Source organism: Choloepus didactylus, chromosome 27, assembly GCF_015220235.1.
Source record: "Choloepus didactylus isolate mChoDid1 chromosome 27, mChoDid1.pri, whole genome shotgun sequence".
NCBI lineage: Eukaryota > Metazoa > Chordata > Mammalia > Pilosa > Megalonychidae > Choloepus > Choloepus didactylus.
Window position 1 is genome coordinate 6,564,829 of NC_051333.1, and position 69,594 is coordinate 6,634,422.

General features: G+C 48.3%; 4 protein-coding genes and 1 long non-coding RNA gene across 7 annotated transcripts in view; 4 read left to right on the forward strand and 1 right to left on the reverse strand.

Moving 5' to 3' along the window:
* The window catches only part of LOC119521263 (kallikrein-9), a 4,635-nt gene extending 4,264 nt beyond the window's left edge, over positions 1–371 (forward strand). Inside the window, exon 5 of the mRNA XM_037819350.1 lies at positions 219–371. Within this exon, the coding sequence (XP_037675278.1) occupies positions 219–371 (153 nt within the window). The remainder of the gene's footprint in view (positions 1–218) is intronic.
* A 13,829-nt stretch (positions 372–14,200) lies between these two features.
* Positions 14,201–18,889, forward strand: LOC119521260 (kallikrein-7-like). The gene is made up of 6 exons (XM_037819345.1): positions 14,201–14,314; positions 15,143–15,270; positions 15,781–15,940; positions 16,136–16,383; positions 16,534–16,670; positions 18,168–18,889. The coding sequence occupies exons 2-6, from the start codon at positions 15,201–15,203 to the stop codon at positions 18,321–18,323; spliced, it is 771 nt and encodes a 256-aa protein (XP_037675273.1). The 5' UTR covers positions 14,201–14,314; positions 15,143–15,200; the 3' UTR covers positions 18,324–18,889.
* Positions 18,890–23,991: 5,102 nt separating this feature from the next.
* On the forward strand, positions 23,992–32,633 carry LOC119521261 (kallikrein-6-like). 3 transcript variants are annotated; one of them, XM_037819346.1, is made up of 7 exons: positions 23,992–24,144; positions 24,991–25,096; positions 25,512–25,559; positions 25,804–25,960; positions 30,046–30,293; positions 30,808–30,944; positions 32,173–32,633. In XM_037819346.1, exons 3-7 carry the CDS (start codon positions 25,520–25,522, stop codon positions 32,323–32,325), a joined length of 735 nt encoding a protein of 244 aa, XP_037675274.1. In that variant the 5' UTR covers positions 23,992–24,144; positions 24,991–25,096; positions 25,512–25,519; the 3' UTR covers positions 32,326–32,633. The 3 variants fall into 3 exon arrangements, with proteins under 3 accessions (XP_037675274.1, XP_037675276.1, XP_037675275.1); XM_037819347.1 differs by having other exon boundaries at positions 24,087–24,144; positions 25,063–25,096; XM_037819348.1 differs by lacking the exon at positions 24,991–25,096 and having other exon boundaries at positions 24,037–24,144.
* Positions 32,634–37,869: 5,236 nt separating this feature from the next.
* LOC119521269 (kallikrein-5-like) lies at positions 37,870–44,900 on the forward strand. Its single transcript, XM_037819358.1, has 5 exons — positions 37,870–37,936; positions 40,450–40,714; positions 41,386–41,642; positions 41,767–41,900; positions 44,473–44,900. The coding sequence occupies exons 1-5, from the start codon at positions 37,870–37,872 to the stop codon at positions 44,623–44,625; spliced, it is 876 nt and encodes a 291-aa protein (XP_037675286.1). The 3' UTR covers positions 44,626–44,900.
* Positions 44,901–65,310: 20,410 nt separating this feature from the next.
* On the reverse strand, positions 65,311–67,893 carry LOC119521272. Its single transcript, XR_005214330.1, has 3 exons — positions 67,870–67,893; positions 66,605–66,670; positions 65,311–65,371 (listed from the first exon to the last, which is right to left on the reverse strand). It is a non-coding gene; the product is annotated as an uncharacterized LOC119521272 (long non-coding RNA).
* Positions 67,894–69,594: the final 1,701 nt, after the last annotated feature.

Sequence of the window (69,594 nt, forward strand, 5' to 3'; positions counted from 1 at the left end):
CCAACTCCTGAGTCTTGGGGGAAGAAGGGGATAGGAGCCCAGAATTCTGGGTCCTAGGGGCAGTTGGGGGTTGGGGGCTTCAACTCCTGGGTCTGAGGAAAGAGGAATTTGCCGGGGGAGGAGAAAACTGGGGGCTTTGATGGGAGGGAGGAAGTGGCCCGTGTGATGGCCGTGAATTGACTGGTCTAACAGTTTCTCTGCTGCTCCCCCGCCTACAGGGTGACTCTGGAGGCCCCCTGGTTTGCAATGGGACCCTGGCGGGCGTGGTGTCTGGGGGTGCAGAGCCTTGCTCCAGACCCAGGCGTCCTGCCGTATACACCAGCGTATGCCGCTACGTGGACTGGATCCGAAAGACCATGGAAGAAAACTGAGTCCTTGCGCCCTGGACGATCAAGAGAGGCAGGTGGGCGCGGGAAGCCGGGAATGCGGTGCTCCCCACGAAGGGTCTTCGCCCGCCACCTCCAGCAGTCTTGGAGACTGGCTCCCACATCCAGCCTCCGCCGCTTCAGGCTCCGCCCCCGCACGCGGGAAACCAAAGTGTAGCCACGCCCCCTGGAGCTGGAGCTGGGAGATACCTGCGTTCCTAGTGGCTACGTCTCTGTGACGTCACCGGCAGCTAGCCACACCCCCATGAGACAGCGCGGCCTTACGGCTCCGCCCCAATAAACGAAGCCCAGGAAATAGCTCCGCCCCTTGGAACTTTACTCAACGTGACTTCCCCAGTGGACTCCACCCCTTGTGGCTCCGCCTCCTAGCTCAGAGAGCCCGCCCCCGTGTTGTCAGCGGCGCAGTGGCTCCGCCCACTGGGAACTGGCTGGTGTCGGGCGGCGCCTCCTGGTGGCCGCGTGCTGGGTTCGAATCCTAGCGGGGACCGGACTGGGAGAAGTCGGGGAAGGATCGCTGTACCCAAATAGTTGATTTTGCAATAAACGCGTGAAGGCGCGACTTTCTTCTGCCCACGTTATGGGATGAGGGGAAGGCGACTGTGGGCGGTGGAGGGCAGATGCGGCCGCGTCGCAGTCCCCTCGAACCCCCAGCGAGTCCGACCTCAAGTCCGCCTTCACCAGCATTTTGCTGCAAAGCTCCCGGGTTCCTCTTGGGCTGGTCCCGCCGCTCCCGAGGGAAGGGGAAACCAGGTCACGGCGCCTCCCAAACCTGCCTTCCCAGATCCCGGACCTCTCAGAGCCAGCAGGCGGGGCCCGAACCGCCCTCGGCTGTCAGGACCGACAAGACCCGCCTTTCTTCCGTTCCGAGTTACCCACAGCAGCCCCCTCCTCTCACGAGAATCCAGGGCCCAGACCCCTCCTCCGAAAAGGACTTAAGGATACAGCTCCCAGCCGCCTCCTCCCTCAGAACAGATGTCCAGGCCCCCAACTCCCTCCTCCCTCAGATCCAGTTTCCCAGCCCCCTCCTCCCTCAAAGTCTGGTGTCCGGGCCTCCAGCCCCCTCCTCCCTCAGACCTAGGGGTCCCAGACGGAGCCCCCGCTCTCTCATGCCTCATGAGTCCAGGTTCCAGCCCCTTCTCCCTCAGGATTTAGTGTTCAGACCCTCAGCAACTCCTAGTTAGACCCGGGGTTCCCATTCCCGACGCTCCACTGACTCAGGCGCGGGAAGAGGCGGTGCAGGAGGCGGGGATTCCCAGTTAAAAGGTTCCAGAACCGTGTACCAGGCAGGCAGAACCGAAATGCTGGGGCCACGTCCACCGGGTCCGAATCACTACGTGACTCGGATTCTGTAAGGTGAGGTGCAGAGGTACTCAGACACTGGCTTCAGCAACCCCCAGGGACCCAGGACCCCTGCCTCGGGCCCCCAACTCCTCTCGAACCCAGGAGTCTGGGCCCCCAACTCCCTCCTCCCCCAGGACCCGGGAGTTCGAGGCCACAACTCTCCCCTCCCTTGGAATTGGGGATCCAGTCCCCCAGCCACACACCCTCCCAGCCCCACCCTGTCCTCCTGCAGGACCCAGGAGAGAAGCTGGGATGCTCTCTGCCCCTTCCCCAATCCCAACAGCTGTTGCTGGGATTTCAGGCTCCTCCTTCCTCATCTCTCAGCCCCGCCCCTCCCTCTCCCCCACTCCCCTTCCCACTTCCTCTCCCTCTCTCTCTCCCTCTCCCATTCCCTCTCCCAGTCCCGGCCATGGGATGCCTTCCACCCGGAGCAGCCTTGACCCGGATGTTCCTGCTTTTGCTGCTGGAAGGCTGGGCAGGTGAGGAGGTGGCAGGAGGGCTTTGGGGGGCCAGAAGGCATCAGCGGCATATGGTGGCCTGTGGCGGTTCTGTGGGTGCATGTGGTGGCATGTGAGGGATGGAAGGTGAGTGCATGTGAGCTCTCCTGACCATTGGTGGAGTTACGGAACACGTGGGAGCAGGTAGGAGTGTGTTCCAATATGCTGAAAAAAAGTAGCCATGGTGGGCTGATGGCTGAGAGGTGCAATGCACATGAGAGCACACGGGAGCAGGTGCACATATGTGGGAGCACATGGGAGGACTGGATGCATGTGGGAGCATGTAGACCCATGTGGGGGCATGTAGGCGCATGTGGAAGTGTATCTGGGTGTGTGGTTTCATGCATGATGACTCACAGACTTAACTGAGTATACATGTGTAGCCATGTGGCAGCATGTGGTTGCCTTGGGCCCCACACACGAGGGAGTGTGGGTGCATGTAGGAACATGAGGAGCATGCAGAGAACTTGCCATGTATCCGTTGGAACCCACAGTGGCTGTCCTGGCCCTGGCAGTCCCCCAGAGGGTGGCAACCCAACCCTCTCCCTCCTGCTGCAGGACACTTGAGGGCAGAGGAGAGCAAGGTGCTGCAGGGTGAAGAGTGCGAGCCCCACTCACAGCCATGGCAGGTGGGCTTGTTCCAGGACCGGCAACTTCTCTGTGGGGGCGTCCTCCTCAGTGCCAGTTGGGTCATCACGGCTGCCCACTGCAGAAAACCGTGAGTGGATGCGTGGGCTGAAGTGGGCAGAAGCCAGAGAGGGCACTGGGAGCTGCACTCCTGGGTCGGAAGGGAGGAGGAGGCTAGGGGCTGGGACTCCTGGGTCTGAGGGATGAGTGGGCTGGGGGCTCAGACTCCTAGATTGGGAGGGGTTAGGACTGGGGCTTTGACTCTAGATCCAAGGGGAAGGGGGCTGGTGACCCCATCTCCTAGAACCTGTGAAGGAGAGAGCTGGGATCCCAGATTGCTGCCTGGGTCCCAAAATGCCCCCACCATTACAGGAAGTACACAGTTCACCTGGGAGAGCACAGCCTGCGAAGTAAGGATGGGTCAAAGCAAGAAATGGCTGTGGCTCAGTCCATCCCACATCCTTGCTACAACAGCAGCAGCCAGGACCACCATCATGACCTGATGCTCATTCGACTACGTGGTCGAGCATCCCTGGGGCCCAAAGTGAAGTCCATCCGCCTGGCAGATCACTGCCCCCAGCCTGGCCAGAAGTGCACCATCTCAGGCTGGGGCACTGTCACCAGCCCCCGAGGTACAGGGCTTGGCCAGTACAGGAAGGAGAAGAGGAGCTGGTGAGCCAGTGGACCCTAAGCCATTGGCAAGGCTGGGACCCAGGAGGAGGCAAAGAAGGGAAAGTGATTATGTTTGGTTCGATATACAGGTGGCCCATACTGGAAGCCTTGAAGACCAGAATATTAACAGATTGTTGAGCAGGACTCAGAAAAATGGATGAATGAATGAAGCCATCCCTCCTTCATGGCAGAGAGCCCCTTTATTGTTGAATAGTTTATGTAATCCACTAACAAACATAGGAGATATGGATTCCCCAGGGAACCAGAAAACAGGCTCCAAAGTACCTCCCTTCTCTTGAATCCAGGATTCCCAGACCCAAGCCCTTCCTCCCTCTGGATTCAGGAATCTAGGCCTCCAGTTCCCTCCTCACACTGGACCCTAAAGTCAAGGCCTCCATTTAATTCCTCCCTTTGGGACCTCAGAATCCAACCAGCCCCTCACCTCACTTTGCAGGTGAAGAAACTGGGGATCAGCTCAGGGAGGCACTGTGACTCACCAGGAAGGAGCAAAGTCAGGATTCAGGGCCCTGCCTGTCTGACTCCTACTGCTAAGGAGGCAGTGCGACGATGTGGAAATTTACCTGCATGCAATCCAGGCAGTTTGTTTCAAACTGTGATTTTGCCCCTTTTCTCTGAGCAAGTCGCTTTCCATCTCAGCCTCATTTTCCATGTCTGCAAAATGGAAATAATTATCTGATAGATTTTGAGCTCCTGGAGGGCTCTGATTACATCTATTTTCTTTGTTGCTATGTCCCTAGTGCTTGGGTTGGTAGCTGGCATATAGATGTGATCCATAAATATCTGTTGAATGCATGAATGAATTAATGAATGAATGAAGAAATGAAAATTGCCACCCTTCTGTTTTGAGGATTGAATGAGACTGTGATCATAAAGCTCCTGGCACACAGACGTGCCAGATAAAAGTTATTTTCCCTTCAAGTCCATTCCCCAAAAGAGGTTAATGAGAAAGATCAATTCCACTTTCAATCATTTTTTCAGCACTTATTTATTAAGCACCTAATATGACCCAGGTGCTGTTCTAGGCACTGGAGATACAGTTGTGAACGAACCTTGCAAGTTTGTTGCATGTCCTTATGAAGTTGCGTGTTAGGAAATAGACAATAAATAAGCAAACAAAATTAAGTATCGGGTAGAGGTAAGAGCTATAGTGAAATATGCAGGGCAAGAAGGTAGGTGGCACTTTAATTAGTGATCAGGAAGGCTTCTTGGAGGAGGAGACATTTGGAAGAAGTACGATTTAGCTGAGACCAAGGACCTGGTGGTCCATGAATTGGGGAGTGATATAGACTGGAGAGAGAAGGACAGGTGTCACAGTGGGGCACCCCCAGGCCCCCCCAGCCACCTGTCCCTGGATTTGAAAATGGCTAAGGGCAAGAAACAAAAAAGCCCTTCTCTAGATGGAAAAGGGGAAGAACAGGGAGTGGGCCCTCATTTAATATGGTGAGAAGAGATGTTTTCTGTGAAATGTATCAGAAAAACTCACATAGCTGTGGATGGGAGGAGGTTAGATCAGACAGGGTTGGAGGAAAAGGGTTGTTCTCTCTCTTTGGAAACTTAACAACTTCTTTCCCCTTCAGAGAATTTTCCTGATACCCTCAACTGTGCAGAAGTTAAAATCATTCCTCAGAAGCAGTGTGAGCGCGCCTACCCTGGGAAGGTGACAGATGGCATGGTCTGTGCTGGTGAAAGCAATGGAGCTGACACGTGCCAGGTAGATGACTTCTGAACTCCCTCATCCTTCACCCACTTCTGAGGCACAAGGCTTGGCAGGGTAGGGAAGGGGGGCACTCAGAGGGGTCGCCCCTTTCTTCACTTAGTTGGAACCAGACTCAGAGAAGGCCAAACTCTGCTGAAAATCACACAGCACAGGAGACAGCAGCGCTGAATTGTCTCTCCTTTCTTGGGAAACCCTGGCTGCAGGATGGGGAGCAGGGGCGCTTCAGCCGGGGTGCAACAAAGTTTTCATGAAGCAGAGGGCCTGGAGCTAGAGGCAGTCTGAGAATTTGTGCTGACCCTACCACTGGCCACCTAGTCGGCCACTTTTCTTGAGACCTAGCCAGTTCCCAAGTGTGGTTCCTTCTCCTAATCAGTCCTTTAATATCCTCTTCCCAACTGACTGCAATGCTTCCTCGGTGAGTACCCCATCCTCTTCTGCTGGGATTTGTCAGGGACGGAACACTTTCCTATTGGCTCCAACTCCAATCCATTGTCCTCGGGGGTCCCTCCAGTTTTGACCCTTGCAGAGAAGCCCTACTTCCTTTGCTCATGAATGGTGGCTGAAGACGATGCTTTCTTCCTTCTTGGCCAAGAATGGAATCAGTTCCATCAGCGACCCCTCCATGAAAGCCAATCTCTCTGGGTTGTTCTCTTCCCACAGAGACTTAACATTGTTCTTTGGGGATCTGCTCCGTGCGCTCGTGCCTTCGCAAGCATCCCTGCTCCTTGCTCCCATGTTTGGTCCCGCGAGTCAGTGTTCTCTTCCCTATTGGCCAGGAAGCCGCCATCAGCTCTGCCCCCTCCCCGTAATCCCCACACTCTTCTCTCTAGATTGGACCCTTGGGTCTGCATTCTCCTCCCTCATTGGCCAGGATCTCTTTAGGCAACCTCTCTGTAGCCCGGTCATGCAAACCCCGCCCTTCTCTCTCATGATTGGTCCTAGGGGGCAATGTTCTTATCCCCATTGGCTAGGGGAGCCATCGGGCTGTAGTACCCAGTGCTGGTTACCAGGGAAACCCACCTGTATCACAAGATGACACGGCTCTCTCGCTGTCCTCTTTCAGGGCGATTCCGGGGGCCCGCTGGTGTGCGGAGGCGTTCTCCAGGGCATCACATCCTGGGGCTCCGACCCCTGTGGGCGGCCGCAGAAACCTGGCGTCTATACCAACATCTGCCGCTACCTGGACTGGATCAAGAAGACCATGAGCAAAAGGGGCTGATCCTAAGAAGAGCCCTGGCCCCTCCTCAATAAACTTAAAACCCCAGCTTGGCTCCTTGCCTGTCTCTGCTTTGGCGGCGTGGCAGTGTGGATGGGGCGCTGCACCCCACTGGGAGGCGTGGTAGAAAGTCTGGAGAGAACAGGACCCCCCATGGCTAATCTGATCATCACCTGAAGCGACCCCTTTTTTTCTGGAAGGACTTGGGGGAGAGGGAGGTTTATTTCAGGGGGGAGAAAACATATAGGGGTTTTCAAATATCCAATGGGCTGGTCTGTGAAAGACAGACTCAAAAGGAATTTTATTTTAAATTTTTCTGGGCAGCTAAAGTTTTAAAAGCCTTAGGGGGAGGGACCTGGTTGTGCCACCACCCGCAATTTCTTCTAATTGTGAGATATACATACAGAAGTGTGCAGTAATACAGGTACAGTTTAGTTTAAATATTCACAAACACCCATGAAACCACCACCAAGGTCAAGAAATAGAACAACGAAAGCCCCCAAAAGTCTGAGGGGCAGGTTCTTTTTCTCAAGAGAAAAGGGAATTTTTCTCACAGCTTAGAGCTGTCTGGGGTGTCTGTTACAGGGGAAGGAAATAAGCATAGTGTCCAAACTAAAGGTAGATATCCACTCAGTGTAGAAAGTGACATTTTGAGTTTTCACCAGAACAGAGGCTTAACCAAGTTCTCTTGGAGAAAGACATGTGCAATGGAGGAAAGTTATTGTAAGAGCATGAATGAATTGGAATGAGAATCAAAGCCCCTTTAGAGAGATAGCTCCTTTCTACTTGTATCCTTTCTCTTCATTTCTGTCCCATTCATTTCTTGCTACCAACCATCTAACCCATTTCTTAGATTCTAAAGGTCCTTTCTCTATTTCATACTTCTGCATTTTCATAGCAACTGCTCCCTCAAGGGCTACTCCAGTCTCTCTCCCTTCTTCACAACCTTCCAACTTCACCTCTCACTGCCAACAGCTTCACTCTCCTGGGATTTCTCAGATTATATTCCCACAAGAGAATTTGATTGGTCCAGCTCATCTCTTCTCCTTCAATTGTAACAGGTCACTGAATGGCCAATGGTTGGACTGTGTTCTGGTCAGGTGATCAATCCTGCCCAATCAAGAGCTATCTGGAGTCATGTGATACAAAACATGGCCGCCTAGGGCTGTGGGCCTGGCAATTTCCCAGAAGAGTCCTGGGTGTGAAAGGAGCTTTGGAGCTGTCCTTTTCCCTGATCCACCATGACAGTCCCTCTCATTTCCAGAAATCCCAAGGAAATCTTTACCTTCTGGTATTAAACCCCTGGTGCCAGTGATGTCCCTCAAGAGACAGCTCAACCCAAACAATTATTTTATAATTTTTATGATGGAAAATTTCAAATATATAAAAAATATAGAGAATAGTATAATGAATCCTTACATATCACCACACAACTTCGGAAATTAATGCAAACCAATTCTTGTTTCATCTATTACCCCACCACCATCCCATATTCCCCCAATGCTGGGTTATTTTGAAGCAAGTATAGGTCATCATATCATTTCATTCTTAAATATTTCACTATGTATCTCTAAAATAGGTTGACAAACTACAGGTGGTGGACCAAACCTCAGCAGCTAAAAGTAGCTTTTGCAGATGAACATTTGCAATCCATTTGATGATAACAAACATTAATTTTGAAAATCTAATTTAGCATGATGTTATCCCCTACGAAGAAAGACATTTTTCTCATCAGTAAAAAAAAATTATTACTATATTTTGAATCTTGTCAATTAAAAATGTATGGATATTTGTTTTCTCTCTCTTAGGTAAGTACCTACATAATATCTCAATTTTGCCTCTCAGCCCACAAGCCTAAAATATTTACAATCTGACTCTTCATAAAAAAGTTCACTGACCCCTGCTCTAAGCAACAGACTCATCTAAATATAACTACCCTAACATTATCACACTTTACAGAATTAATAATAATTCCTTAATATCATCCAACATCCAGGTGAAATTTAAAATTCCCCAATTGAATATAAACTGAAGAGGACTTGAACATGATTTATGATTTTAAGGGGATGTAGGAGGAGGTTCTGAGGTCTTGGAAGGGAAGGGATTGTTCAAAGTCAACTGGCAAGTCAGGAAAAAATCTGTGGGCTATGGAATCTGGTGGGAAATCAGAACAGGGATGGAGAGAGGCTCAGGGAAAACATTTGGTCAGGGAGTTTATTTCTCCCTTAGTTTGATCCCCAATTCAAACTGGTTTATGAAAAAGAGGGAATTTGTTGGATCCGGTGGCCAGGAGGGCTACGAGGTTGACTAATGATGTGAAAAGAAGAGTCACAGGTATGAGAGCCTCAAGGCTTGAAATGGTGACTTAAACCAATCAACACTCTGTCCCTCTTTATGTAACACTTTTCGTTCTGTCAGTCTGCCTGCCTCTCTTGTCTGTTTCTCTCTCCCACATGTGTGAGCTGTTTCTCACCTCTGCTTATCTCTTTTCTTCTCCTGTGGGTCTCATTCTGGCCTTCTGTAGGCAGACTTCTTCACGTGGTGGGAATTCAGCAGCTACTGACAGACCTTGTTAAGCAAATCCAGCAGAAGCGAAGATCTTTCTCCTAGAAGCTTGATCTTAATCCCAAGGAAGAGCTCTGGTCCAGCTTGAACTGGGCTCATGCCTTGGATCATTTACTGTTGCTAGGTGGAAAGTAGTGTTTTTATTGGCTTGTCCTGGGTCATACATCCATCTCAATGTGTGGGATAAAGAACTATGATTGACAGTTTCACCAGAACTATATGAAAGGGGGGGCAGCTCCCCAGAAGAATTGGGGTGCTATTCTTAAAAGAAGGGGGAAGAGAATCTGGTAAGTTAGAAACAATGGGCCTTCAGAAGCCAGGGACTGAATCAGGAGTTGCCAGGGTCACAGGGAGGGCCCAGCTGGCAGGACAGAGTCAGATGCCAGTTCCCAGGTGTGATCATGAGCTGGGAGATGACTCATTGGGCAAAGGTTCAGGGCATAGGTCTGAGGGCAAGGAAGGTATGAGGCTGGGTGTCTGGGTGAGACTTAGTAATAGCTGTTGGGACTAAACCCGAAGGGCATCAGGGGCTCTTATCGACATGGGGACATGGATAATTAATAGGCTTAGGGTGGTTACAGTCTGGATTGAGCCAAAAGAAACTCCAGAGGAATGTGAGTGTGCAAGATGGAAATTTATTTCTCAGAGTGTGGGCCCATGCAGTGGTGACACCACAGGCTTTTGAATTCCCCTCATTGGAATTCTGACCTTTCCATTTCTTAACTATGTAACTTTGGAATCTTTTAAGTCTCTGTTTTCTCATCTATAAAATGGGAATGACGACCTCTACTTGCAATGATATGAAGAATAGAGATGAGGTCTACAAAGCACCTGACCCACAGTTGGAAATGGAAGCTGTTTCATGCCTAGAATAATCAAGTATTGGAGCTAACAGTAATTGAATGTCTGCTATATACCCATCAATTTTCAATTTGTTATTTCATTTAACCCTCGCATTGCCTTGAGAAGTAGGTTTTGCTCTTCCCCACTTTAGAGAGGGACAAAGTGAGGCTCAGAAAGATAAAGCCACTTACTTACATGAAGTCGCAGGGGGGAGGGTTAGGATTTAAACTTAAACAAATCTGATTTGTGAGGCCATGCTAGCTAGAGATCAAGGCAAGACTGGGTCCAAAGTTGGCATGTCTGTAGATGCCAATGATTGGCAAATTAGAATTTATTTAAATACGTCCTACGTATCCTGCCTCCTGAAGATCAGTGTTTAGCAACAAAATCAGATTAAACAAGTAATAATAAGACTTACATTATGATGGGTATGCAAAACATTGCAAAGAAGTTCTTATAACTTAGGAGTAAAAAACAGAGTTCCAGAATAACAGAATGCTGAGGAGGCAAGGGGCTGAGGAGAGAATCCAGGGACAGAGATTTGGGTAGCAGATAAAAAGCCAGAAGTCCTGCTGAAGTTCCTCCTTTGGGAAAACAGAAGGGAAAGATACAGATTCCTGGGTAATGGGTCTGTGAGAGAATAACTGGGGGTCAAGTGGCTTGAGCTCTGCCCGTACTTGACCTGGGAGCCCAACTCAGGAAAACTGCAGAATTGGTGCCATAAGGAGCCCAAATTCTGGAATCTGTTTTTGGATTTGATAAGAACATAAATATCAGAAAGCTTGAGGACTTGGCTTGAATTTAGTTTGGGGTGGAAGAATGGCAATATGATGTTACTTGGCAGACTTTACTTCAGAGTTTGCTTGAAATGAAGGGTCAAAGTTGGGCATGGAGTCAGAGAAATGAAGATGGAGTAAGGAAAGGAGTTGGGCATGGAAATGATAGAGATGGAAACTGGGTTAGGGATGAGAATAGGGATAGGGTTGGAGCCAGAATGTTAGGATTGGTATCAGGTATGAGTTGGGGTTGAGGGTTCATGGAAAGGATGTCAATGAGACTTCAGAGAAAAGTCAAGGTTAAAGTCTGATTTGTGCATGGGTTAGGTTCAGGACTAAGACTATGATGACTTCAGTGCTTGAGTCAAAGTTGAATTTGGCTTATGGTTAGAGGTTCAGGATTAGTGTCAAGAGTCAGGGTTAAGGTTGGTTGATGTCAAGGGTATTAGCCTGAGCTGATATTTGGAGTCAGGGATTGGGTCGAAATTTTGGTTTATGATTGAAGTATAAATTGGGGTTGGCCAAGGTTGTTGCAGAATTTCGGGTTCAGATTGGGTACAGGTTGAGGTTTTGGGTCAAGACTAGGTGCTGTGGATTAGGTCAAAGTAAGGTTTGGAGGTAGAGTTAAGCTTGAAGTCAATATCTGGGGCCTTTCTCACCTTCTCAGAAGCATTTGGCCATACCTGGCCAAGCCTTTCCAATAAATGGCACACTATCCAGCAAGAGACCATGAAGCCTTAATCTCCTCTCTCACCACACCCTCCATTCAATACATGGCCAAGGCCTGTTGATTCTCTCCTAAATGCATCTTGAATCCATCCATTTATCACCTCTCCACCTCCCCAGTTGCTCTTATCCATGTCACCATTATCTCCCATTTGGAAAACAGCAAGGACCGTCTCATGGTCTCCTCATGTCTCCACCTACCCCTAAAATCCATCCTTTATATACAAATATAAATCTTGTTATGTTACTCCCCTGACTGAAGTCCAAGTCAATACTCATTGTCAATAGAATAAAGTCAAACTTGCCATGACATACCAGACTCTTTGTCGTCTGTTCCCAGCCAACCTCTGGGTTCTGAGCTCCACTCACACCCCATTTCATCTCTGGAGTTTTTAACAGACTGCTTCCTTTCCACACTACACTCTGCGTGCCCCTTCCATTTTCTTCTGGTTAATATTACAATTCCTTTGACTCTCAGTTCAATATCACTTCCTGGGCCATGTCCCCATGAAAAGCCTTCGCAATACTCTGCTCCTTCCCTTCAGGACATGCATTCTATTTGTAGCTTTACATTTACTTATGAGTTGATTGTTTTTTTTCCACATTAGACCATCATTCCTTGAGGGAATGGACCTTGTCCAGTTTTGTGTACCACTATATCCTCAACACCTGGTCCATCATGGTATATAGTTGGCATTTAATACTTTTTAGTTAAGTGTATAAAGGTTTGGGTCTGAGATGGGATAAGGACTAAGGAGAGAGCTTGCACTGGAGGCAGGGATGTATATATCGATTAAGGTAGCTTCAAAATAGGGGTTCAAGTTAGAATTGGGTTTGGATTCATGTTTTAGGATCATATTTGAGATTTGCATTCAGCACCGAATCTGTTTTTCAATCCTTTTAGGGAAGGATGATTTGGTTGCAAGAACCAAAAACTCTAACTCAGAATAAGTAACCTCAAGAAGTCATGACATGAAGATGCTCCGCAGTTGGTTAATTCAGAGTTCAGCGACCTCATCAAAGGCCCTGGTGATCTCCATCTCTCTGTTCCACCATCTGCAGTGCTTTGGCTTGTCCAGCTGGCCATCTCTCTCCATGGTCCCAGGAAGACTACCATAGTTTCAACATCTGCATCCAGGAGGGACTCCATCCTTATTTTAGAAAAAAGGAAGCCTTTCCCAGCAGTGCCCCAACGATCTTCCCCTCACTAATTGGCCAGAACTGCATCACATTTCATTTCTAAATCAATCACTGGCCAAGCAATAATATGGCTACGGAAGCTTGGTGCAGCAAAGCATATAGTCAGGCTTTTGATAGAAAGGCAGAAGAGGTCTTGCATACATAACAGTAATGTCTACTATGGGCCAAGTTATGGGTTAAAGTTACAGTTGGGTTAGAAGTCAGGATTGAGATAAGGTTTGAGCTCAGGGTTGAGGAATGTATCACATTTTTGGGTCTGATTTAGAAGCTGGGGTCAATTCCACTTTTAGGAATTTGAGTTTAAGTAATAATCAAACAATGATTCCCAATTTGCTCAAAGTAAAAGCCAAAGTGCAACATTGGTCTTCAAAGCTCACCTGAGTCCTGTTGTATCTCTGACCTCATCACTTGCCTTTCTCCTCCCCCCACCCCCAGCTCAATCAGCTCTTCACAATGGCTTCTTTGCTGGGACGTTCTAGGCATGCTCGTCCCCTAAGGTACTTGCTTGTTCCCTCATTTGCTCCATCACCTCTGTCAAGATTTTGTTCAAATGTCACCTTCTCACGAATTTCTTCCAGACCATCTTTGCAAATATAACCCTAAGAGGATGGAGGGAGCCAAGAACTCCTTATTCCTTTGCCCGCTTTATTTTTCTCCATAGCACGTACCACCATCTAACAAACTCTAGATTTTACATCTTTGTTTTTGCACTGACTGTCTCCACCCATGAGAACAGGAGCTTCTATAAAGGCAGGAATTGTCTGTTCTGTTCATTGCTGTGTTGTCAGCAGCCGGAATAGTGTTAGCTGCTCAATGGATGCTTTTTTGAATGAATAGAATGTGCAAAGATGAATGAACAAAGAAGTCCCTCCCAACTTTATTATAATTAAAGCTCTCCAAATGTACTTCAATTTGAAACAGATTCCATAAATTAAGATACTAGATTATGGAAGATTTATTACAAAGGAAGAATAAATTATTTAAATATAATAAGATATTTTATACAGTAAAAAATAATAGCCATGGGAGATAATGTTTAGGGCATTTTTGTTATGAATATTTACTATATACAGGAACCTATATATAAAATAATATGATTGAAAATGCATATGAGAACACATAAAATGATAAGAGTAAGACTTTAGTGGGGTGGAGTTAGGGAAAGCTTTCTCTTTTTAATTTATCTCTCTCTATTAGGCCGGGAAATTGAGTTCAGGCTCAAAGGCACGGCTGGAATCCCGCCTGGACAAGTTCCCACGGGATGGTCAGAACTAGAGTGGGCGCTAGGGCACCCCAGAGAGGGGATGAGGACAAGGAAACAGCTCCAGGGAGGGACCCGGGGCCAGAAGCCATCACCTGAGTCCTACCTGCCCTGGAATTCTGCTCTCGCCCCCAAAGCTGGTGCACCTGGCCCCTCCCCCGCAGACAGCCACGAGGCACAGGACAGAGGGACAGGGACGTGCGGGGGCGAACTAGTTGGGTTCCGCCCGCCGGAGTCTCAGGAGGGAGGGTGTCCAGAGAGTCGAATGGGGCCAATTACTTCGACCGCCTCAAGGGTTCGAGATAACCGCAAACGCAGGAAGGGGGTGTCCCAGTGCTGGCTCCGCCTGCACCCCAGGGCGCTGGGGGCGGGCGCGGGGGCAGAGATGGTATAAAGGGCCGCCCTGCGGAGGGCTGGAGACGCTTGGCTTCCGACCTAGTCTGAGCTCAACTCAGACCCTCCTGAGGTGAGAAAGGTGCCTCGTCTTGGGGGACGCGGGGGGCGGTGGTAGGGAGCTGGGAGTTAGTATAGCCTGGACAGCTCCCTTCTGCTCTTGAGGGGAGGGGGTTCGGGGATCTGGACTCCCGGGTCTGAGGGAGGAGGGGCTGTGGGCCTGGACCCCTGGGTCTGAGTCTGGACTCCTGGGTCTGAGGGAGGAGGGGCTGGGGGCCTGGACCCCTGGGTCTGAGGGAAGAAGGGGCTGGGGTCCTGGACCCCTGGGTCTGAGGGAGGAGGGGCTGGGGGCCTGGACTCCTGGGTCTGAGTCTGGACTCCTGGGTCTGAGGGAGGAGGGGCTGGGGGCCTGGACTCCTGGGTCTGAGTCTGGACTCCTGGGTCTGAGGGAGGAGGGGCTGGGGGCCTGGAACCCTGGGTCTGAGTCTGGACTCCTGGGTCTGAGGGAAGAGGGGCTGGGGGCCTGGACTCCTGGGTCTGAGTCTGGACTCCTGGGTCTGAGGGAAGAGGGGCAGGGGGCCTGGACTCCTGGGTCTGAATCTGGACTCCTGGGTCTGAGGGAGGAGGGGCTGGGGGCCTGGACTCCTGGGTCTGAGTCTGGACTCCTGGGTCTGAGGGAAGAGGGGCAGGGGGCCTGGACTCCTGGGTCTGAATCTGGACTCCTGGGTCTGAGGGAGGAGGGGCTGGGGGCCTGTACCCCTGGGTCTGAGTCTGGACTCCTGGGTCTGAGGGAGGAGGGGCTGGGGGCCTGGACTCCTGGGTCTGAGTCTGGACTCCTGGGTCTGAGGGAGGAGGGACTGGAGTCTGGACTCCTGCCTCCTGAACTCCCTGCCCTTTCCAGGCCCAGCAGGAGACCCCTCCTCCATTCTGTCAGCTCCCAGAGGCTCAAAGGGGCCACAATGTCTGGCTCCCTGCTCCCGCCCCTGCTGCTGCTAGTGTTGGCCTTAGCCCTGGAGTCTCCTGGCCAAGGTGAGGGCGGGACTGGGAGGCGTGACCTTGCCCCTGCACCTCCCCCTCCCAGTGTCCTCGCTGACCGTCTCCCGGGTCCCTCTTCAGGGAGTCCCTGAGTCAGAACCCCGCCATGCTCCAAAAGCGTCCTCCCTCTTTCCCTCTGGCTTCCCACGTCCCCCGACGCCGCGGGCTCTGCTGCCTCGCGGCTCGGTCTGTCACCCTCCGCCCGTCTTCGCGGTCGCCGCCAGCCGGGAGGCTCCTCCCAGACTCTGAGCTGCTCCCTCTCCACCTCCACACGACGCTTTCTCTGCCTGCCTCCTCCGCCCCTCGCTTTCTCAAAGCCTCATCTTCAGGGTCCTTTTGAATTCCTCTTCCTCCGCGCGGCGCTGTTTCGCGGTCTCCCTTTCTCCCTCTGCCTGTCTGGGTGTCTGTCTGTCCCTCTCCGTCTCTATCTCCCCAAGCCCCTCCGCGGCTGCCTCAGCTTCCCCTGAGCTTGCTCCCGACGGTTTTCCCCACGTGTCTATCCAGCCCAGGGAGACGACAGTGGGGATAAGATTATTGAAGGCAAACCGTGCGCGAAGGGCTCCCACCCCTGGCAGGTGGCCCTGCTCAAGGGCAATCAGCTGCACTGCGGAGGGGTGCTGGTGGACCAGTGGTGGGTGCTGACGGCGGCTCACTGCAAGATGGAGTACGTGCTGGGCCGGGCGGGGGGCTGCCGGGAGGGTGGGCGGGAGGGGGGAGCTGCCAGGGGTTCCCCATCTCCCTCCGGTCTCTGCCCCCCTCATCTCTGGGCCACTGTTCTTCTCTCTGGATCTCCGTGCCCTTCCCTCTGGGTCTCCGTCCCCCTCTCAGCACAGTGTCCCCTGGTTGTTCCTTCTCCCAGCGAGTATATGGTGCATTTGGGCGACGATCAGCTGAACAGCATGAGAACCCAGAGGATCAGGGCCAGACAGTCCTTTCGTCATCCTGCTTACTCCACACAGACCCACGAAAATGACCTCATGCTTGTGAAGCTACAGACCAGGGCCAGGCTGTCACCCAGCGTGAGGAAAGTCACCCTGCCGTCCCGCTGCGAACCCCCTGGGACCACTTGCACCGTCTCTGGCTGGGGCACCACCACCAGCCCCACTGGTAAGGCTGCCTCAGACCCAGGGGCCCTGCCTCCACCCCCTCCACCCCTCAGGACCCAGTGTTCCAGACCCTTTTTCCATCAGATTCTGGGACCCTGGGTCCTTCCTCTCCTGTGGAGACTGACACTGACCTCTCTCCCTGCCCCTGCAGTGACCTTCCCCTCAGAGCTCATGTGCACAGATGTCAAGCTCATCCCCCATGACGAATGCAGGAAGGTCTACAAGAGCCTGCTGGGCAACTCCATGCTGTGTGCGGGCATCCCCGACTCCAGGACCAACGCCTGCAACGTGAGACCCCCTCCCTCCCCAGCCCGGGCCCCTGTCTGCCTCTCAGTGCAGAGAGGCACTTCCTCCTGCAGCCAAGCCCTGGGCTCAGACTCGTGGGCTCTCACCCCGGTGCTCACCTCCCTTGCCGTACCCCCAGCCCCGGACCCAGTGTTCTCAGCTTTCATCCTCCTCCTCTGCCTGGATCAGCAGTGGAGCCCGGTGTGGCCCTGGGGGTGGCTTGAAAAGTTCCATGGGAGGGGAATGGAGCAGGAAACAAAGGGCTGACAATAGGGTGAGGAGAGTGAAGCACTGTCTCAGGTACAAAATTTAAGGGGGTGTCCAGATACTCAGGGAGGGGAATAAACCATTCTCTAATGCAGTATTTCTAAAAATGAATAATGAACACAGCTGCGCAAAATCCATGATGAGCAACGTATCAAAATGTTAAATAATGGGCAGATCCATCTTACTGAGGTTTGTGGCACCCCCTTAAATTTTGTGACAGAGACTAAAGTTGTTCTCCCACTACCCTGGTGCTGGTCCTGGGGAAGGAAACGTCCCTTCCACCCCCTTCATTCTCCCTTCCTAAATCTTTGTCACCCTCATATTTTCTGAGCATCCTCTTCCCACATTTTTCTTTAAGCCTAATTTCAATTCATTCTCGTCCTCTCTGTTGTCTGTCTGTGTTGGTCTCTCCTCCTCTGCCCTTCCCCTACCCACATTTCTGCTTCTCCACACTCCAACTCCTCATTTTTTCTTTCCCTGCTTCTTTCTGCTTCTCTCTTTCCCTTCTCATTGACCATTTGCCTCTCTGTGTCTCTCTCTCCATACCCCCAATCTCTTTTCTCTTATTTGCACTCTCAGCTTTCAGGGGAAGTGGGAAGATGTGTGTTGGGGATGGGGAGAAGGGAGAGGGATATGTGTCTTGGAGAACGGGCAAATTCCCCTCCTGCCCTAGTCAAGTGCCTTTGTGGATGTGCAAGCTGTGCAACCGAAAGGGGGCTCCGACTCAGAAGTGCCCACACTTGGTTTAACGCTCTGCTGTCACCATATTGAAATTTCTGATAATTCTTAACAAGGGGCCCCACATCTTCAATTTGCACCCCACAAATTAGGTAGCCCATCCTGCCCCTGGTTTACAGAGTCATACTGTCCCCCTTTCATGCCCAAGGAGCACAAATCTATACTCCAGCGGCTTGGAAAGGAGTTCTTACCATTGGGGAATAAATTATGCCCTGACCCTGGAGGCCCCGCCTCCTGCCCTGCGATCAATCCCATTGGCCCGGGCTCAAGATGACGCCCTCCAAGAACGCGTTTGTCATCTCCCCGGTAGCGCGAATTCCTGCCCTCCCATTGGTCTCCGGGGACAATGAGTCTCTTCTCATTGGCCAGGATGGAAGTCCGCGATGTGTCAAGACCTATATGCAAATCATCCCCTTCTGCTCGCCCCCCACAAAAATCCTTCAGAGGCTTTTGCTCTGAAGCCAAAGCTAACCTCTCGTTCTCTCTCCTCTCCAGGGTGACTCAGGGGGTCCACTGATGTGCAGGGGAACACTGCAGGGCCTGGTGTCCTGGGGGACTTTCCCTTGCGGCCAGCTCAACGACCCCGGGGTCTACACCCAAGTCTGCAAGTACGTGGGTTGGATAAGGAGCACCATGCAAAGGCATAGCTAATCCACCTCCAGTGTTAAATGGCCACTTGGAAGGAACACAAAATTCACAGAAATAAGAATGTCAATGGTCTGTAAAGTCATGCTTGACTTCACCTTTCCTCAAAAACGTATTTAAAACTGCAACAATATGCAGGTTTTGAAACCACTAACATAGCAAGGACTTAAAACCAAAAGACTAAAAGAAACACACACATACACACAAAAATTCAGTGCTGGTGAAGATGCAGTGAAACCAGCATTCTCAAACATTGGAACTGTAAATTCATACAGTCTTCCAGAAGGATGTTTAACAATGTGAACCCAGACCCTTATTTGTCACTTTGACCTAATAGTTCCAAAAAGATACTAAAAATATTCACAATGGAGAGCCAGATTTGAATTCATCACAACATTACTTAAAGCAAAAATTGGAAACACTGAATATGTTTCAAGTTAGTGGACTGTTTAGGTAAACAGTAGGCCATTTGACAGAATATTATGAAGCTGTTAAAAATAATAATTTTGCAGAATTGTTCATGTTATGCAAAAAAAAAAAAAAATTCTGCCGTATCATGTTAATTGAAAAAAGAAAGATACAAAAATATATATATATGAGTTCCTACCCATGTAAAACAATAAAATTTGAAGGGACATGCATCAAACTGCACATGGTTGTTGTGGGGTGCCTCTTTCTTTCCATTTCCATTTCTGTGGTTTTGCACTTTCATAACCTGAAAAATAAAGGTGGGAAAACTATGAAATCTACGGGGAGCAGGAGACACTTAAATGAGGGAGAAAGTAAAGAAAATGTATCTGATTTTGAGCTTTGAGCTTCCAGCTCTGTGGTGTGCTTCTCTCCATGTCCTCCCAGGTCTCGGTTTTTCTTACCTGTAAAATGGGAGGGAGAAAGACCCAGAGAGACAGAAAAGAAAGGAGGGAGGGGGGGAGAAGATGCCTGCCTCTTTGGGGTGGAAAGGGATGTGAAAGTGCTTCTGAGCATTTCACAGGTGACACATCAGGAGAGAGGGAGGAGGCTGTCAGGGAGGGATGGGGTGACAAGTGGATGGAATTCCTGGGTACCCCAAGATCCTGCAAAAAGTGAACCACCAGCCCTTCTGGGAACCAGAAGAAGATGGGGGCTAGGAAAGCAGGTGTGTGAGCTCTCGCATCCAGGGTGGATAAGGGGCATCTGGAAGGGAGGGGGGGAAGCGGGAGGGTGCCCCGTGACTCAGAGTTTGGCTGCACTCCTGGGCAGTCACGCCTCAGAAGCTGCTGCAGGACTCAGGCCTCCTACCTGTCTTTCCTGTTTCTCTCCAGAATTCCCTCCCTACCAACATCTTCCAAATCTTTCTGCTCATCTCATCTCCCTCTGAGTATCTCCTAACCACCCCCCCACACCATATTGGGGAAAATAGGCAGTTATTGCTGTCTGCACACAGGAAGCTAAGCCCTCTCCTCCCTCAGACCCAGGAGTCCTGACTCCAACCCCTACTCCCTCAGACCCAGAATTCCAGCCCCAGCCCCCTCCTGCCTCTGGACCAGAGCAAGTTTAAGGAATGTCTAGACTTTTGGGCATCCCACCTCCAGGAAACCCCTTCAACTTCCCTTCTCCCTGGCAAGCCACCCCCGAATAAATAGTCAGCTTAAATTTTTAAAAAGTAACAAAACATTGCAGTTGCACAAAACCAACCTCAAGAACCCTGGCCCTGCCTGACAGCTCCCCCTGTATAGAAGTGCAGAGGTGCATTGGTTTGCAATGACTTGAGGTGGTACTCATGTTGAAATTTTTTAAAATAGCCTTTCATTTTCCTTTGGGCAGACAGTTTGGCACAGTAGTCAAAGGCACTCACTCTGGAACTCGGCTTCTTGGATTCAAATTCCAGTTCTGGCACCAGTAAGCTTTTTGTCTCTGAGCAAATTACTTCTCCATCCCTGCTGCTTCCTCCTTGATGTGGAAAAAGTAGCAGTACTCCATAAGGCTTTTATGGATATTAGATAAGTCAATGCACAGAAAGTCCTTAGGACATTGTCTGACACAGAATAAGCCCTCAACAGATGGGGTTTTTTTGTTTATGTTATTATTGCTATGAACTTCAGGTGCATGCTCCCACCTATAGCCTCTAAGTTTTCCTTATAAAATATACATATGTTATTGAGGACTTTTGCAGAGCCAGACAATCTGAAGAATAACATCCAGAAAGTAAACAGGGGTGACAGGTGGAGATGGCAAAATCATGACAGTCATCAAGAAAAGACTGGAGTTGGTGACTTCATTCTCTTAGAATTTCCTCCACTCCCATGGTCTAAAACCTCCCTCCTATCCCCACCTGTCTTCCGACAGTTCCTTCCCGTATTGTGGTAACGTGGACCTAGTGTGGCTGCTGAGAGAGGGACCACACCCACCGCCATGTTGGAAGTTGAGTTCCATTCATGTGGTACCATTTCCTGGATGTTTGCGGTGGAGCAATTGACTTCCCCTTCTCTGAGCCTCGGTTTTCTCATCTGTAAAACGGGAGTAGGTGTAATTAAGCCATTTAGTCATTCGGTCAACATTTCCTAAGGACTCTAGGCCAGGTACTGTGTGGGTGTTTGGGACAGAGAGGGGTGAGTCAGCCCCGGTGCCTGCCCTTGAGGGGTTTGGGGTCCAGTGAGGGAGATGGAGCCTTGAGTGGGGCACCTGCTGTGAAAGCCTAGAGGAGAGGGTGAGTGAGCCAGCTGCCGGGGTGGAGGCTTGGCTGGTGTTCAGGGAGGGCTCCCCAAAAGAGGTGATGTACAAGCCAAGACTTGAAGGAAAACTTGTTGTTGCAGAAGAAGGCATGAGGGGCACTCTGAGAAGAGGGAACAGCATGAGTGGAAGCCCAGAGGACGGCGTGCTCAGGCTGATTGAGATACTTCAGGTAAACTCATTGGCCAGAGCTTAAAGAGAGAATGGGCAGAGCTGCTGGCTGTGTGTGGCTTCTGCACACTTGAGAGGTGTAAGTTGGATGTTGGATGTGCTGTGAGGGTAAAATACACACCAGCTTCAAAGACTTAGTATGCAAAAAAAAATATGAATGCAAACACTCTCTTTAACAACTTTCTTATTTTGATTTCATGTTGAAATGATAATATTTTAGATATATTGACTTAAATGAAATATTAAAGTAAATTCTTCCCATTTCTTTTTGTTTTTAGTGCAATTTTATTGAATTATATTCACACACCATTCAGTCCATCCAAAGTATACAATCAATGGCTTGCAGTATCTTTGCATAGTTGTGCATTCATCACCACAATCAATTTTAGAACATTTTCACTACTCAAAAAAAAAATAAAAAACAAAACCCAAAACATCCCATACCTGTTATCCCCCCCCTATTATTGACCCCTAGTATTTGTGTGGTACATCTGTTACTGTTGATGAAAGAATATTAAGATATTATAGTTAACTCTAGTCCATAGTTTGCAATAGGTACATTTTCCCCCATATACTACTATACCTGTTCCTTTTTAACTTTTTTAACTTGTGGCTATGAGACAACGTAAATGTGCATGTGTGGCTTGCATTGTATTTCTATTGGACCAGACTCCTCTGGCAGCAGGGTGGGGGACTGGGACTTTGTCCTGAGAGCAGAGCTGCAGGCAGGAGGTGTGGGGGGGTGGCAGGGTCAGCTCTGGAGACAGAAAGACCCCTCTGCGGCTCAGAGTTAAGGGGGGCCTGGGGCGAAGGCCCATATGGAGGGGAAGCTGGCCTGAGCTGGAGCCATGGACATGGAGACAGAGAGGAGGGGTCCCAGCTGTAAGAGCTGTAAGGATCTGGCTTGGCATCTGGGAGGGTGGTGGGTCCTAAGAGGAAGCCCAGATTTCAAGAATGATGCTAGGTTCAGTGGTTCCCTGAGGTAAGGGCCCTGGGGAAGCCAGGGGAAGGAGCTCAGAGAGTATATTCAGTGCTGATTGGGTCTTCATTCCAGGAGTGTTAACGCAAGGAAAAAAACATGTTTCCCACAGTGCCAGGTCCAAGCAGGGGCCCTGGAGGATGTCGCCTTACTCCTCAGCGACTTCCCCAGAAGCCCTCATTCCACACCCTTCGTCTATCCTGTGCCACCCTCTTCACTTCCCTCTCCAGGTTCCCGGACCACACCAACAGCTGCCTGCTGTTTCCCACACACGCGGGGCGTGTCTGTGCCACCTCTTCCTGAACAACACCTGGCTTCCGCTTTCAAGGCCCAAGTTCAAAGACACCTCCCCAAACGCTCCTGGACCCTTCCATAGCGGCCGTCAGCTCTGCACCCCATTTCTCAGCACACACCCATGTTGCTCTCAGACTCGCATGGATTCCTGCTAATGTCAACATCTCCCTCCATCTCCCTGGATCTCATCAATAAGGCCTCATGTCCCACAATCCCCCCCACTCCTCCCTACACCAGCCCTTCTAGTGTCCCCTGCTCTGCGCACAGATGCACATATTTCTCCTGGAAATCTAGGGGGAGGTTCCTGGGAAGATAAGTGTAGTGGGACCCAGAGAGTGTCAACAGAGACTTAGAAAACCAAGGAGACAGAGAGAGGCAGGGAGATAGAGATGCACAAATGCAAAGACTGAGAGGAACAGAGAAACACAAATTCAGGGAAAGTGGTATACATGGGGAGGCCCCATTCATGGCCAGTGAGAGATGGAGAGAGAGAACTGAGAGGTGGGAGCCTGGAAGGGAAACGTCAGCAGGGTCCAGAGCCCCGACCGTCCCAGGCAGAGGTGGATGGATGGTGACAGAGGTTTAGTCATCAGAAACTTAAATCCTTCAGAGTGCCCCAATGCCAGCTAAGTCCCAAAACCCAGAGGCAATCGCCTCTTCAAGAGCATCAACTAGATGTGTCCCCTTTGCTCATAAAGTTGACACCCCTTTTCAACATGAACGGGTTAGGGTGGTCACTGCCTGGACATCCCTAAAGATCAGGAAAGTGATTAAACTAGAAGAAGGGGTAACAACCGACAAGATGGAATTTAACAAAGGATTATGAATACTGAATCTCTATATAATTTTCTTTTTCTTAGTTGCTAGGGTATTAGAATAGCTAGAAGGAAAGAACTGAAATGGTGGAACTGTAACCTACAGCATCCTTGAAATTTTTTCTATAGCTACTTGTTAAATGGTAATTTGAAAGCTATACCTTTTTGTATATACTAGATTTCACAATAAGGAAATAACCAAAAACTATGATACTCTAACTCATAAAAACCTCAGAAATTTCCTATATATCTACTTGTTAAATCATACTTTGAAAGATATTACCTTTTTGTATATATGTTATATTTCATAATAAGGGAATAACTGAAACTGTGGAGCTGTAACCTATAATATTCTTTGAAATTTGCTCTCTAACTACTTGTTAAATTGCACTTGGAAAGTTGTCACTTTTACGTATATATGTTATATTCTGCAATTTTAAAAATGGAAAAAAAAGTATAACAAGTGCTGAGTAAACATTAGCTATTAAAAATGTTAAAATTACCCATTGTTGGATTTTTGTGTTATTTTCAATATTGCATTATAATTAAAATGCGATAAACATGTTTGTGCTAGAAAAAAAAAAAGAAAAGAAAAGGCAGTGACAGGAGGACCGTCCCACAGGGACAAAGGGAAGCTATTGATGCAGCCGCCGCCTGCACAGAGGTTGAGAAACGGAGCTGCCGGAGCACGGGGGCAAGCCGGGGCGGACAAAGCCTGATTGTTCCGGGGCCCCTTTCCCCACAGCGCCCGGGGGCAGGGGCAGAGGCGGGGGCCGGCCTGGTGACACACGCTTTCTCAGCTCTCCTCTCTCCTGGGGACACGGAGGTTGTCAGCACCCACCGCGGGACTTACGGGCAGGTGCGTGAGTCAGCTCTACCCCACTGAGCCCAGGTTGGAGCCCGCGGGTCCCTGCATCTCACGGAGAGAGCGCCTGGAGCCCTGAAGCTGGGGGTGGGGTGGGATTTGCTTGTCTGGAATGCTGGTGTTTGGGTCCTCACACCATTTCCATATCAGTGATCTGAGTCTCGGGACCCATTGCCCTCTGCTCACTCAGGAGTCCAGCCCCCAGCCCCTCCTCCCTCAGACCCAGGGGTCCAGGTCCCCAGCCCCTCCTCCCTCAGACCCAGGGGTCCAGGTCCCCAGCCCCTCCTCCCTCAGACCCAGGGGTCCAGGCCCTCAGTCCTCCTCCCTCAGACCCAGGAGTCCAGGTCCCCAGCCCCTCCTCCCTCAGACCCAGGGGTCCAGGCCCAGCCCCCTCCTCCCTCAGACCCAGGGGTCCGAGCCTCCAGCCCCTCCTCCCTCAGACCCAAGAATCCAGGCCCCAGCCCCCTCCTCGCTTAGCCCCAGGAGTCCCAACCCCAGTGCACTCAGGAACCAGGGCTCCCCTCCCTGTGGACCCGGGTCAGGGGTCATCGTCAGCAGAACTGTGGGGGCAGCAGGAATGTGCGTGGGAGACCTGGGAGAGGAGGAAAAGGGTGGGGCTCCACTCCTTCCTCAGGGACCTGTAGAGGCAGGGGTTAAAAGGAAGTGCCAGGAGCGTGTGGGGACAGGACCCGATGCTGCCAGGGAGCTCAGGTGTCCGTGCAGGTGTCTGTCCGGCAGTGGGACCTGCAGCCCTGGGACCTGCAGCCCCGCAGCCCTCCGCCGGCTCACCTGTGCAGCTCAGGGCATCCTCTGCTCTCTGGGGCCCTCCTCTCCCTGTAGCTCCCTGCATTTCTCACTCTCTCTGGCTCGCTGCCTGCCTGTGACACGGTGCTGCCCCTTCCCCAATTCAAGGACCCCTGAGCCCGTCAGCGGCCGGCCCCTGCAGGTAAGACGGTCTTGTCCTGGCTCCTGCAATGCCACCAGCCTGCAGGTGTGGGGAGAGTGCTGACGTGAGCACAGGGCCCAGGTGCAGAGGAAAATCCAAGGGGAAGGAAGGAAGTTAGGGACCCCCTGGGGCAACCTCTCCTGTTACTAAGGGGCCAACTAAAGCCCAGGGAAGTACGAAGAGTTCACCAAAATCACTGCGAGCCGCTGGGGCAGCGGGTGGGGTCCTGGGTTCTCTCTGGTGCCTGCCTTTATGGGATCTGCAGAGGGAAGTAACCAGGAGCCTTCCCTAGATGGGAAGGAAACAAGGCCAGGGTCGGGAGAGCATAGCAGGCCCGGGAGGAAGGGGAGGGAGGGGTGTTGAGTGAGTGGAGCCCCAGGTAGTGACTAATGGAGCTCTCTGCTTCCCCGCTCAGGAATAGCCATGAAGAAGCTGATTCTAACACTGGTTCTCATCACTGCAGGTGGGAAGAAGGGGGGTGGGGATGGGGGAGGCTCAGGGATATGTGGGGTTGCTGGTGGGGAAGAGACTGGACTTGGGACAGGGTCACAGGTGGGCAAGGAGGGGTAGGTTTGGAGATGGGGACAGGGATAGTTTCGGGGAGGGGATGGAGATAACTTTGATGATTGAGATGGATTGGGGGTCACCTTGGAGATACTCCTGGGGTGTCCCTGCCTCTTTTCTGACTCAGACCCTCTCTCTTTCAGCCTGGACAGAGGATCAGAATAAGCTGGTGCATGGAGACCCCTGTTCCAAGAATTCTCACCCCTTCCAAGCTGCCCTGTATACTGAAGGCCACTTGCTCTGTGGAGGGGTCCTCATTCACCCACAGTGGGTCCTCACCGCTGCCCACTGCAAAAACACGTGAGTCACTAAGCCGTGCATAGGGAGAGGTTGCACTTAGACCCTGGAGGTATCTGGAATGTTCTAAAAAAGGAAGTTGCCAGTTTATAGGAGGATTCAGCGTGGTGGGATATAAGGTAGGAGAGTGGGTGGGATGAGATCACATGGGGGCACCAATGCAGCTGAGGATCTCAGGCTTTATCCTGAGGGCACTGGGGAGCCATGGGAGAGTTTTGAGCAAAGGAGTGACTCTGATTCATTTCATAAATATTTATCAAACACCTATCATGTGCCCGGCACAGTTCTGGGCACTGGGAATTCCGTACCTGCCAACAAAAACCCCCGTCTTGACACTGCAGAGCTCTACCATTTAATGCAGCAGCCGCGAGTCGCTAGCTACATTTAAATTAATTGCAATGTAAAACATTAAAAAGGCACAAGCGCTATTTCAAGTCAGAGGGCGCAGATATGGAACATCCCCATCATGAAGGAATGTTCTGTTGGACAGCACTGGTAGGGAAGGAAGAGAGACAAAAACCAATAAACATTTACAGTGTCAGATGGCAATGATAGGCTCTAGGGGAAGAGAAAGCAGGCAGAAGAGGCTGGAATTGTCTGTTCAGACGGTGTTTGCATTTCAGTTGGGTGGCAAGGGAAGGCCTCACTGAGAAGGCAGCTTTTGAAGGATGCAAGGGAGTGAGCCTCCTGGATTTGTGGGACAAGGAGAGGGAAGCTGGCAGAGGGAAGCCCCAGTGCAAACCCTGGGCTAGGGGCATGGCTGCTGTATTCAGGAAAGGCTGGAGCAGAAGGAGAGAAGGGGACAGAGGGGGGAGATGAGGTCTGAGAGGTGATGAGGGCAGGGTGGGTGGAGCCTTATGGACCACCGGGAGAGATTCAGCTTTTTTTTTTTTTCTTTCACTTTTCATTTTGAAATAATTTCAAACTTACAGGACATTTGCAATAACAATACAAACCCCATACAGAAAACACCAACATATCCCATCTCCTAGATACCGAGATCTGTCCATTTTAACATTTGCCACCTTTGTCGGATCTATCTGTCTATCTGTCTGTATCTATATCCATTTCTGAACATTTGAGAGCAGGTTGCACGCATCATTTCCTACAAACAGGGTATGCATGCATGCAACGACCTTAAGTGCAGCTATCAAATTCAAGAAATTTAACGTTGACATAAAGCTTGTAGTCCATATTCCAATTTTTTTCATGTCCCAATAATGTCCTCTTGAGCCTTTTCTCCTCTATTCTTAGATCCCACCCAGTATGACATACTGCATTTAATTATTATTCTCTCTTTCTTTGTTTTTTAATTGTGAAAACATACACAGCATAAACCTTCCCATCCCAACCCCTCCCAAGAATATCATTCGGTGGGATTTATCACATTCAGAGTGTGGCAGTTCCCTCACTTTCTGTTGCTAGAACTTTCCCGACACCCCAAACAGAACCCTACACTCATTTTGCATTAACTCCCCGTTCCCCCTGCCCCCACCCCTGGTAACCTGTACTTCACTTTCTGTCTCTATGAGTTTGCATGTTCTTTGATATTTTCTTTATGGAGTTTTTGTTTGTTTGTTTTTTTTTTTGCCATGGAACTTAAATTTAACATCCTCAGTCTATAACAATTTCCTTTGATTAGATACAAGCTTAATTTCAATAGCACACATAAACTATGTTCCTGTACCCCTCTGTCCCCCCACCTTTATGCATTCTTGTCACAAATTACATATTTATACATTGAGTCCAAAACCATTGATTTATCATTACATTTTATGCATTTGCCTCTTAGATTGTAGGAAGTAAAAAGTGTCATTACAAACCAAAAATACAATAGGACTGATATTTATATTTACCCATGTCATTATCTTTACTGGAGATCTTTATTTCTTCATGTGGCTTCAGCCAATTGTTTCGTGTCCTTTCCTTTCAGCCTGCAGAACTCCCTTTAGCATCTCTGGTACAACCAGTCTAGTGGTGACGAGCTTCCTCAGCCTTTGTTTATCCGGAAATGTCTTAATTGCCCCCTCATTTTTGAAAGACAGTCTTGCCAGATAAGAGTTGTTGGTTGGCAGTTTTTTGCTTTCAGCACTTTAAATATGTCTTCCCTCTGCCTTCTTGCTACCACGGTTTCTGATGAGAAATCAGCATTTAAGTTTTAGACGCTCCCTTCTGTGTCACATGTTGCTTCTCCCTTGCAGCTTTCAGAATTCTCTTTGTCTTCGGCCTTTCACAGCTTGATTATAACATGGCACAGTGTGGATCTATTTGGGTTTCTCTTGTTTGGAGTCCGGTGAGCATCTTGGACATGCATATTCATGTCTTTTGTTAAATTTGGGACTTTTCAGCCATTTTTTTTAAATATCTCTCTGCCCCTTTCTTTCTTCTCAACCTGGGATTACCAAAATGTGTCCCACAGGTTCCTCAGGCTGTTTACATTTCTTTATTTTTATCTCCTTCTGCTCCTCACACTGGATGATTTCAATTGTCTTATCTTCAAGATTCTTCCTTCTGCCAGCTCCGGTCTGCTGCTGAACCCCTCTAGGGAATTTTTTATTTCTGTTAATGGGGTCTTCTGCTCTGTTTGATTCCTTTCCATAATTTCTATCTCTTTATTGACACTCTTTGTGTTCATCTATCACTTTCCTGACTTCCTTTAGCTCTTTCGGCATATTTAGGATCATTTTTTAAAAGTCTTTGTCTGGTATGTCCCAGGTCTGATCCTCCTCTCTGATGATGATGCTTTAATCTTCTCCTTTGCCTGGGCACTTGCCTCTTGTTTCTTTGCATGTTTTGTATTCTTTTGTTGAAACCTGGACGTTTTGATATCTTAATGTGTTATTGGTGGAATTTAGACTCTGAGGCATCTGTTCTTTCCACTTGTTTCCAGCTAGTGTTATGACAGAGCTTTCCTTGAAGGCCAGGAGTTAACAAATAAATAAAAGAAGGAAAAAAAAAAAGAAAACACCTTTCCCAATCTTTGCAGATTGACACTTGCTAGCAATCTCCTTCAGGGCTTATCCATATAATGAATTTAGAGAATAGTTCAGAGCCAAAGCATACGGGCCTCCCTGATCCTTTCTGCCCATGCATCTTGACTTGGGCAGGTGCTTTTCATCCTAGGAATGCCCCTATTTACCCAGTTCCAAATGTTCCTCTTCCCTAGGAGATGGTTTCCTCACAGTCCCAGGCGCTGCACTGTAAGCCCCACAGCCAGCAGTCCCTTGCCCCCAAGCAGCCACTTGACTTCTCTCCCACAGAGCTCTGTGAGCACTGTCTGCACACAGGGCAAGTTCTGGGATGGTGAGTCTCTCAGGTCACCACCAGACAGATTGGGCCAGACGCACAAGCTCCCAGCATGTGCAGGAGAGCTACTGTTGCCAAGCTGGTGAGGGGCGAGGGAGGGGTCAGCCAAGGTGCCATGAGGTCCCACCACTTTTGAGTGGCCTTATTCTTGATTCAGTGTTCACCCTGTTTCTGCAGCCCTTTACCTGTTTTCTGGAGCTTTGAGAAAGATGTTCCTGCCAGCTCTTGCTGGTCGTTCTAAGCTTCTTTGGGGGCCTGAGACGTCTCTCTCCGCCGTCTTGAATGGGGTGGGACCTGAACTTTGGCTTTTATTCTGAGAGAAACAGGAGCCATGGGAGAGCTCCGAGCAGAGAAGAGACAGACTGACTTACATTTTTGAAATTATCTCTGTCTGCTGTATGGAGGATGGACTGTAGGGGCAAAGGCAGAAGCAGGAAGTCCAATGAGGAGATGAGGCTATGGTCCAGGTGAGGGCTGTTGAAGGTTGGGACAAGAGGGTAGTGGTGGAGAGGGTGAGAAGTCAGATTCTGTATATACTTTGAAGGGAGAGCCAAAAGGATTACTGGCAGCTTGGGTGTGAAGGCATGAAATAGAGTCAAGAACAGCCCCTAGGTTTTTCCCTGAGCCACTGGAAGGATGGAATGGCCATTTACTGAGCTGGGGAAGACTGCGGGAGGAGCAGGTTGGATGCTTTATGGTGCTCCGCACCACCCTCCAGTCCCTCTGGAGCCTCAGCTGCAGCCCCAGAGCCCCAGGTGAGACTTAGCTCTTCTCCTCTCCAGGAATCTTCAGGTCTTCCTGGGGAAACACAACCTTCAGCAAAGGGAGAGTTCCCAGCAGCAGAGCTCTGTGGTCAAGACTGTGATCCACCCAGGCTACAACGCGGCCACCCATGACCAGGATATCATGCTGTTGTACCTGAAACATCCAGTCACACTCTCTGAACACATCCAGCCCCTGCCCCTGGAGAGGGACTGCTCGGCTGACAACACCAACTGCCACATCCTGGGCTGGGGCAAGACAGCAGATGGTCAGTAGTGGGAGCATGACAGCAGAGCAGGGCAATGGGTGATGGGCCGGGAGAGTGGGCCAGTGGGTGATGGGCTGGAGGAGTGGGCCGGTGGGTGATGGGCCAGGGGGAGTAGGCCAGTGGAAGAGTCCTAGAGGTCAACTGGAACAACCAACAAAGGTGGGACCAATGGAAGAGAGACAAGTAGAGACAAGACTTAAGAGAAAGGGGAAACCAGTAAGAAATGAGGATTTTCAGAGAAGGCAGGGTTAATGAGGAAGACAGGTCAATTGGAGGAAGAGTGATGGAAAGAATGACCAATCAGGAGGGAGGGATGATGGAGATGGGTTTAAGAATGAGTGACAGATAGGATGAGAGAAACCAATGGTAAATAGGGACCAATGGGGAGGATTTATAGTGGATGGAAGATCACTGCAGGGGCACGAGGTGGGGGAACTTATGGAGAAACCAGGCGGGAGTGTAGGAAATTCAGGGAGGGTGGGGTATAGTGTGAGCCTGGTCCGTCCCTCTGCAGGTGATTTCCCCGACACCATCCAGTGTGCGGTGGTCCACCTGGTGCCCCGTGGAGAGTGTGAGCAGGCCTACCCCCACCAGATCACTGAAAACATGGTGTGCGCTGGGGATAAGAAGCTTGGGAAGGACTCCTGCCAGGTGAGGCAACCAGGACCTGCCAGGTGCATGGCTGGGACAGACACATGAAAACGCAGCCAGAGTCAGGAGTGGGGAGGGGAGGCACACAGACCAAAATGGGCTTTACAGAGACACGTGGAGACCATCGGAGGCAGGAAAAGGGGGCAAGACTCCATCGGACAGACAGAGACACAGCTGGGGTCAGGTGGGGGCACAGCCAGCAGAGAGGAAGAAATGCAGAGAGCAAGAGGGAGGGGGCCATGGTGCTGTGAGGGGTCAGATCTTCCTCAAACAGGCTCCCACATGTCCTACCCGGAGACAACCAAGCTCTGGAGGGGAGGGACCCTACCTGGGGAGAGAAGGGGACGCCATCCCACTCCAAACATTGCCAACTTGGGTTTCCCCCAAGTTCTGCTGAAGCTGAGTCCAAGACATTGAAGGGCACACAGATACCAGCCAAGAGGGAGAGGGAGACACAGAGAGACACAGAAACAGACAGAGTAGTGCAAAGAAAGAGCAGATGGGAGGCAGAGGAAGGACAGGCAGACAAGCATCTTTCCTGAGACCGTCCTCAGGAAAGAGGTAGAGCGGTGCGCCTGCGGAGAGTGTAACTGTTCTCTGCTTGGGTCTCTCTTTTCCTGTTTCCCCTCCTCCCTCCCCTGTGTTTTATTGTAGTTCATCTTCCCTGTATCTCCCTGCCGCCCTTTTGGTGCCACTGGCTATTTTGCCAGAACCTTTAGATATGTTTTTTGCACCACGACCACCCTCTCATTTTCCTGCTCTCGCTCTCTCCCCTCTCTCTCTTTTCCCCTCCTTTCTCCCCTCCTCTTCCTCCTCCCCCATCTTCTTCTTCCTCTCCTCCTCCTTCTCCTGCTGTCCCTCCCCCTCTTTCTTCTCTCCCTCTCTCTCCCTCTGCACGTCTGCTCTCTCCACACCTTTCACACTCCATTCTTAACTTCTGTCTGTTCCTTTCTCATTCTTCCTCTTCGCCTCCTTGGATCGTGGGTTCATGCTTCTGTTTCCTCACATGCTTGTATCTCCTTCAGCTTCTCTCCTTCTTCGTTCATCTGTGACTTTGTGTGTCATACTGCCTGTCTGTCTCTCTGTCCCTGAGTTTTGCTCTCAATCTCTGAGTTTCTCTCTCTCTCTCTCTCTCTCTCATCTCTGTGTCTCCTTCTGTCTGTCTTTGCCTCTTTGTCTTTCCCTCTTTCTCTGGGTTTCTGAATGTAACTCTCCCTCTTTCCCACAGGGTGATTCTGGGGGACCCTTGGTTTGTGGAGACCGTCTCCGGGGTCTTGTATCATGGGGTAATGTCCCTTGTGGATCAAAGGAGAAGCCAGGCGTCTATACCAATGTCTGCAGATATGTCAACTGGATCCGAAAAACTATTCAGGCCAAGTGACTCTCCCATGTGACACCCAACTCTCGCCCCACAAACCCACTGGCAGGCTCCAGAATATCTATTACCAATTCCTTCCCATTCCTCCCCACCTGCCCAGGTTTGATCCTTGATGCTTAAGGATCCCAGCTCTGCCACTTACTAGCTGTGTACCCTGGAGAAATGTTTTCATACATTGTGTAGATTTTCTCACCTGTAAAATAGTTAATAATAGTAGTTTCTTTGTAAGAGGGTCACTGTGCTAGAAGGATTCAAGGCTTCAAATGTGCACACATCTCAAATGCCTAATAAAGAGTGGATTTTATTATTGATAGTGCCTTTTGCTTTTATCCCCCTTCTGCCCCTCTGAAACCCTGAGATGCTTATTTCTCCTTTCCTGCCCAGTTGAAGTTTCCTGTCCTCCAAGGAGACATCCTTGAGGCCTCCAGCTTGTGCAAACCCCCTGGGGATGTCTCTCTCCCCTACACCCCACTCTAGGAGCAAAAGCAGGGAAGTGAGAGGGTCTGGGGACCACTGCGTGTGGACAAGATAGGAGCAGAGAAGATGGGAGAGGATGGCAGGGACCAGACTCCAAAAGGACCTTGAATGCCAGGCTGAGAGGCTGGGACTTTCTCCTGAGGGCACTGGGGAGCCATGGGAGGAGTGTGAGCAAGGGAGCAGCAGGGTCATCTCTGGGGCCGTGTGTGGGATGGACCAGAGAGGAGGCTGGGGAGGAGGTTGAGGTGATGGTTCAGGGGGAGAAGATGAGGGCTGAGCTGGAGTCAGGGCCAGGAGGGCTGGAAAAGAGAGGCTGGGGGTGAGTTCACCAAGTGCAGAAGGCTGGATGGATGGTGTTGTCAAAGAGGAAACAATATGGAAAAAGCCTGGAGGCCTGAGGACACTTGGGGTGCCCCAGAGACGGCCAGTCATTCAGGATGGTGGAGGTTGGGGTGGGAGGTGGGAGGAGTGGGTGACTCCGCTGGAAATATAGGTCAATGGAAGGTGATGCCAGGCTCGAGTGGCAGGCAGACAACTTGTACTTGATCCTGAAGGCACCATGACAGCTTGAGAAATGGAAAGCTCTCACAGGGTCCATTCAAAGGTAGGTGGATGGGAAAGATGCAGGGGAGACTGGAGGTCTTGTAGAAATGAGGCTAGCTGGTAGGCAGAGCCTGGAAAGGACCCGGACCTCTAAGTGCTTTCTGGGGTTCCCCCTTTCCTCACCCCAGCCCCCACCATGTGCACCACACACCAAACCAATACACACACCTCTGCCCCCAAACCCCAGGCCTGTCCCCATCCCCAGAGAGTCCTCCTGTTCTTACAACACCCAATGTACCCCCTCTGAGGAAGACAGAAAAGCATCTAAGCCAGGAGTCCTCCCAAGGAGGCAGGTGGGGCAGAAAGAGACGAAAGAGAGCCGACATGGGGGCAGGGGTTAGGAACAGAGAAATATTTAGGAACAGGGAGAATCAAAGATGATAATCCATTTATTTAACAGATATATTGCAAACTTCATTCGCCAGCACTGATCAGAATAGGTTGGAAGTTGTGCTGGTTTGAATCTATTATGTACCCCCAGAAAAGCCATGTACTTTTAATCCAATCTTGAGGGGGCAGACCTACTGTGGATGGGACCTGTCGATTAGATTGTTCCCATGGAGATGTGACCCCGCCCATTCAAGGTGAGTCTCAGTTAGTCTACTTTAATCTTTAAGAGAGCTCACGGGGAGAGAGAGGGCCCAGAGAAGCTAAGATATGTAATTCGGAGTTCCCCCCTGGGGAAGCTGAAAGAGACGCTAAGACAGAAGCTCAGGGACATTTTAGAGAAAGCCACGGAAACCAGAAGCTAAACCGGGAGAGGCCCAGCAGACCGCGGCCATGCACCTTCCCATGTGGCAGAGGAACCCCAGACGCCATTGGCCTTTCTTCAGAGAAGGTATCGTCCTTTTGGTGCCTAATTGGGGTGTGTTCATGGCATTAAATCTGTAAATTTGTGAACTAATAAACCCCCATTATAAAAGCAAATCCATTTCTGGTATATTGCATTTTGGCAGCTTTAGCAAACCAGAACAGAAATTATTAAACAAGAGGAGCTATCCAAAGTCAATTGTGTGTCCTTTTACCATATCAGAGTTATGAGGTCCAAAGACAGAGCGAGTATATGAAAGAGCAGTACCCCTCAATTTCAAAGGTCTTATGTGCTGGAAAGAAAGCACACTGACGTGGCTTAAGAACCAAAGAAATTGTGAACTTTTATCAAGGGGCATCATGGGAAGGCTGGTTGACTTTTGCAAATAGATGGAAATACTAAGTTAAGTGAATGACCTGGGTCCTCCTTGATTGGCTCTCTCTACACCAGCTACCTATACAAGTTTACAATAAATAGGGCCAAGAAATTCATCAGGGTCACCAGGAGGAATACAATCAATGTTCAAATCAAAATTAATTTCAGTTAATTGAGAGGGAATTGTCTTCCTGAATGGATAATAATAATGGTGACCACATAATAATGGTGATGACGATGATGATGGTACACTTATTTAGCACCTGTCAGTCATTGCTTTAAGTGACTTACACACAATAACTCATTTAATCCCCCCAGCAAGCCTGAGAGAAAACTGAGGCACAGAGAAGGCCAATGGTTTGGCCAAGGTCACACAGCAAATAGGAGGCTGAATCAGGATTTGAATGCAGGTGAGCTGGTGCCAGAGTCTGGGTTCACAGCCTGTCTGCTATACTGAAGTCTTCTTTCAATTCTGACATGTTTTAGAATTGAGCATTGAAATGTTCAAAGATCCAACTCTTAATATGAATAATTGTTTGACATGGAAGTTCTGTGCATTTGATATTTAAGCTCTGTGCTTGTATGCTTAAGAGAATTTGACCTATTGTAGCAACAGCCTTGTGACTCCAGCTTGAAATATGCAGTTGATTTGAGATTTTTAAGTTGGAATTATACCAAGTTTATAACCAGTATTCGAATCTTTGAAAGAATAAAACACTGACAGTTATGTTATATTTATAATTATAATATAAAAGTTGTATCTATAACTATAATTTATTTAGGTGTATAAGCTTACATATATTTAGATATATAAATATATTTAGATTTATCAACTTGCATATAAAGTTACAAATATATTTAGATTATAAACTTACTTCAATACTGAAGGATTTGTCTAAAAATTGAAGAACTTCCAGAAGAGATTGTACGTATTGGTTTTAGACATGTAGTTGAAAATGTTTGAAGGCATTTAATTGGGACCAAACATCACTTTAAAGACCCCATAAAAGCAACTGTTAATTTTGAAGTCCCCATAAAAACAACTGTTAAGACATATCTAGAGGAAAAGGTTTACAAAGTGAACTTAAAAGACTTGGGAAGAAGTAAGTTGCTGGATTTGTCAGTTTAATGCATGAAATTTTTATTTCCATAGTCAAAGCAAACCTTGAATAGTTTTTTTATTTTCTTGTGCACAAAAACCACCCCCAAGGACTCAAAAGCCACTTGTTTAATGGGTGCTGGTTTATAGAGGTGAGCAAGACGGCCTTGTCCCTGTCTTCAGGGAATGTGAGCTCAATGGAGGGCAGTGTCTTTAGGCATCTTGGACTTTGTCAGATTTTTTGTGGCTGGAACTGAGCCTGGCACACAGTAGGGGCTCAACAAACTTGTGTTGAACAAACCTTTGGTGCTTACATCCTAATGGGAACAGGGATGTGCAGAAACATTAGAGACAGGTGCAGAGAGATGAAATTGGGGGCAGAGAGAGAGAAAGCAGATCCAGAGTGGAAAAGAGGCCGAGAAAAGGAGCCCCAGGAGAGGGTTCCAGGAGAGGGAAGCCACCTTTCGGCCTCCCCACCCAATGTCCCATTTCCCAAAGGCCCAGGAGCACCCGCCCCCTTTTCTGACCTCTTTCCTCATCCACAGATGGCCCTGCCCAATTCTCTCCCACGCCTGGCTCCGTCAGCCTGGCCGAGGCATCTGTGGTACCAGACTGCAACCCTGCCCCTTTCCACATTTTGACCTGGCTCCAGGGCATGGGGCAGGAGAGGGGCCTGCAGGGTCCCTCTGTGAAGTGGCCTGAGTCTGTTTTGCCCAAAATGCAGAGCAGGGGAGACAGAGAGACAGAAGGACTCAGAGATACAGATACTAAGAGCCAGTGCTGCACAGAGAGAGGGAAGGGAGAGAGAAAGAGGTGGAAAGAGAGAGGAAGAGAAGGATAGCGTCACAGAAGCAGAAACAGAGAAAGAAAGAGACTAAGAAGGATGAGAGTCACGGAGAAAAGAGACCTAACATCAAGAGACAGAGAAGGAAATATACAGAGAAATTAAAAGAGAATCACAGGGTCCCATAGAGAGGCACCAGGAAACTTTTGGGGGAGATAGGTCCATTTTCTTAACTGTGGTGATGGTCTGATGGGTATATTATATAAACATACACACACTCACCTCAAAATCCATCAAATTGTGCATTTTAAATATGCACAGTTTATTGTAGCTCAGTTATACCTCAATAAAGTTGTAAAAAAAAAAATAAAGCAGAAAGGAAATAAGGGCAAATAAAGGCTTGAGAATTCTAAGGTACACTTAACAAATACAGCATTTCAGAACCATTAAAAGGAGAGAATCACAGAGATACACATAAACCTCAAAAACAAAATGGGAGAGAAAAAGGAAGGCAGAGACTCATGGAAACGGAGAGAAAGAAACGGGAATCCAAAGATAGAGAGGGTGGGGGGAGAGAGACCAAAAAGAAAAAAAACATAGTTAGTGGGTACCACGTACCGAAAGAGACTTAGAAAGTTCGCAGGGGGGTGATTCCACAGGGAGATGGAAAGGTAGAAGGGTTTGGAAACAGAGACAAAGTTGGAAAGAGAAAAAAGTTGGAGAGGGGACAGAGAGGGGTGGAATGAGCGTCAGGTACAGAGAAGAAAGGGAAAAAAAAAAAAATCCTTGAACCAAGAGGGACCCAGCGTTGGCGAGGGGACTGGTGGGGATGGGGGAGGGGAGGGCCTGCCCTCTGAGACCCCTCTCCATCCTCCGGGCCAGCGGCCAGGGAGCCATGGCATTCCGAACTGGGCGGGGGGTGCTCTGGGGCGGAGGTGAGGGGAGGCAGCTGGAGGTGTTGCTAAGGCCCGGCAGGGCGCCTCACCACCCCGGAATGCGCCCCGGGGGACAGTGGGTGGTTATAACCCAGGCCCGGTGCCTGCGAGCCCAGGAGGAAGCAGCGGCAGCCCGGTGCGGGTCTCAGTCCTAAGCCCGCAGGCTGAGCTGGGAGAGGGCGCCCACTACCACCGCCCCGGGGGACGCGGCTGGTGAGTGAGGCCTGGGTGGGGGGGGCCTCAGTAGGCAGTGGGGGGAGATCTCTCTCTCTCTCGATCTCTCTCGATCTCTCTCTCCCCTTCCCTCCTGAACGCTGTCTTTCCTGGGTCTCAACTCAGCACCGATGGTGGGGAGGTGGCTCCTAGGCCCTCTCTGCCCGGGGGAAATGGGGCAGGGGAGAGGAGAGTGCGCTCAGGGCTCCCTGACTCACCTGTGCCTCCTCCCGCCCCAGGTGCAGTGACCATGGCTAAAGCGGGACGCTTCTGGGTGCCCTGCGCCCTGATCGCAGCCCTAATCCTGGGGTTCACAGGTAACCAGAACCCCCGCATGTGCGCGCCCTGGTGGGAGACGGTCCCTGAGGCTCTGGGCGCCCGACCCCGGGGGAGGGGAGGGGAGGGGGTGGGGACGACTCCGGGCGACAGAGCAGGGCTCCGGGACTGGGCGACCGAGGTCCGCGGCTGACTCTGGGCTCGTGTGATTTTGCTATGTGAGGGGCCGTGGGACTTTATGCGGCTGCGTCGGGAACTGCTGCTGCTGAGGCCGGGTGCTCGCGGGGGCGCTGGGGCTTCTGTCACGTGTGTTTGAGACGGTGCGTGTGTTTGAGACGGTGCGTGTGCTTGCGTGTGTGCGGGTGACTGGATGCGGTGGCGTTTGTGATTGTTTATACATGGCCTTATCCTATGTGTGTGTATGTGGCGTTTCTCACGTCAAGGAACTGTCTGCTGCTATTGGCACTGCCCTTTGAGGCTGTGTGCGATTGTGTGATTGGGTGCGGGTGCATTTAAGACTGGGTGTGCCTCTCGGCTGTCCTGGGTGATTGCACGTGTCCCCGTGGGGACTACTGCTTGTGTGGCTCCGAATATGGCTGTTTGGCTTTGTGTGGTTGCAGGTATCCAGGCTTCCTGGCCCTCTATCATGAGATAGTGTGTAACAAAAAGTGGTTACCACCACGAAGATGCGGGGCTGTGCGATTACAGGTAGCTGTTTGTGATGGCACTGTTGCAGCTGCTGATTGTGTGGCTGCTTGAGGTTCTAGGTCTAAGTGATGGACTGTGACTGTGTGTTTTGGGGGCCTGCTCTGTGATCGCTGCTGTGTGTATGAGACTGTGCAGGTTTGTGCTGGAGTTTTCCCATCCCTGCCTCGAGGGCTTGAGTGTGCAGAAATGGCTGTGGCTATGAGAAGGCCACTGTGTGAGTGTAGGTCGCTAGGTCCCCATGCTGGATCTGAGCATCCAAATGTCCCAAGTGTAATCTTGTCGTTGTGTAACCATCAATGTGCTCGTGTGCAGAAGTGTGTGTGGCAAGCAGCTGCACATCCACACAGGTGGCCGTGGGTGTGGCACAGACACTGTGAGTGGGTGGGACACTGTAAGGCCACCTGCATCTACAACTGCCCCTGCGTGTGTGCACCTGAGGACCCACAAGACGGAGCTGTGCGTGTAGCTGTCCCCGTGGAGATCGTGGGCCTCTAACCACCGCATGCATCTCTGCGTGACAGTGGCTGTGTGTGCTTCTCTGAGGCTGCATGTGCACGAAGGTTGAGCCAGGACTTGGCTTCTCTGGGTCATTTTTCCCGTTTGCTAATGCTGCCGTTTTGCAAAACACCAGAAATGGATTGGCTCTTATAAAGGGGGTTTATTTGTTTACAAAGTTAAAGTCTTAAGGCCATAAAGTGTCCAAGGTAAGGCATCAACAACAGGGTACCTTCAGTGAAGGATGGCCAATGGCGACCAAAAACCTCCGTTAGCTGGGAAGACACGAGGCTGGCACCCGCTTGCTCCCAGCTTACATTTCAAAATGGCATTCTCCAAAATGTCAGTGTCAGCTTCCAATGGCTGTCTTCAAAATGTCTCCATAAGTTGCAGCTATCTCCAAAATGTCACTCTCAGTTGCTCTCAGGTCCTTCTGTCTGTGAACTCCTTCTGTCTGAGCTCTTACAATACGGCTCTAGTAAACTAATCAAGGCGCACGCTGAATGGGTGGGGCCAGGCCTCCATGGAAATTATCTAATCAGAGTTATCACCTACAGTTGGGTGGGTCATATCTGCATGGAAACAACCTAATCCAAATGTTCCAACCTATTCAACACTAATACGTCTGCCCCCACAAGATCGCATCAAAGATAAAGGCATTTGCGGGGACATAATACATCCAAACTGGCACAGTCGTGAATAAGCAGGTGGATCAATGAATGGACTCTGGGGTGGCTGGTGACTGAGTCGGGCGGGTCCGTGCGTGGGAAGCGGGTGATGACAGGAGGATTCAGAACGGCGTCTGTGTCGGAGGATTCAGACAACCAGCCTGGCTCACACAACCTCGCTCACTCCACCCCTTCTCCTCAACCTCCCCCCAGGCCTTGGTGTGTCTGGCCCTGACCCCGGTCAGGCCCTGCTACCCCCATCTCAGGGTCTGCCGCTTCCAGGCCTGACCCCCACTCACTGAAGCCGGACCCCGTTTCCCGAGCTAGGACACACCCCTAAAGCTCAGGCGCATCCCCAGGCTCCACCCCCTAAGCCGTGGTTCCTCCACTGAGGTTGCCCAAGAATCCTGAACTCAAATTTTACCCTCTAGCCACACCCAGGAATCTTGGAAGTCCAGAGTCCAGTCTCGAGACCTGAAACCTGGCTTTGCCCCCCGCCTTGATCTTTGCGGTCCCTCCTCTAGATCTCTGGCCCCGCCCTTAAGCCCAGGCCCCGCCCCCTTGGGCCCTAGCCCCCCCTGGGACATCCTCTTTTGCCTCCGAGCCACGCCCCCGAACCCCAAGCTCCTCCCCCCGTCCGAGCCCCGCCTCTGAGCCCCGCCTCTCCCACGCGATGTCCCCAGAGCCCGTTCGCGCCAGCGAGAATGACGCCTGCGAAAGCCCCTCTGCCCCCGGGACCTCTGGGCGCAGCCGGGACCTCGGCGACGCGGCCGCGGATGACACCCAGCCGGAGGACGGCAGCAGCAGCCGCATCATTAACGGGTCCGACTGCGGGCGGCGCTCCCGGCCTTGGCAGGCGGCGCTGCTGCTGCGGCCGAACCTCCTCTACTGCGGGGCGGTGCTGGTGGCCCCGCAGTGGCTGCTCACGGCCGCGCACTGCTGGAAGCGGTGAGGGGGCTCCCAGGCCGGGGCTGGACAGGGGCCAGGGGAGGGCGCGTGGGTCGGCGATGAGGGAGGAGGAGGTGGAGTTGGGAATAGGTTTAAGCACGGAGTTGGGGAGGGCGCTGTGTTGCGGAATGGGAGTTAGAGTAGCCACGGGTTGGATTTTGGGTTTGGGTTTGGGATGAAGATGGAATTGGGGTTGGGGTTGTCTCTAGAATTGGCGATGGGGGTGGGGAAGAGAATGGAGGTAGAGTAAGAGTTAGGGATGGAGATGGGGGTGGCTGGACTTGGCGTTAGGAACCCAAGTGTTGACTGGGTGGTGGGGAAACGATTATGGCTGGGGTTAGAGTTGGGTTTGGAGATGGGATGGGTTGGAGGTGAGAAATACAGATATAGATGGTTTGGGTTGGGATTAGGTTTGACTCCTAGAACTGTGAGTGGGTGGGCATTGGAAGGGAGTAGGGAGAAAGAGGGGGTTGGGATTGAGAATAGATGTGGTGTTGAGAATGGGGTTCTGGTCAAAGTGATGGATGGTGCTGGGGACACTTGGATTTGGGTTGGGAAAACATATGTTGATGGTTTGGGGTCAGAGTTGGGAACGAGATGGGGATGGGTTTGGAGTAGTGGTTGGGGTTAGAGCTGGTATTGGATCAGGGTTGATGGAGATTCTTCCTCAGGATTTTCAGCATTCGCCTGGGCCACCCCTCCCGGTCACCCATGTACGAAGCTGGGCAGCAGCTCTTCATGGGGGTCAAATCCATCCCCCACCCCAGCTACTCCCGCCCTGGCCACTCCAACGACCTCATGCTCATCAAGATGAACAGAAGAGTCCGTGAGACTGTGGATGTCAGGCCCATTAACATCTCCTCCCAATGTCCGACCGCTGGGACCAGGTGCACCGTGTCTGGCTGGGGAACAACCAGCAGCCCCCAGAGTGAGCACCCCAGCCCCAGGCCAGGCGTGCCTTCTCCCTCTTCCTCTCCCTCTCCCCCTCCCTGCACCGCCCTGCCTTTCCCCACTTCTTATATGGCCCCGCTCTGCATGTCTCTGTTTGGCAGCGAACTTCCCCGGTGTGCTGCAGTGCTTGAATATCACCGTGCTAAGTGACCAACAATGCAGGCGAGCCTACCCAAACCAGATCGACCGCACCATGTTCTGTGCAGGGGACCAGGCTGGCAGAGATTCCTGCCAGGTGAGGCCTCGAGACGTCCCTATTTACTCAGCAGATACCAACTGAGGGCTGGTGGTGTAACCTGGAACTGTGATGAGGCTCCAGGGAGGATCAAAGCAATAAAGACCCCTGAACTCCTTGCTTTCATGGAGCTGGTATTTCAGAGCAGCTCTGTCCAATAGAAATATGTCAGCCACACATGGGCATTAAATTTTTTTTCTAGCAGCCACATTAAAAGAGCAAAGGAAACAGGTGGAATTAATTTTAATAATACATTTTATTTAATTCAATATATCCAAATACCATCACTTCAAAATGTATTTAATATGAAACAATGATGAATGAGATATTTTACTTTCTTTGCTTCATATGATGTCTTTGAAAGCCAGGGTGCATTTTATACTGGCAGTGTATCTTAATTTGGACTAGCTGTGTTTCCAGTGATCAGTAGCCATGTGTGGTTAATGGCTACTGTATTAGATGGCAAAGGTCTTGAAGGAGAGATCAGGGCTGTTCTGTATGATTGTGCAGGTTGTGTACTATATAAACATACCACATCTAAGGGGATACCCTTCACATAACAGACTTCATAGATTTGTCTATTTATTTTGGCAAATTTCAGGCAGATGGCAGGTAAGTGTCTTGTCCCAACCAAAGCAGTATAATAGGACAGTTTTCCAACAAACACCAGTGAGACATCATAAGGAAGGAAAACAAACCATGTTGGGCATTTCAAAAAGAGAATATTTAATATGGAGGATTGGTTGCAAAGTTGTTGATAGGGCTGGAGGAGCAAAAAGGTAAATATATACATGCATAAAGTTAACACCTATGGTCAGGAAACTGCACAGATAGGCTAATTTAAAAGAGTGGTAAGGGGTGTGCAGAAAATAAAACATGGTAACCTAGAGCTTCTCTTCTCATGGAAGTAATGCCTGTGGGGGAAGACAGAAATTAAACTGTTACAAGGGACCAGTACTCTCCTCTGTACCCAGACCCCCATGGGTTTTAGAGGGAGGTAAATTAACAAACCCTCTGCTTGGCAGAATGTACATGGCATCAGTGGTTTGGGCAGCAGCACTTAAGTCCTATTCTAATCACTGTGCAAAGCTCTCCCAAAGATTTTAAAGACCTGACCATTGCAGAAACTTCCCAGGTCCCCCAATTTCATCTCTGTCCCCACTTGACACTGTAAGCACACACAGCTGGATGTGGGAGAGAGGGGTGGAATGGCAGAGGGATTTTTATCAGAAGCAAGGACATTTAATTCGAATTCCAGCATTTTAAACCATTTAGCATTGCTGTAGCCAAAGGTAGTACCTTGTCTTTGCAGATGTCAAGTTTCTATTTATACCCAAGTATGCTCTGGATGTGGCTGTTAAAAGATAAAGCAAGAAATAATTATTGTTATAATAATATAGTAATAATAGCAGCTAATTGCCAGACACTATTTTAAGCAGCTTACATGGATCAACTTATTAATTCATTTAACCATTATTAGTAGTCCCATTTTATAGACAATGAACTGGAGGCTCATAGCTGGTAAGTAACTTCCTTCAAAAGAAAGAAGAGGGATACTAAACAAAAACAAAAAAATTAGAAAAATTAAACCATAAGAAAGCTGACATTTAGATGTCCAGACAGCTGAGCTCTTCTTCCTTGAGACTGTGTGTTCTAATGGAGACCAAAGCCAGTTTCTTAAAATTAATACCAGGTTATACGTGGGGTTATTCATATTTTGAATACCATAAATAAAAAAGGACAGTAAAGGGTGGTGAATATTACTATAGAAGGGTAATCACAGAACTGAAGGGAATTAAGGACAAGCAACCCAAATTAGTCCAAGGCAGTGGAGGTAATTCTGCACAGCACCCTGCTGGGGGCACTTGCCAATGTCTGGAGACATGTTTGGTTGTCTCATTTGGGGAGGGTGCGACTGGCATCTGGTGGTAGAGGGTGGAAACGCTGCTCAACACCCCACGATGCAGGACACCCCCCCACAGCCCCTCAGAATGAAGAATCATCCAGCCCAAAATGTCAGCTGTGATTGAGGTTGAGAGACCCCGGTCCAGGGGCAGGAATTGAAAGTGAGGTTTAAGTACAGGACAGATTGCATCCAGGGTGGGGCGAGGGACGAGGAAGGGAGGAAGGATGGGAGGGTCCAGAAGGAGGAAGAATGCATTCAGAGGCTGCAGGGGAGAGAGACAGACAGACAGGCAGAGGGAACCACAATGAGGGAGACAGACAGAGCCAGGGAGCCGAGACAAAGCAAGGGGGCATTGAGCAGAAGGATCATAGATCCCAGGAAATGATGCTGTTTGGGGAAAAGAGAAGCTGAGAGCCGAGGTTGGGGACTGGATAAGAGACACAAATGGGGTTTCTAAAGGGCAGACTTGGGGTGCAATGTCAATAACACTCTCCCTCTTTGTCTCCCCCTTTTTCCTTTCACCCCGTGTCTCCAATTTGTTCTTTGTCTGGGTCTCTTCATCTCTGGACTTTCTATCTTGGTCTGCTCCATCTCCCTGTCTTTCTGGGCCTCTCACATCTCCCTCCTACCATCACCCCCCTCTGGGCCTCCCTTTTTCCCCCACAGGGCGACTCCGGGGGCCCCGTGGTCTGCAACGGCCGCCTGCAGGGCCTCGTGTCTTGGGGAGACATTCCCTGTGGCCAGCCCAACAAACCCGGCGTCTACACCAACCTCTGCCAATTCACCAAGTGGATCCAGGACACCATCAGGTCTAACTAACAAGCCCGCCCGGGGACAGCCTTCTGACAGCTCCCCCAGCAAGCCCCCACCACTATGGGATCACTTTTTCCAGACTCTGGTTCCTTCCTGAGGATGTTTGGCTCTTCAGCCCCCTCCCCCATGTCTCCTGGGAGCAGGAACCCCCTTCTCCAACATACCCCGTCTCTCTCGCTGGATCCTGGGGGGGAGTTCCCAGAATGGCCAGGGCAGGGGCTGCGTCTCAGCCTCCCCACCAGAACTTCCTTCTCCAGGCCCCAGAGGGGTGCATCCCTTCTCTACAGCTGTGACCCCAGTCAGGCCTGAGAAATAAAGTGTTCAGGGAGAAGTGGGTCCCGTGTGTGGTCTTCTCCTTGCCACACGCACTGAATTGATCGCCGGGTGATCTGAACCAATCACTTCTCCCCTCCAGGTTATTGCGTTGCAAGAAACAGAGTCCCACTCAAGCCACTTTTCATTTTATGAACAAATATTGATCTAGGGGCTAATTTTGACCAGGTACTGGGGATACAGCAGTTGGCAAAACAGACAAAAGTTCCTGAGTCACATTGCTCAGATTCTACTAGGGGGACAAGCACAGAGAGATAAATGAAGATATTCTACAATAACCGTGTAAGTGACACGAATAAAACGAGAATAAGGGCAGGAGGACAGAGGACCACTGGGGCGGGAGTTCTATTTATACTGTGGGGCAGAATAATGTTCCCCAAAGAGTCCAGGTCCTCATCCCTGGATTCTGTCCAGGCAAAAGGAACTCAGCAGATGAGATGAAGGTAAAGATCTTGGGATGGAAAGATTATCCCAGATTATCTGGGTGGACCCAAGGTATTCACCGGGGTCCTTGTAAGAGGGAATAGGAGGGAAGGAGTGAAAGAGACTGGAAGATGCTGTGCCACTGGCTTTGAAGATGGAGGAAGGGGCTATGAGCTAAGGGATGCAGGTAGCCTCTAGAAGCTGGAACAGGCCAGGAAACAGATTCTCCCCCAGAGACTCCAGAAGGGATGCAGTCCTGCTCACAGCTGGATTTTAGCGCAGTGAGACCCATTTTGGACTTCTGACCTTCAGGACTGAAAGAGAATAAATATGTGTTGTTTTCAGCCACAAATGTAACTCGTTACAGAAGTCACAGGAAATTAATACAAGGAGCCTCTCTGGGGAGCTGGCATTTGAGCTGAGACATACAGGATGAAATGTGACTATCTGTGCAACTAGCTAGTGGCCCACGATTCAGATGCAGAGAACAACAAGGGCAGGGTCTGAGATGAGTCTGGGCATTTTTCAGGAACTATACCTGGAGGAGAGGGAGAGTGTGGGAGACTGGAAGCAGAGCTCATCTGTTTCTTTTACCTAAGAGAATGGGAGTTCATTGGAGGGTTTTAAGCCAGATATTGATATGATCTGATTTCTTGGCTGAGACTATCATTCTGACTCGCACAGGAAACAAAATGGAGCTGCTTATTGGTGAGAATAGAAAAGGGAGGCAGGTTATGAAAAGAATACCTGTGAATTGAAATTGGAAAATGTCAAGACAGAAGCAGCTGCCTGTGGGAAAGCTTGCCCACCCCATCCCACCCCCACCATGATCTTTGCTCAGGGTTTCTCTCTTCCGATTTTCTCCAGAGGCACCCTCTGAGGCCTTATCCTGTCAGCTGCCCAAGGCTTACCATATATCCTCCTGCCTTCCCCCTGCTAACAGGATCCAATTACTGGTTTTGCTTAGTTCACAGTTCCAAGAAAGAGAAATCTGGTAGGATACCTTTAGACTCCGTGTCTAATCAGCTGTGGCCAAAGAAGGCACAGATGCATCATACGACATGGATCCTCCAAACAACTCCTTGCCGATAGCAGGTGGCAAGGCAATGCTCCTAAGAAGTTTTGGCATGGCAGTCAGTGAAGTGGACACACCCACAGACATGGGTTTTAGTCTTCAGCACCTTCTGAGTGACCTCCATAAAGTCCTTCACTCTCCCCAGACCTCAGTTTCTCCATCCATAAAATGGGAAGATTGGGATGTAACGATCTCCACGTGCCAACTCAGCCCTGAGATTCTTGGGGTGCACAAGGTAAGAAAGCCACACCAGTGACTACATTGAAACAGAACACTCTAGAAAAGGAATTACATTAGAGAATTCTATCAGCAACAAAACACCCAACCAAAAGTGGCTTAAGTAATAAAGAAATTTATTATTTCACGTAACTTTTTAGTTTCTCAGGTGCTAAAACAAATACATACAATGGGTTGGCGTAACAGAAGGAATTTATTGGTCCGCGATTTCAGAGGCTGGTATCTTCTGGTTGGCCAGCAATCTTGGGGATTCCTTGGCTTTTCCATCACATGGCCATGCACATGGTGGCATCTTCTCCTTTGTCTTCTGGGTTCCATTGACGTCCAGCTTCTGGCTGTTTCTCTGTGTTCATTTCATTTCATTAGAAGAGCTTCAGCCATATGGGATTAAGGTCCATCCTCATTCAGTTTGGGCACCTTCACTAATAACCTCTTCAAAGGTCCTACTTAAAATGGGTTCACACCCACAGGACCAGGGTGGAACCTGAACAGGCCTTTTATGGCGGACATGATTCAATCCCCAACACATATCAAGAAGTGCAAAGAGAAAGCAGTAACGTGGCTGGTGTGATGCATAAATGACACCAGATTCTTTCTATCATTTTTCTCTACTATCCTCTGCACTCATTCATTCACTCATTCATTCAGTGGTGATTTGTTGAGCACTTATGATGAATCAGGCATTGTTCTAGGCACTTAGGATAGTGTAATAAACAAAGCTGATGAAAACTCTGTCTTCCTGGAGTTTACACTCTAGTAGGGGGAAGAAAACATGTTGGCATTTTCTTGCAGGCTTGTAGCCTTGTGGTTATAAAATAGCTGCCACAGTTCCAGGCATCACATCCTCACACAATCATGACAAAAGGCAGGAGGGAGAGTTTCTCCTGGCAGAGCTCTTTTCATTGGGAAAGAAATTCTTTCCCAGAATCCAGCTGTTCCAGTTTGCTAATGCTGCCAGAATGCAAAACACTAGAAATGGATTGGCTTTTACAAAAGGGGGGTTATTTGGTTACAAAGTTACAGTCTTAAGGTCATAAAGTGTCCAAGGTAACACATCAGCAATCGGGTACCTTCACTGGAGGATGGCCAATGGCATCCAGAAAACCTCTGTTAGCTGGGAAGGCACGTGGCTGGCGTCTGCTCCAAAGTTCTGGTTTCAAAATGGCTTTCTTCCAGGACGTTCCTCTCTAGGCTGCAGTTCCTCAAAAATGTCACTCTTAGTTGCACTTGTGGTATTTATCCTCTCTTAGCTTCTCCAGAGCAAGAGTGCTTTCAACGACCGTCTTCAAACTTTCTCTCATCTGCAGCTCCTGTGCTTTCTTCAAATTGTCCCTCTTGGCTGTAGCTCCTCTTCAAAACATCACTCACAGCTGCACTGAGTTCCCTCTGTCCGTCAGCTCATTTATATGGCTCCAGTGACTCAACTTAGACCCACCCCGAATGGGCAGAGCAACACCTCCATGGAAATTATCCAATCAGAGTCATCACCCACAGCTGGGTAGGGCGCATTCCAAAGAAACACTCAAAGAATTACAATCTAATCAACACTGATAATGTCTGCCCACACAAGGTTACATCAAAGATAATGGCATTTGGGGGACACAATACATTCAAACTGGCACATTCCACCCCCCAGTACAGACTTCTCTTTGGGTCACAGTGGCCACTGACTGGAAAGGGTGCCATGTCCATGCTCGAGCTGCAGGGGAAGCTAGAAAGGCAGCATTTTCAGTCTATCATGGGTTTCGGTCTCTACCAACAAGGAAGAGAGGATGAGAAATGGTTGACAGTCCAGAAGTGAGGCAAGCAAGCATTAAGATCGATATCATCATCATCACCACCACCATCCGATCCCTTGTATCCAGCCATTTGTAAGTCCCCATGACAATTTGGGGGGACATTCCGTAAAGGTTAGGGTGCCAGGGTTCAGAACACTGACTGGCCAATGCACCGTCCCTTCATGGCGAAACTGCCGTAGATTGGTGAGGTACTGCAAAAATAGGGGCAGAAAGTAGTGGCATCATTCCAAGTGGCAGAGGCAATTCAAGTTTGGAATAGTAAAAAAAATAAATTAAAAAGATAGGCGCAGTTTCCTAGCTAGGGGGCAATCTTGAGCACACTTTCAAAATGATGCTGAGTTAGTTAAGCTGCTTTTGGAAACAAGAGAAAGCTCACACGGTCTTAGACAGTAAGGAAAGCTTTAATCTGACATTCCAAGAAGTCCAGGAAAAGGGCAGATACAGGCACAAGACATCAGGGTCCAGCTCCATTTCTCTCTGCTTCTCTTGTTCTCCCTCATGTGGATTCTTCATCCTCAAGAGCGGTTCTAAGGTCTTATCAAGTTACAGAACATCCAGGGGAAGCAAGTGGCCACCTCTTCTTCACAACTGTGTTGGAGAAGGAGGAAACTTTTCAAGAAACCACCCCAGGAGAATTTCCTTCTTTCTTATTGGCCAGAATTGGGTCACATGTCCTTATGTAAACCAATCACAGGCTAGGGGGATGGGATTAGCGTGGCTGATTTGGACCAATCAAGTTTCAGTTTCAGAGGTGGGGACCAGCTCCTCCTCCCAAACCTGAAACTTCGGCAGGGAGAGCCAGCTCCTTGAGTAAGGTGGATTTTCTTATCAGAGAAGGAGTGAAGCATGGATGTTGGGTAAACAGCTGTCAGTGTCTGCCACAAGCGCTCTTTCAATTTAACTCGGTGTTGCACACTAAAGTGTGCATTTTGAAGAATTTTCACAAACAGAACACACACTGTTAGCCAGCACTTCAAGAAGCAGAACTTGACCAGCCACCCCCCCCCCAGAAGATCCTTTAGGATCCCCTTTGCAATCAGTACCCCCCAGTGTAGCGACATTAACAGCTTCTACCGCCATGAATTAGTTTTGCCTGATTATGAACTTCATACAAATAACTTATAAATAATCTAAGTAATTCGATAATTTTTATGTTAATTTTGTAACTAAATAGATATAATTATATAACTAAAACATAAATTATGTATTATAAATAAAATATAAATGTCAATTATAAATGTATAAAAATATATAAAATATATTTATATAAATAAAATCAAACAGGGTATTATTTTGTGTCTGACTTCTTTCACTCTACATTATATCCGTGAGGTTCATCCAAATTGTTGTCTGGAGTTGGAAATGTTTCATTCTCATTGCTCCATTGTGTTTCATTGTGTGAATGTACTATGATTAGTTTACATGTTTGACTATGAATGAGCCTTTGGGTAGTTTCTAGTTTTCTCAACAACTTTTAAAGGTAAGGTGTGGATGCAACATTTGCTAAGACTGTGCTGAAGACTTTAGGGAAGGATGGACGCTCCGCCCCATGATTCTTCTTCCAGAGGGCAGAGCCGGGGAGCAGCCAAGGTGAGTGCAGGCTTGGGGGTGGGCAGATGTGCGGACTCAGAGGCAGGAGCTGATGCTCTGTGGACTCGTCTGGCTTAGCAAGCTGGGTGCAATGGAGACACAATCACCCCACACAGGTATACAGTGAGGTGCACCCTCTCAGCCACTACCCCATATCTGCTCTCCCCATGTCATTACCGCCTGAGCCCAATCATTGCTCGGAGTAGCAAGAGACCTGGATAAAGATATTCCCCCAACAGCTGGGTGGCCATGGGGTCCAGCTCCAAGCAACAACATGTAACTTGACACCTATTGGTTCAGTTTTCCTGGGAATTTTTTCTTTTGCCAATAAGTGATAAATGAGAGAGTTACGTTTCAGCCCTCCCCATCTTCTCAGCTGGGATGTGGATGGGTGGAGGTAGACCAGCCCCCTTGCACCATGAGGATAAAAGTTGTAGGGTAGAGATGGGACAACAAGGGTGACTGCCTTAAACACCTGCTGCAGGTACAGACTTGAAAGAGTTGGGTTGGAACTGGGAGAATAAAACCCTGGGGTTGTGGGTTGGAGTACTTGTTGTTTTGTATGCTAACTTGATATTGAGTGGGATGGGGAAATGAAATTTTTAGAAACCAAAAGCTGAGCTAAGACAGCCCCTGAGCAGGCTTGTCTTTCCTTTCCTGGATAAAGATGCATCCTTTCCAGCATGGCTGGCTCCATTGGGGGACAGATGTCTGTGTGACTGTTTCCTGCCCAGTGGAGTAAGTGGTGAGTAGGAAAAAGCTGTAGTGGTGCAAGAAATGAGCTTCTTGCCCTACCAGATATGAAGACATGCTACAAGACAAAATTGCTGTGTTTTTTTCAAGTGTGCTATTAGTGCAAGAACAGACACATGGGCCAGTGAAACAGAAAGGGGATCTCAGAAAGAGGCCTGGGAAATTAATATGATATCATTTAATACGTGGGGAATTAATATATGATAAGGTAGCAAACCAAATTAATGGAGAAAAGGCAGTACGTTTAGTAATTGGTGTAGAGAAAACTAGCTCACTGTGCAGAGAGAAATAAACCTAGATTCCTGTCTAACATTACACACAAGGGTGGACTCTAGATGTATTAAAGACCAATAAGTGGAAGATAAACTTAATAGAAGAAAATCAAGCAGAAAGACTTTAAGACATCAAAAGCAGAAATTATAAGACAAAACATTATTAGCTTGACTATATCAAAATTATGAATTTATATTTTTAAAAGGGTAAAAATAGACAGTTAAGAAGACATTTGTCAGAATGGAGGAAGTTATTGTAATATCCAAAACTGACAAGGAACTGATGCCTACAATATGCAAAGAGCACCTGTGAATGAACAAGAAAAAGATGGACACCCTTGTGGGAAAATGAGCAAATGACAAAAACAGGCAATTTGCAGAAGCAGAACTCAAATGCTAACATGCTTATAAGGAGATGCTCAAGTTCATTAGTTATCAGATAAATGTATAAACAATAATGAGATATCACTTTATACCAGTTAGATGGGAGGACACTAGAAGGGGGAATAGTGCCAAGTGTTGACACAGCTGTGAAGACATTAGAATTCTCCACACTTCTGGGATGAGTGTGGTGCCTCCAACTCTAAATACAGATCTGGCATCATTTTATCAAATTAAGTTTATGCACACCCTATTACTCAGCAGTTTCTCTCCTGGCTATGCACCCCAAAGTAATTCACACACACCCACAAGCGGACACGTACAAGGATGTGCCAGGGGCCAGGAGCTGTCATGTGCCCATCACCAGGGAGGGCTGACAGGTGGGGTGACGCTACCACATAGCAGTTAATGCAAATGGGGCAGACTGTGTGAGCCACTTACATGAGGATGGGTCTTATAAACACAGTGCTGTTTGGAAAGTAGAATGAGATGTATAATCCAATGCCAATTGCGTAAAAATACAGGCACAGGAGAACCACACCAGATGTTTTATAGGACTGAGGGACAGTGGGAGGAAGGAAGGAAGGAATGGTAAATAAAAGAGGGATCTGTGCAAACCAGTGATGACAATGACCAGGTGATACCTAGCCTGGTGATACTCTCTTTAAAGAGAGTAAAAAACAAGCTTGTCAAAGTAGCAAACCCATGCCTTGCATGGACGGTGCCCTGTGGTTGAGCCTCCCTCCACCCCCCAGCCCTCACCGGGTGAGGGAAACACCATGTGCTTCTCCTCTCTGTGGCCAACCCATTCTGACGATATTTTATATCTTTGACGTGTTAGATCGGACACTCAACCTAACCCAGATGTGGCTGTGCAGAGTGGACTCGTCTTGCTGGATTCAGTAGCCCCTTAAGGTGGACAGGTCTGGCCAGGCTCTCAGACTCAGAAGGGGAAGGAGTCAGAGGGTGTGGCTTGGAAAGCAGGTGCTTCTCTGCCACGTGCCTTGGCACTTGGGGTGGTTAGTCCTGGCTGGAAACCAAGGTCAAGGAGTGGCCCCAATTTTATTGATGGGAGAGGCTTCCCTATATGCATTCCACACTCCAGATAAGCATCTAATTGGTGGCTACAGGGGGGTTGGCTGTGGGTTACCAGTCATTAATAATAATAACAGAATGCTGACAACAGCTATCATTTATTGAGTGCCAGGCATCTCGTTGCATTCACTACATGTCGTATCTCTCCAGATCCTGCCAGAAACCTCAGAGAGAGTCCCTTAAAAGGTCAGGAGCCAAGGGGCAGGGAGCTCGAGTGAATTTGGTTCAATTTCTGCAACTTGCAAATGACAGAAACGAGATTTGGATCAAGGAAGCAGGAGTTCCTGAGCCCAGGCCAATAACCACAGGACCTGAGCCAACAAAAGCAAATATAGGGCAAAGCAAGGAGAAGTGGGATGGTGGGGAGGGGCAGGGAAGGCGGAGAGGCTAGAGGAGATTTCAAGATGAGAGAGAGAGAGCTCACTTTGGAGAGCTTTAAAGAGAGAAAGAATGAAACATAGAACCATAGAGAAAGGGTTAAAATGGGACTTAGGGAGCTGGAGAGAGAGCAAGAGGGGCTCAGTAAGAGACAGATAGAGATACAGATATAGATAGATGATAGATATGGATGATAGACAGATAGACAGATATAGATAGATGGCTGCATAGGCAAATGATAGATAGATAAATAAAGATATGATAGATAGATGGGACTGAGAGAGAGTCAGAGCAAAAGAGAGGAAGCTAGCATTCAAGCATTCCTGGGTCAAGAGTTTCGAGGGAGGCGGCCCAGGATCCCAGATTTCTTTTCTGACCCTTGCCCCGCTCTCCCTTCATCTCCAGACGCCGAAGTGCTCCCCTCTCTACTCCTCTGCCTTGCAGCCGGCTCTCCAGAGCCCCATGCCCTGGGCGGAGTCTACTCCGCAGTGAAGAAACCCAGCCCTGGGCTCAAACCCCAGCGCCACCACTTTCTGGGCTGCATCTCCTCCGGCGAGTGCCTGAATCTTTCAGCATCTGTTTCCTAGCCTGGAAGACGGCGCTACCTCGGGCTTGTCGGGAGCACCGAAGGAGAGCATGCAGTGCGCTACCTCGGGCTTGTCGGGAGCACCGAAGGAGAGCATGCAGTAAAGGCAAAGCACAAATGCAGGGGCAGGCGCTTGCCAACCACCTAAAATGGTTGTTTCTGTGATTATTGTGAACATCGTTATTATCATCGTTCTGTAATTCCCAGAACGACCGCACACGCGTTGGTGCTTCTTAAGACCATTCTTCTCAAACCAGGGAGCTTGTTGGAAACGGATATCCTCAGCCCCACTCCAAACCAACTGAATCAGGAGCTGCGTTTTAACAAGATCCCCGGGGGATTCGTGTGCACCTTAAAATTGAGATGCACTGCTAAGCACCCAGGAAGGAGGAACTTTATCAAACCCGGTTGTTAGAATCTACCATTCCCTCTATAGCGCCGCCTTGAGGCCCGTTGAAGAACTGACCAGGGGAAGCAGTGGGCGTGGCGCCGGGTTTCGGAGCTCCCCAGCCCCATTGCCAGATCCCCGCCGTCTAACTTCGGGCGTGTGACTTGATTTCCCTGAGCCTGGGATGGATCAAACTCCTCACCTGAAAGGCAGAGATGACAATTCGACCTCAAGCACTCTGCTTGCTCCAGAGTTGGTGCTGGAAAATATTCTAGCCAACCTCAGGATGCATCACTATGTCTGAGATGGGGCCCGGAGATAAATTAGGGGGTGGGCTACTGAATTAGATGAGGATGCTAGAACCTCTCAGGACTCATTTCCTCCAGATGAAGAGATTTAACACACGTCTACCATACAACAGAAGTTGTACGAATGGCCAAAGAGTACATGAAAAGATACTCGACATTATTCGTTTCTGAGGGAAAGGCAAAATAAACAAAATCTCCACAGGACACCACTTTGCACCCACCATAGTGGTTCAAATTAAAAAAAAAAAATTAACTCCAAAATTTAGCAAATTACGGAGCAGCCAGAATTCCCATACATTGTTTCTGGGAGTGTAAAATGGTGAAAACACTTGGCAAAAGGTCTGGCAATTCTTGATAAAACTATGGCCCACCAGTCCCACTCCTAGAAATGAAATGAAAGCATTCGTCTACACAAAGACTTGTACATGGATGCTCATAGCTGCTTGATTTATAATAGCCCCAAACTGAGCAACCCAGGTGTCCATCAAAAGGAGAATGGATAAACAAACTGTGGTATAGTCAAACAATGGAATACAGCACAGCTGTTAAAAAGAATAAACTGCTGCTTATGTGAGACAACATGAGTGAATCTCAAAGTGAAAAAACTTTATACACCTTTACACACAAAGCACATAACTTAGATTTCCATTCACATGAAGTTCCAGAACAAGCGAAACCAATCCATGGTGGAAAGAAATCAGAATAACAGTGCATCTTTGTGCATGGCCATTGAGAATTGACTGGGAGCTGGCACGAGGAGGTTTCTGGGGTTGTGGGATCATAGTAAATGTCATTTTTCTTGAGAGATATTTGGGTTCCACAGTAGGATGCATTTATCAAAACTCATTGAAAGGTACAACTTAAGATTAGTGCATTTAATTGTATGTAAATCTTACCATAAAAAAAGAGTAAATGACATACATGTTGAAGGATTTCAAGTGAAGTGTACTGATGTCTTCAACTTTCTTTGAAACACATCAAAAAAATAAGATGGATGAATGGATGATGAACTGATATATGATAAAGCAAGTATGGTAAAATGTTACTGGTAAAATCTAGGTAACGGTTTATGGATATTCACTGTTAAATTCTTGTAACTTTGCTGGGTGCTTGAAAGTGCTCATAATAAAAATGTTGGGGGAAAATCAGACGTGTGTCTGGTTGAGTTGAAATGGCTGAGTCCCTCCCTATTTTTATGGCCACTGCCTTGGCCTAAGCTGCTGTCATCTCTTCCCTGGACATTCATTCACTCATTCATTCATTCAGCAAATACTTACTGAGCACATACTATGTGCCAGGCTCTGTTGTAGGTTCCCAGATCACAGCATTGGACAAGTCAGAGAAAGTCCCTGTTGCCATGTAGCATTTTTACTAGTGTGAGAGAATGACAATAAACATGTTTAAGTATTTAATATTTCAGTGGAGTCTCAAATGTTATGAAGAATAACAAATCAGGGTAAGAGGACGGAGAGTGCCTGGGAGGGGTCTGTTTTCCATCAGCTGGTCAGGAGAGGGGAGATAAACCCCTTCCTTCTTGAACACTCATATTGGTTGTATTAATCAGGTTTTAAAGCAAATTCAATATTTTGTATCAAACATAGTTTATTTTTTACTTCAATTTGGACCAAAGGTGAAAGGGGTTGATGTCATCATGTGCCACAGTTTCTGATACTTTATTATCAAGGCCTGTCTCTTGTTTTATTGTATATTTATTTTTTATCTTATTTTGCCCCATCCCCTATTTCTATTTCTTTCCTCCCCTGGGCTGGGGCTAATTAGGGTAAGGTGAATGCAGTATTTGCTTCAGGCAGAAAATTTAAAAGGGGGTGCCAAAAATCTCTGTAATCAAGACAAATAATATTTTAATGCAATATTTTTTAAAATCAAAATTAATGCAAATAAATCCATACAGGAACTTAACCCCAACCTTGAGTGATTCACTTTGCTCGTGTCACCCTAATCTGGGTCCTGTTGGATCTTGTCTTCATTTTAAATTTTGATATTTTGCTCATCATTGATTTTTATGTTAATTTTGAGTCTCTTAAATATTATTTATTTTGATTACAGAATTTCAGACTCACTTTTCATTTAGGCCCAGGGCATTCTTCACCCTACTTCTCTTCCTATGCATCCACCCACAGGCAACCACTCTTCAATTTACTTTGCATCTTTGTGTGAACATGTGTTTCTCACAAAATGTGTTTGTGTTTTGAACACAAGTTTCTGATGCATGTAAATATTAGGTAATATATCCCAAATTGTTCCTTAATTGTTTTCACTGTGTTTTTAGGATCCACCCATATACCATCTGTGCACCCCATTCATTGTCTCTAACGGCAGCAAAGTCCTCCACGGTGGGTCCCAACACATCCCACCGTCCACTATGCAGAGATGCACGCTCAGGTGCCTCCACCTTCACAGACCGTGCCGTGATAAACCACTCTGTACCTGCTCCCTTCCGCATCAGGGGTGGTTTGAAATTAGATGCACAAGTTCTCTGACACTAGTTGTTCTCCCTTTGAGGGTGGGTGGACGGGGCAACTCACTTCAATGAATAGAGCATGGTAGAAGTGGCCGTGTGTGTCTCTTTCTCTCTGCCACTTGCTCTACAGGAAGCCAGCTGCCATGTTGTGAGGCCACTCAAGCAGCCAAGGGGTGACGTCCACATGGAGAAGCACCAATGTGTCCAGCCAAGAGCCAGGGCAAGTGGCCGCCTTGAAAGTGGCTCCTCCAGTCCCGTGGAGCCTGGGCTGACATCGGTGAGGGATCCTGAGCTAGAAGCACACGCTAAGGTCAGCTGCATAGTCCTGCTGGGTCAAGGTGTGAGAAAATAGTTCATCTGAACAAGTAGGACCAAGCTACTCTCCTGAATATCTGCCCCCTCCACATTCCATCAGCAAAACCTGAGGCTGGCTGTATTTCCCATCTCCGCTGCCGCTTAACAATAACTAGCTTACTGCGGCAAGCTAACAGGTGTAAAGGGTCACCTCACCGCATTCCACGTGCATTTCTCTAATCCTTTATGATCACGAGCATCTCCTGGCATGCTCTTGGGCAAAAAACATCACTCAGAACTTTCCAAAAACATAAAATATTCTAAAACAATTACTTTGACGACTGTAGTTTTCCAGAACAAACACGTCAGCAAGCTTCCCATACGCATCTTCATTAATAGTTTACATTTTATAGATGATAATAATAAACCTATCATCACCAAGGAGCTTCAGGCAAAAAAAGAAACTATGCTGGAATTAATTTTGTGATAACCGAATATTGAGTATGATCGGCTTAAGCAGGAAATGGCTAAATTGTTGTTGTTGTTGTTGCTGCTGTTGTTTTTCTTTGAACCTTTGTAATGATTGATAAATGTTTTTTAACTGCTATCTTATCTTTTCCAATAAAGCAGAAACACCCATCCCTGTGCTCTACATTCTCAGAAGCACTTATATCGACCTTTTCCTCCTAAATGTTCTCATTATGTCCACTTGTAATACTCAGACTGGGTTTTTCTTTCAACTAGGGCTGAATTAAAGTTTTTTGAGCTTATGGTTTTCTGTGTCCTTGGGGCCAAAAGGAAATAGAACACACAAATAGTAGATTCTTGTAAACAACGGACTATAGTTAATAGTAAAATCATTAAAATGTTCTTTCACGAAGTGTAACAAATGTACCACACTAAGGCAAGGTGTTAGTAATAGGGTAATATATGGAAAGCCTGTATTTTATGCATAATTTTTCTGTAAACCTACAACATCTCTAATTTTAAAAATCAAAAACAAAAAAAATTTAAAAGAAATAAAATAAAGGAAATAGAACATTCAGCCCAGATGTGACTCCGGAGACCCGATAAAATAGTTCAGAAGGGAGAGGTAGGTTGGCTTTGATCTTGGCCTTGGAAGTAGTGGGGTCTGCATGCATGTGAGTGTGTGGGGGGGGGTGTAGGAGTGTTGACCGTGTGTGCCTGAGCATAAGTGTGTGTAGGTGTGAACAGCTATAAGTGCCTGAGTGTGTATGAGTGTGAGAATGTACTGTGAGAGTCAGCATGTACTGTGAGAACAAGCATGTGTATAAATGTGTGTGCATGCAAGTAAATGAGTGTCTATGTGTGTGTGGATGTATGCAATGTGTGTGTCTGTGGTTTTGTGTGTGTGAGCATGTGTGGGTATGTGTATGAGTGCCTGACTGGGTGAGTGTGAGTGTGTGTTCGAGTCTTGAGGGTGTCACGAGACTATGTTGAGTGGTGTGTGTCTCTGTGTGTTTGTGAGTGTGTAATATGAGACATCCACTCTCAGAACATAATCAGAGGCTGAATTCCGCCCGGACTCACCCACGGGTCCCAGCTCACCCCACAACCCATGCCATCCTCCCCACCACCACACACAGGCAGCCTGTGCTCCCCTCGTGGAATCTCCACCTCTCCCAGGTTTAAAATCCCCAAACAAGAATTCACTGAGGCACTTAGATCATAGCGCTGGGGTGTCCATGGGGCTGGTGTTTCAGGACCACGTTCCTTGGCCCCTGTCCTAAACCCATTCACCAAGCACCATTGACCCCCCTACCTGCCATCCCCCACCTCAGTATGTGCCTCCGTCTGTCTCAATAATAAGTAATAGCAGTTATTGATCACTCAGGGCTAGACACTGGAAAATACATGTAAGGCACCTAAAACAATTCCCAGCCGATGGCAGATGTTAGATAAGAATTCACTATTATTATTACTACTTCTGTTGTTGTTATTACTATTTACAAAATGACATAAAACAATAATTGCTCAAAGTGATTAAGAGTTCACTCTGTCTAGCACTATTCTGGATGTGACACCAGAGTCAATTCATTTGATTTAATGCACAAGACAACTTAAGAAGCAGGTATGGTTCTTAAACCCATTGTACACATGAAACTGAGGTGCAAGAAGTTACTTCCTTCCCTTTAGGACAAAAACATGTTATTACAGGAGTTTTCCAACATAGACAAAAGTAGAGAGAATAGCACACCGTGCTCACACAGACCCATCTCCCAGCTTCATCTAGTTGGTGGGGCAGCCTGGGCTCAAATTTAGATCCCGCCGTCTGACCCCAAAGCCATGGTCTCACGTCCGTCTCCGGGTCTCTCCATCCTCCATGTCTCTGTATGTCCCTTCACGTTCTCTCAGACACTTCCACACCTTTAACCTACCCCTGAGTCCCTTTCAGGACCCTTAGGTTTATGTCTTACATTCTCTGGCTCCTTTTGACGAAGTCCTTAGAATCCTGGTGGTGGGGAGGGTGGAATGCCTGCACGGTGGGGAGCGTGGGGGTCCTCGGGGGGTTGTGAGGGGACCTGGAGGCTGGGAGCTGGAGTCCAAGCCTACATCCGGAAGGAAGGATAAAGGGGCACCGTTGGGTGGCCAGTGGGCTGGGTCAAGACGCAGCATCTGGGGCCAGGGGCATTGCCCCAGCCATGTCAGCCATCCCCCAAGAAGGTCAAAGAGAGCGAGAGAGGGTGTGTGGCAGACAGGAGGACCCGGAAGGAGAGCTCTGGGAAGAGTCATGGCTCAACGACGGCACTTGATTGAGGAAACCAGAAGGACGAGGATCACCATCCTTCAGATCGGGGAGTCCTCAAAGCACATCCCTTGACTCCTGTGGACCCCACTGGTCGGGGGAGGGAGAAGGAGCCAAGTCTGGTGGAGAGAATTTGGAGGCTGGGGTTATTTCTAAAGCCCCATCAAGCAGGGTGTGAACGAGGGCTAATTCCAACACCCATCTTTTTTTTTTTTTTAATAATTTTTTTATTTTGGAAAAAATGTAAACATACACACCAGTAGAGAGAATAGAATTAAAACCCTCATGTGCCCACAACCAGCTTTAATGATTGTCAACATGTGGTCAGCATAATTTTTTATACACACACCAGTGCCCCTTCCCCTCCTCCCCACCCAGATTATTTGAAGCAAATCTCAGCCATACTTTAATTTTTCCTTAAAGTGCATATCCATGAAAGATAAACATTCTGAAAACCATAACCACAATACCATTATCATACCAAAAGTTTAACAAAAATTCCTTAATATGGCAAATGTACAGTCCGCAATCGCATTTCCCTAATTACCCTATCATTTTGCTACATTCCTATAATTTTTTAACATTATTTGAACCAGGACCCAAACCAGATGCATATGTTGTCTTTTATAGATATGTTTCTAAATGCCTTTTATTCTATAGCTGCACTGTTCAATTATGGTGGCCCCTCACCATCGATGGCTATTGAGGACTCGAAATGTGCCTAGTCCAAACTGAGATACGCTATAAATTTAAAATAGACACTGGATTTCAAAGACTTAGTATGAAAAAATGCAAATGATTTCATTAATATTTTATACTGATTATGTGTAGAAATGATAATATCTCTGTGTATCAGGTTAAATAAGATATGCTATTAAAATTAATTTCACCTGTTTATTTTTAATTGTTAAAACACAGCTACTAGAAAATCTAAAATTTTTACATTTGTAATTTGCATTATATTTCTATTGGACAGCTCTGAATCTGTAGGTTGATTCTCTCTCTCTTTTTTATTCTCTCAGTGTATTAATTTGTTGAATAAAATCTGTCTTCCCCATGAGGAACTTCCCACTTCATGGATTCTCTTGATTGCATCCCTTGTGGGTTCACTTAACATTTACCTCCACCTACTGGTAGTTAGATACAGAGATATAATCCAGTACAGTTTCGAGTTGGGAGCAAAAATACATCAAATCCAGTGCTGTGTCTTTACTGATGCATAAATCTGAGAAACATACTGCCCACTTGTCTGTCTTTGTGCTGTTAACATTTGGGTGTTGTCAGTCTGACCCATCTATTTTAAAGTTTCCCATCTGCTTTCCACCTATCAATGATAGTAGCCAATGATAATCATTGCCTGGACCCATTATTTCGTTAGAGGCTGAAAATGATGACAATAATTCTAGCACTCTTCTGCATTTATGATCTGGAACTCTTCTATAAAGAACATTCCTTCTTCAACTATTTGGTTACTACGAGGAACACCAAGAGATAATGGAAGAAGGAATAAAAAAATCCCATAATCTCACCATCCAGAGAAAACCAATATTGACATTTTCATGTGTGTGGTAGAAGAGTCAGCACAGCACAGCAGTTAGGCATGAGCCTCTGAAACCAAAGTGCCAGGTTCTAATCCTAGCTTTCATAAGTACTAGATGCCTGCAAAGTGGCAAGACTAATAGTTGCAAGGATAATGGAACATAACTCTCAACAAAGCTTTGTATTTGGACTTGGGTTTCAAGAAAGAAATGCAGGGAATCACTTTACCAAAATTCCTTTCTGAGATAGTAGACAGAGAAGAGTAAAATTATTCATCTTCACAGTTAGAAGCTTGTGTTGAGTTTTTATTGTTTTTTGAAACAATGCACCTTAAGAAAGAAGCCAGGGAAACTTCAGGGCTGTATCATTTAACTCCACTGATAACAAGACTCATAACTTGTTTTCATACTTAGTCATTGTTTTATAACTTATGCAATTAACTAAATGACATTTCATAACCCTGTAACAAGATCAAGCATCAGGGGTCTTTAATGCACATAAGAGGAAAAAAACTACCAAGTTACGGTAGTGCTAATTGTGGTCTTCTCCTCCATTTCTGCCCTCTTTCTCCTCCTTCTTCTCTTCCTTATTTTTTCTATTGGAGGCAGTGTAGCAAGGCAGCTTAGCACATCGGCCCTGGAGCCAGGCCACCTGGGGCTCAGATCCAATTCGGCCATGTACCTGCTGCATGTCCTTGTACAAGTTATTTCTCTGGCCTCAGTTTTCCCATCTGTAAATAGGAATATTTACAGGACCTACAGCCTCAGACTTTTGTGAATGATAAGTGCATTAATATACACAAAGCAGCAATCAAAAGGAACAATTGATTCTTGCAACAATTTGGATAGTTGTCAAGGGTATTATGCTGAGTGAAAAACGCCAGCCTCAAAGGGTTACATGCTGTAAGACTCCATATATAGAACATTCTCAGAGTGACAGAATTACAGTGATGGAAACAAACCCGCGGTTGGCAGGAATTGGGGTCTTAAGGGGCAACACGAGGGAATATATTTGTGGGGATGAAAGAGCTCTGTACCCTGATTTGGGTGATGGTTACTTGAATCTTCACATATGATAAAATTCATAGGACTATACCTCAAAAAACTGGGAAAATCTTTATTTGGTCTACCTGAGTTAATACCACTGTGCCAACGACAATTTCCTGGGTTTGAGCACATTTATATTTACGTAAGATGTCATCACTGTGGAAAAGCTGTATGAAAGGTACATTGGTGTTCTCTGTACTATTCTTGCAGCTTCTTCAGAAAAAAATAGTTTTGAAAAAGTGTCCAGCACATCAGAAGTGCTCAACAAATGTTAGTTTAACTGTCCTAGAGCTCCCTATATGCATGTTTGATTCCATCTTATTTAATCTATTTCAACATAGATTTTCTGGCCAGCTCTAATTATCACAAAATGAGCTACAAGGTCCCTTCAAGAAAAACAAAAAATACCTCCCAAAGAGTTTTCCCAGGCTGAAAGACACCCCAGTGGGAAACTTTATAGCCACAGATGTAATTATGAATCATCTCTAATTTTCACACCACTCATTGTTTTATAACTTATGCAATTATCCAAACATGTTTCATAAACCTTGAAACTAACCAGGCATTACAGGTCTTCAATGCTTATAACTGGAAAAAGGATTAACCAAATGTCCTGACTATTAGGAAACGCCTTTCTATGACATGAGAGGAGCCCAGCCTAGTGGTTGAGTGCGTGTTTATGTGCAACGAAATCCTGAAAGACAACCCAAGAAACTTATTCTAGTTGTTATCATTTGGGGAAGGGATGAGGATGGGACAAATTGGAGACAAGGGTCTGATGAAGGGTTATCACTCCACATCTTTTTTAAAACATATTTTATTTCTGTACTGTGTTATGATGGTTAATTTTATCTGTCAACCTGGCTATGTTATGGTGTCCCCGGGGTTTGGTCAAGCAAGCACTGGCCTGATTGTTACTATGAAGGTATTGCATAATTTTTTTTTTTTTGCATCTATAGCCAGTTGATTGCATCCACTGCTGATTGTATCTACAATCAACAAAGAAGCCTGCCCTCAGCAAATGAGGAGAGTCTCCTCATCCAATTAGTTCTAGTCTTAATGCTAGAACTGAGGATGTCACAAGTCAGAAAGAAGAATTTCTGCCTCCACTTCAAGCAGGCAACTTCTCCTGGGGGAAGTAACTTCACCTTCCTCAGAGTTTCCAGCTGGCAGCCTGCTCTATGGAGTTGGGATTTGCCAATCCCGACAGTCATGTGAGCCAATTCCTATAAAGTCTGTCTGTCTGTCTGTCTGTTGTGCATCTATCTATATCTATTCTGTCCATTCTATTTCTCTGGAGACCCCTGACTAATGCACAGCTGAAGTACTACTTATTCAACAAATTAAATAGAAATGATGTCACACACACGTGCACACACACACACACACACACACACACACACAAAACAGCTCTCATGCCAGACACCTGGTTCAAACCTTGCCGTTTCTTATTGCATGACCTTGGACAACGACTATAATCACCTTATGCCTCAGTTTTCCCTTATGTCTAGTGGAGACAACAGCAGCAGCAACTTCCTAGAGTTGATGGGAGTATAAATAAGTCAATCTGCATAAAGCTCCCAAAACAGTACATGGTACACACAATCAGCAGATAATTATCAATTAGCATCAATATCCCCTTCTTGAGCAAATAGAAGGAAAAGAAATGTTTGCTTTCTTTTCAACCCACCCCCCTCCCTAAATTAACCAATCCAGTAATGATTGTACAGAGGAAAAATGATTTTCTTTTATAATGGGGAAACTCACATTTCTGAATATATGTTTTCTTTCTTAAGACAGTTTCAGGATTGCAGAAGACACAAAATCGAGTACAGCCCAAGGAAAACAAGTACTGCAATCACTCAGTGCATGTGAACAGTTAATTATGGTGTATGTGTGCACAGAGCAAGGGGGAAACGGTGATGGCAGATAACCGGGAGGCAACTACTTATTAAATCATTTTATTCACGGCAGGGATTAAAGATCCCACTGGCTGAGCAATCTGTGTGGCAAACACGTTACGTGCGTGATTCCACCGAAACCTCGCGCGAGCCCACATGGAGAATTATCCCCATCCCGCAGAGGCGGTGGCGGTGGTCGAGGCCGGAGACACGCAGCCCCTCGCCCCAGGTCACCCCTGAGCGGGGTCTGACTCCAGAGGCCACACTCTTAGCCCCTCCATTTAGTTCCTGAAAACCCCAAGGTCAAGACCCGGACGCTTCCAGGAAGGAGCTTGTTGCCCCCCTCCAGCCTGCAGGCGAACTCCCGGTGGCGACCCCTCCTCCTGCCGCCCGCCCGGGTTGCCTCTGCCTCCTGGGTCCGGTTGCTGCGGCCCATGATGCCCCGCGCGAGAGAACCTCGGGCCCCTCCTTTGCCCCTCGCCGCCCGCACAACCTCTGGCTCCGTCGGTGTCTTTTCCCCAGGCTCCACGAGGTGGCAGTGCAGCGTGGTGGGTAGACGTGGAGACGCGGAACTTCAGGAGTTCAAATCCCAGCTCTGCTAATTACCAGGTGTGACGGTAGCTGACACTTCTCAGGTCCACATTTTTTAATGGGGGTGATCATCTTTCCTACCTCATAGTATGGTGGGAAGATAAAGCGAGTAAACTAGAATAGTGCTTGGCACAAAATAAAAATTCTATAAGAGAAACTGGTGATGATGATGCCTGTGACTATTATTATTGCCATTGTTATTGTTGTTGTTATTATTACTAATTTTTTTCTCTCCCCTTTACCTCATTATGTCCACATCTCTCTGTGTCTGTGTCTCCACTTTTTTTTCTCCACTGGGTCATGCACCCAGCCACCTCCGGGGGCCAGGAAGGTGATGTAAAGGCAAGAAGCAGAACGGGATGTGGGCTGAGGAAAACCTCCAGATGCCCCCAGGTAGCGGACACGCAGAGCCTGCCGGGGGTGGATATGGCCAGGTGGAAATGTGGGTGGTGTTGACTGATGTCCTTTTCAGGAGGCGCTTGAAATCTCCCAACCTTTTAATGCTGGTGACCAACTAAAGAAAAAAAAAAAAAAAAAGCCCAGACTCTGTGAATCGACCAGCTGGTTCTGCAGCCCGGATGTGGCTCGAGAGCTCTTCACGGGCAGCCCCTGCCGGGATCCAGGGAACTGAAGATGAATTTTAGTCTGTAACCAGAAGGGGCAGGAAACAACATGTTCCTTTTTATGGAACTGGAACAGGAAAGCGTCTTCCCGCCCCTTTCAGAAAGAAGATAAAAACTACGGCTTTCCCCTTTAGGAAGGGAACCCACTTTTCATCGGAAAGTTGGCAGCCGGGTTATTTAAGCCAAGAGGATGACGTCGAAAACCAGCTCTGCATTTAATCCTCCGCACTGAATTTTCCTACTTCCTAGTTCACAGTGTCCAAAATGAAAACGATGATAATCCTCCCAGGAGTTGCTGAATTTTTTCTCTATTTTGAGCCTCACATAACATCTCCTACGCCAGGGTTAGCAGTGTGTTTTTGAAACATTGTTTGAAATATTTGCAAGATAATGTCAATAACCACAATAGCACACTTAGGAAGCGCTTCTTTGTGTCAGGTCTAGTTCTGACTGCTTAAAGGTTTGCACCATTTTAACCCTCCCAGTATTCCGGGAGGTGAGCACTATTATCCCCATTCCACAGATAAGAAGCTGAGCACAGACAGACATGGAATTGGCCTGGGATGAGCCAGCTAGTGAGTGGTGGAGCTGGGGTTTGGACCCTGGCAGTCTGGTTCCAGAATCTGTCTCTCAGGCAAAGTAAAACGCAAGAGGGTTTCAATACTTTTCTGTTCCCACGAATGAGCTACCAGTAAGCACCCTGATTTTCCCCTCCTCCGGGGCCTTCATTCATTCAGTGACTCCTTCCTGATGCCCTAGTGTGCACTGGGTATTGATGTCGACACTGGGCATCCAATGACGACCTGGCTGGAATGTTTTGATCTTGTGGATCTTACCTTCCAGCAGGGGTGACAGACACATTGAAGAAAGGAGCAGCCATCGAATGCATCGTGGGATTTTATGGGAGACAGAATAATAATCCCCCAAAGATGTCCCCCTCCTGGTCCCCAAACCCAAGACTATGTTTCCTTACTTGGAAAAAGGGACTTTGCAGATGGGATGGAGCTAAGGATTTTGAGACGGGGAGGTGGCCAGGGCTATCCCGGTGGATCCTTGTAAGAGGGAGGAGGGAGGGTCAGAGTCAGGAAGGGCCATGGGAGGACAGAAGCAGAGGCCAAACTTACCTGCTTGCTGGCTTTGACGGAGGAGGGCAAGGCCACGAGCCAAGGAACACAGGCAGGCTCCAGGACCTGGAAAAGGTCAGGAAACAGGTTGACTCCTGAGCCTCCAGAAGGAACCGGCTCTGCTGACTTTAGCCCCGTGAGACTGATTTGGGACATCTGACCTCCAGAACCAGAAGAGAACAAATTTGTGGTAATTTGCTACAGCATTGGGGGAAAGTAAGGCAGATTAATATTCTGATAATAATAAAAGGGGTAAGGAAATAGAGCCACTCTGCATCAGGGTGGGGTGAGGGGGTCGGGGAAGGCTCCTCTTGGGAGGAGTCACTTAGGAAGAAACTGAATGGTCCTGGGGGACACCTGGGCAAAGAGCATTCTGCGTGGAGAAAAGAGCAAGTGCAAAGGCCCCGAGGCAGGGAGATGCTTGGCATATTTCAGGAGCAGTAATGGGGGCAGTGTGGCTGGAGTAGGGGGGGAGGGTGGAGATGAGAGCAGAGGGGAGAAAGGCGAGGGGGTGGAGGCCACAGTGAGGAGTTCAGCTTCTATTCTGAGAGTGGTCAGAAATCACTGGGTGCAGTTTACAAGTTAAAAGGATCCCCCCTCCAGCTGAGGCCTGTCAAACATCAGTCCAGACAAGGTCCTGCTGTCCTACAGCTCCTTTAAGAGTTCCTGGGGTCCAAGATAAGCAGGAAACAAAACAGAACTCACTGACCCCTGCTACAACCAGCTCAGAGTGCTTCTGGCAGTTTCCCGAAGCCAAACCTCACTGAAGACTTTTTTTGTTGTTGTTAATCATTGGCTCCTTATTCTCCCCAATCAGCACGTCCAATCAAAAGATAATGTTAGCCACACATATAATTTTAAATTTTCTAGTAGCCACATTAGAAAAGGAAAAAGAAACAAGTGAAATGGATTTTAGTAATATATTTTGTTTAGCCCAATATATCCAAGATATTATCACTTCAACATATGATCAATATAAAATTATTAACTAGAAAATTCACTTTTTCTTTTTTTGTACAAAGCCTTTGCAACCCAGTGTCTGTTTTACATGTAACCACACATCTCTATTCGGAGGCTAAATTTCCATTGGAAATATGTCATCTGTCTTTAGATTCTGTAAAACTTAGTTGAAAAAGGAGATTTCCGTACCCAAGGTGTTCTAAACATACTTTGAAGCTTTCCAACAACTATAAAGCATCAGTATTTAAATGCAGATGAATTAAAATTAGGTAAAATTGAAAATCCAGTTCTGCCATCAAACTCACCATGTTTCCAGGGCCTGACAGCCATTATGGCCTGGGACTGCCGAACTGGACGGACTGCACAGTGCGGAGCTGTCTGCATCCGCATCTGCTCCAAGCCCACTGCCCCTCCTCCCGTTGGCCTGCCAGGAAATGGCTCAGGCACTTTGGGACTCCCCTCCGTGGAATGAGGGCAGAGGACTCAGTTTGGTTGGTGCTAAAAAAAATGGGGGATGCCCAAGCCCTTGTCCACTTAGCTGCTTGCTGGGGGGCCTCACCTGTGTCTCGAATGATGCAGCTACCGGGAGCTTGGAGATCCCCTCTTGGAGGCCCCTCCAGGGCTCACAGCCATCCTCCCATCTTGCATTTCACCTGCTTCCCCCCTTTCACTATCACCCTCCCCAGCCTGGAGTGTGTGCCAACTCTCCAGTAAAATCCCCTGCCCAAGAACCCTCTCCCCATCCTCACCCCTTCTGGGGAGGAACCCAGGATTGGCCCCTCTGTACCAACCTCTCTTTCCTGAGACAGAAGCACGGGGGCGGGGGAACACGACACGACGGACGCACACAACAGTCTTTGTGGGTTTTTTCCCCTGCCGAATCCCTGGTTGCCCATATGAAGTGTGACAGATGAGTTATGTACCCCCAAAACACACACTCTTAATCTGCGTCCCTGCAGGTGTCAACGCATTTAAACAAGGCCTGTTGAAGAGGTTATTTTTAGTTAAAGTGGGGCCAACTGAAGCGGGCTGGGCTTAATCCGGATAACTGGAGGCCTTTGCAGGTGGAAGAAATTCGGACACAGTAAGAGAAAGTCACAGGCAGGAGCCAAAAGCTAGAAATCAGTGGAAACCAGAAGAGCAGGCACAGAGCGCGAGAGAGACGGCCAGGTGAGGAGGCAGAGAAGCAAGCCAAGGAACCCCAAGAGGTGCAGGAAGCCAGCACCAGGACGCTGCGGACTTTGGGGGGAGAGCGCGGCCTTGCCGACGAAGCCTGGACGTTAGATTTCTGGCCTCCAAAAAGTTAGACAGTAAATTCCTCTTGTTTAAGCCAAGCCGCCGTGCAGCATTTGTCATAGCAGCCTGGAAAACTCGGGCGGTAAGGAAGGAAACATTTGCCTCCGCGCACGATCATCCGCCAAAACACAGCTCTATGTTATTGCGTAAAACAGGTGTCGTTTGCTCAAAGTTCGGTCAACCCCGGCTCAGGAAGCACGGGGATGGGTTAGCGCCGCATCTCCAGGGCAGGAGCTCTGCAGACGCCCCAGCGACAGTGTGGCCAGGGCCGCCGTGGGGACCTGAGGGGGGGCGGGCCCCCAACCCACTGTGTCCAGGAGGTTCTGACCCTCCTTTCCCGGGGCTGCGGGAAGGCAAAGGGACCTGTGCATCCCGCCATGAGCCAAGGGTGGGCTCTCCGGTAGCCGAGTGAAGTGACTAGAGACATTCTTTGTGATATTTTATAAGGTTTCCATGATCTTGAATTTTTTTTTCCTAAATGAAAAGTCAAAAATAAATGAATGAATAAACAGATAAAGTCTCAAACGGCTCTCCTCTTTGAAATAAAGAGGATTGGAAAGAGCACTTTAAAAAGGGATTTAAAAAAAAAAAAGACGGAAGAAATAAAACTTAAACAGGATTTCCAGGCGCGTTTACCAGGCTCCGCAGCCTGGAAAGCAAGCCCCGCCCCCGCCCGCTCGCCCCGCCCCCGCCCGCTCTCCCCCGTCCTGGGCTCGGCCGCCACCCCGCGCGCG

Excerpts from the sequence above, each read along its gene's own strand:
- LOC119521260 (XM_037819345.1), top strand. The coding sequence starts at position 15,201 with ATGTCTGGCTCCCTGCTCCCGCCCCTGCTGCTGCTAGTGTTGGCCTTA. Across the intron at positions 15,941-16,135 it reads GCGGCTCACTGCAAGATGGA|CGAGTATATGGTGCATTTGG; the intron begins GTACGTGCTGGG and ends TCCTTCTCCCAG. Across the intron at positions 16,384-16,533 it reads CACCACCACCAGCCCCACTG|TGACCTTCCCCTCAGAGCTC; the intron begins GTAAGGCTGCCT and ends CTGCCCCTGCAG.
- LOC119521261 (XM_037819346.1), top strand. The coding sequence starts at position 25,520 with ATGAAGAAGCTGATTCTAACACTGGTTCTCATCACTGCAG. Across the intron at positions 25,961-30,045 it reads GCTGCCCACTGCAAAAACAC|GAATCTTCAGGTCTTCCTGG; the intron begins GTGAGTCACTAA and ends TCTCCTCTCCAG. Across the intron at positions 30,945-32,172 it reads TTGGGAAGGACTCCTGCCAG|GGTGATTCTGGGGGACCCTT; the intron begins GTGAGGCAACCA and ends TCTTTCCCACAG.
- LOC119521269 (XM_037819358.1), top strand. The coding sequence starts at position 37,870 with ATGGCTAAAGCGGGACGCTTCTGGGTGCCCTGCGCCCTGATCGCAGCC. Across the intron at positions 37,937-40,449 it reads CCTAATCCTGGGGTTCACAG|AGCCCGTTCGCGCCAGCGAG; the intron begins GTAACCAGAACC and ends CGATGTCCCCAG. Across the intron at positions 41,901-44,472 it reads CTGGCAGAGATTCCTGCCAG|GGCGACTCCGGGGGCCCCGT; the intron begins GTGAGGCCTCGA and ends TTTCCCCCACAG.